Source organism: Rhododendron vialii, chromosome 6a (genome assembly GCF_030253575.1).
Source record: "Rhododendron vialii isolate Sample 1 chromosome 6a, ASM3025357v1".
NCBI classification, from domain to species: Eukaryota; Viridiplantae; Streptophyta; class Magnoliopsida; order Ericales; family Ericaceae; genus Rhododendron; species Rhododendron vialii.
The window spans coordinates 28,651,493-28,715,630 of NC_080562.1; the positions used below are offsets into that span (position 1 = coordinate 28,651,493).

At 37.9% G+C, this 64,138-nt stretch overlaps 3 protein-coding genes and 1 long non-coding RNA gene across 7 annotated transcripts; 2 read left to right on the forward strand and 2 right to left on the reverse strand.

The window, feature by feature from the left end:
- Positions 1–5,911: 5,911 nt before the first annotated feature.
- LOC131330058 (phospholipase A1-IIdelta) lies at positions 5,912–7,639 on the forward strand. Its single transcript, XM_058363545.1, has one exon. It carries the CDS (start codon positions 6,110–6,112, stop codon positions 7,352–7,354), a length of 1,245 nt encoding a protein of 414 aa, XP_058219528.1. The 5' UTR covers positions 5,912–6,109; the 3' UTR covers positions 7,355–7,639.
- A 12,350-nt stretch (positions 7,640–19,989) lies between these two features.
- Positions 19,990–25,823, reverse strand: LOC131330108 (uncharacterized). Of its 3 annotated transcripts, XR_009200960.1 has the most exons (5): positions 24,702–25,823; positions 21,419–21,616; positions 21,016–21,327; positions 20,732–20,842; positions 19,990–20,668 (listed from the first exon to the last, which is right to left on the reverse strand). It is a non-coding gene; the product is annotated as an uncharacterized LOC131330108 (long non-coding RNA). The 3 variants fall into 3 exon arrangements; XR_009200961.1 differs by lacking the exon at positions 21,419–21,616; XR_009200959.1 differs by lacking the exon at positions 24,702–25,823 and having other exon boundaries at positions 21,419–21,933.
- A 13,579-nt stretch (positions 25,824–39,402) lies between these two features.
- On the forward strand, positions 39,403–54,006 carry LOC131330078 (plant cysteine oxidase 4-like). The gene is made up of 6 exons (XM_058363578.1): positions 39,403–39,625; positions 39,894–40,275; positions 51,128–51,276; positions 51,814–51,961; positions 53,322–53,525; positions 53,637–54,006. The coding sequence occupies exons 2-6, from the start codon at positions 40,176–40,178 to the stop codon at positions 53,753–53,755; spliced, it is 720 nt and encodes a 239-aa protein (XP_058219561.1). The 5' UTR covers positions 39,403–39,625; positions 39,894–40,175; the 3' UTR covers positions 53,756–54,006.
- A 3,033-nt stretch (positions 54,007–57,039) lies between these two features.
- LOC131330050 (uncharacterized) lies at positions 57,040–60,864 on the reverse strand. Of its 2 annotated transcripts, none has more exons than XM_058363536.1 (5): positions 60,677–60,864; positions 60,483–60,548; positions 58,282–59,289; positions 57,462–58,199; positions 57,040–57,348 (listed from the first exon to the last, which is right to left on the reverse strand). In XM_058363536.1, exons 3-5 carry the CDS (start codon positions 59,257–59,259, stop codon positions 57,319–57,321), a joined length of 1,746 nt encoding a protein of 581 aa, XP_058219519.1. In that variant the 5' UTR covers positions 59,260–59,289; positions 60,483–60,548; positions 60,677–60,864; the 3' UTR covers positions 57,040–57,318. The 2 variants fall into 2 exon arrangements, with proteins under 2 accessions (XP_058219519.1, XP_058219520.1); XM_058363537.1 differs by having other exon boundaries at positions 60,693–60,862.
- Between the last annotated feature and the right edge of the window lie 3,274 nt (positions 60,865–64,138).

The window sequence follows — 64,138 nt, forward strand, 5'->3', positions numbered from 1 at the left end:
GCACAGACTGCTGTGCACAGCAGCCGTTTTCTCCCGCCTCGGGTCGCACAAAGATGATCGAAGCCGCTCATTTTGTTCAAAATATATCGTTTAAGGTCTCTGTAAATTCTGAAGTGATTTTGGGTGTTTTGTTAATGCCTCAAACGATATCGAACGAAGCTCATTTTTTACAGAGACCTTAAACGATATATTTTGAACAAAATGAGCGGCTCCGATCATCTTTGGGCGACCCGAGGCGGGAGAAAACGGCTGTTGTGCACAGCTTGCTGTGCACGAATCATTTCTGATCAACTTTTACCTTAACTTTCCCTACTTACCCTCTATGGAGACATCATCATTACACTTTTACTTACTAACTTTTTAAAATAGAATCTACTTTTAGGGGCAAAATGAGAAATGTAACAACTTTTACCCACTAACTTTACAAAATGAACATTTATTAAGGGACAACTCAAAATAGAATACTGGACATTAAAAATGGGACAGAGGGAGTATTAAATAGCTATTTTATTTGTCTAACTGTTCGTCTTATTTAAATTTTTTTCAACATCGATCCACATTTTTATACCTTTTCAATTCATCTTGTTGAGACAAATAATTAATCCCAAAAAATTACAATGAAAAGCTAAACAAAAAATTACGAAAAATAAAAAATATCGAATTACAGCTCAACCATGTTATGGCTTACTTACGTAGGTTCTGTAGCTTTATCGCATGATATTTTGACACTCTTTTTTTTTGAAGTGTAAAGTGTCAATTGGGAAAAACTTTTTCACGGAGCTTTCTGTGAAAAAATGTTTGCAGAGCCAATCGCGATCGTCCAAAAATGCTTTGAACAGTCCAGATGTTAATGAAACTTTTTCGGAGAACTCTTCCTCGAAATTCTTTTATTAAAATTTGGACCGTTCAATGCCGAAATGGACGACTAAAATCGTTCAGCTCCGCAACTGGCTTATTCACGGCTCCTTTGTGAATAAGTCAATCTTGTGTCAATTATACCAAGTCCACTCGTACATAAATGGAAAAAGTCCAATCAATACGAAAATTAGGTAAACATGCATCGCCCTCGCATAAAACACCAAAAAAAAAAAAAACCGTGAAAAACATGGGAATATTCCATCACTCTCACCCAGATCTCACCGATAAACCTTCACAAGATAGGAGTACTTCATTTCAGGTCGTCGAGGAGATCAATTACAAACTTCAAATTAAGCTTCTTCTTTTTTATTTATTTGGCTTTAAAGCTTAGCTACTGTCTAGGGATGGCAATTTGTCTCACGCTGCAGCTCTTGACCCGATGGCGGGTATCAATTTTTTGGGTACGTTGGTGGGTTTTTGGGAAAATTATAAAAATCCGATCGAAATCAAGTAGGGTACTCCGGGTTCATATTACCCCACCCGGCCACCCCCTTACTCACCCGAAGTTCATTTATACTATTATCATTATACTAAAAAATGTACTTTACCTTTCTATTTTCACCATTATACTAAAATACCACAATTTATATAAGGGAAATGATTTTCTCGCTCCCTTTTTTTTATAAAGGCACTATATTTTTTGTCTTTTAGTGAAGCTTTTGTGTGTATTTTTTTATTAAAAACCAAAAAAAAGTGCATTTATTAAAAAAAAGAGTGCGAAAATCATTACCCTTTATATAATCATTTCTATTGATGCCAAAATCTGGTCAATAGATCGGAGCACTTCAACGAGACTTCTGCCAAATTCGAATGATCACGCCGAGAGCCTTTGGTAAGGATTTACAGTTTTACTATACTTTCCCTCTATCATTCCCCGACTAACTTGATGGTCGGAGAGTCTACTACCGGAAACACCACCGGTCTTTGAATTTGTTTTGCAAAAAATCCTTCCCAAAGGCTCTCGGCATGATCATTCGAATTTGGCAGAAGTTTCGTTGAAGTGCTCGGATCTATTGACTAGATTTTGGCATCAACAATTTCCTTCCATTATGCTTTTTCAATTTTATTCCATATTTATTGCGGGGCGGGGCGGGAGAATGGGAACAACCCAAGAATTACCCGGTCCCTGCCACGGCTAATACTCTCACTATATTTGCGGACTTCGTCAGTTCGTCGGTGCGTTCACAAGCTCACATTTTTTCATACGCGTATGGAGAAGCTATGGTGTGCATAGTGTGTATGATAGCAAACGTTAATTATATCTTTTTTGTGTAGCTTATGTTACATATTATTTAGAAAAGTGAAATTATACAACGGTTTTGCTATTGTCAGCTCATTGGGTTGACAATAAGTACATTAGAAGACCAGAAAAATATGCGTTTCTGTTTATTTTTTACACCCCTTAATGCATATTCACATATCTACTATTGTTAGCCCATTGAGCTGATTTTAGAATTTTTCAATTTACAATATACATACGGATGGATGGGTACGAATTTTCCGATTCTTATGTTATATATTTTTTATGGTTTGATCTGTTACGACTTTTTATGCGTTTGTTAATTACAAATTATCTTGGTCAATTATGAATGAATGTGCGTAATACACACGGATACATCACAACTTGTATTCTCTTATTACAAAATATATATTTGGTGATAGTTACAAACTTTTTAATTAAGTTACGCATTTTTGTTTTATTAAATTTATACCATAATCTTCTCCTACAATATTGGTCCAATGTAAGCCTATCTGAGACAGGTATCAAATTAAAAAATAAGGGAAAAGAATAACTTCCAAATTTATTCATAGTTCATGGGTAGGTGTCCAAATTGCGAATTAGTTTTTGTCTAGTTACAAAAATATTTGACAATAGTTACGAATTACGATAAATCTTGTTACACAAATTTGAGTTAAAATTGTACCATAATTTTAAGGAAAATGATTTTCACAGCCCTTCTTTTTCTCATATATAAATACACTCAATTTCTTATCTTTTAGTAAAAAAATTACACATGGAAATTACATTAAAAGACAAGAAACCGAGTGCATTCATAGAAAAAGGGGCTGTGAAACCATTTCCATAATATTAAATGTTCTCCTACAAATATTGGTAAGATGCAATCTGGATCCGATGTAATCCTATCCTAGATGTGGTCCAGGTGAATGAAATTAGATTATAAAATGGGGACAAAAGAAACTCTATATATATCTAATTTATTAATAGCAAATGGGTAGGGACCCAATGTCCTCATTTAGCAACCTTCCATTCATCACCCAATCCCTTTCTATGGTGTACTCATGTCTAATTATTCGGTTGTTCCATAGCACGGCCACGTGGTGCTCTGGAGCATTTTAACACCACACATTCTCGTCGAATCCATAACTAAGTATATAAATCCCACATGCTAGAATGATTCGGAGCACCACTTGATTGTGCTCCGAGACTATTGAAATAATTACTGATCCTTATTTATGTGACATGTCCCTAGCTAGCCCAATAGCAAAAGATTCCAGCATCAAACCTTATCACTTCCCTCACATACACAAAACACATCCCTACTTTTCCTTGTGAGCCTAAAAATCCTTAACATTGAAACTTTGTCTTGACTTTTGCTGTTTTTCTTAGGACTGCGCAAGTTAGGTGCATGATTTAGGGTTTCCGACACATATAAGATTCGGGTTGAAGCCATATTATAAACGGTAATGGCACAAGAGTGTTATTTTAACTCCTTCTCCCTTTGTTTTTGTTTTTTTTCTCTTTGTGAAAGAGTGAGCTGGATTGAATCAATGTAACATAAAAAGTCCCACTCAATACGGAAATGAGGTAAACAACACCCTCAAATAAGTGTATTACTAAGATACAATGTTCTCTTGGATAAATTGTGGATAAATTGTTGAAGCATGCAACGGCGCCCTCAAATAAGTGCAGGATAGAGTGTTCTCTTGGAGAAGCTGTGGACGTAGCCCTGTGATAGAATTTTATGTAAAGCTTGGAACATCTCAAATAAGTGCAGGATAGAGTGTTCTTTCGTATATATTGTTTCCTATATTTCGTTTTCAGTTTTTGCTGGACAATTGCTGGGGTATATATATTGGTTCTTTTTTGGTAATAAAACTCCTCTTTACCAAAATAAAAAAAAAACAACGCCCTCAAATAGAAGACAAAAACAAAAATGTGAAAACATACTCTAGAAGTCTAGCTAGCTCAAACCCAAACTAATCCCTCTAATAAACCTTCACAAGATACTTCATTAATTTCAGGGCATCGAGGAGGTCAATTGCAAACGTAAACCCCCTTTTTTATTCGACTCAAGCTAGCAATAGTGTCTTACTATATTAATTCGCGGACTTTGTCGGTGCTTTCACAAGCTCAAATTTTTCCATACACATGGTACTGTGCATTTAGTGTGTATAATAGCAATGTTATATAGTTTTATACATATTTTTTTGGGTAGCTAGGTTGCATATTTTTAGCTTTCGTTACGTATTATTTGGTGTATTTACGAATATGTCTGGGTAGTAGAAAAGTGAAGTTATATGGATAGGTATGAATTTTTATTTTCTGATTCTTATGTTATGTATTTTTTATAGTTTGATTTGTTTCATTTGTTACGACTTTTTACGTTGTTTGTTAATTATACGTAATAATATTCTGGACAACTATGAATAATTAATTGGGAGTGATATATTGCTTATTCTGGTCAATTTTTTTTTATGTTGATTATTGGAAAAAAATAAAGATTGAGTGTGATAAGCACAGATACATCGCGGATTATATTCTCTTCATTACGAAAATATTTGGTGATAGTTACGAACTTCTTAATTGAGTTGCGCAAATATGTTACCAAAATCATTTTCCATAATCTTCTCCTACAATATTGGTCCAATGCCAAACTATCTGAGACAGGTATCGAATTACAAAACGATAGAAGATAATCACTCTCAAATCTATACAAAAACATTTCAGTCTTGCTATTGTTAGCCCAGTGGACTAACGATAAGCACTTTGGAAGACAAAGAAAATACATATTTCTGTATATTTTTTATACCTTTAATACACATTCACACATTTACTATTGTTAGTCCATTGGACTGATTTTAGAATTTTTCAAAACATTTTGTCTCGTTACAAAAATATTTGAAGTAGTTACCAATTAGGCTACACAAATTTGGATCAAAATTGTACTACCATAATCTTGAATCTTTTCCTACGGTACGACGTAATCTAGATCCGATGGAATCGTTATCTTAGATTTTGAATCAAATTTTACATTATAAAATGATAGAAATTTTTTAGTGCCAGCGGCTACCACGTGGTGCCGGCTCGGTACATTTGAGCCGTCTATTTTGGTTTTGGACGGCTCAAATTTGAAGAGAGAAAGATGAGAGAGAGTAGTGGGGCGAGAGGAGAGAGAGAGAGTGGTGGGGTGAGAGGAGAGAACATATTTTAATCTCGACCGTTCAACACATTTTTAGATAGCTCAGATGTGGGTGCTTAGCACCACGTCAACCGAGTGACGTGGTACCCATCCGACACCCAAAAATTTCTCATAAAATGAGGACAAAACAAGAAACAACTATCATATCTATTAATATTATAAATGGGTAGGTACCCACTGTCGTCATTAACAACCTGCCATTTTTCAATCTATTCATCTCACAACCCAAAGCTATAGCACTTATTCACGTTTAATAATTATTGCGGATAAGAAAATAAAGTCTAATTATTCAGTGCTCTCATAGCATGGCAACGTAGTGCTTCCGGACATTTCAACACCACACATTTTCGCAGAATCCACGACTAATTATATAAACCCCACATAAACATAAATGTGTAGTATTAGAGTGATCTCAAGCAGATCTAGATCACTTGTTTGTTTTAAAGTTTCAAAATTTCTAGGTATGGCATCTAATAAGTTTTCTCTATCTATATTTTTTTATCCATTACTTTCAAAAATCTTTCTTAAAACTCAAACCCAACAGGATGTACCTGTGCTCCGGGACTACTAAATAATTATTCTTTATTTAAGTCCCTATTCCAATTCCAAAAGATTCCAGGCTTTCCAGCATCAAACCTTATCACTTCCCTTGCATACAAAATCCCCATATCTCCACACAAAACACATCCCCACTTTATTCCTCTAGTGAGCCTAAAAATCCTAAACAATTTCCCCCTCCAATTATCACTATGGAACCAACATGGCCTGAGCTTCTGGGCAGCAACAACTGGGACGGCCTTCTGGACCCCTTAAGCCTCCCCCTCCGCCGCCTCATTCTCCTCTCCGGCGACCTCTGCCAGGCCACCTACGACGCCTTCAACAACGACCAGAACTCCCCCTACTGCGGCTGCAGCCGCTACGGCAAGTCCACCTTCTTCAAGAAGGTCATGTTCGACTTCGCGGCCGCCAACTACGACGTCTCCGCCTTCCTCTACGCCACCGCCCTCGTGGGCGCCCACGAGGCCTTCCTCCTCCACTCCATGTCCCGCGAGTCCTGGGACCGCGAGTCCAACTGGATCGGCTACATCGCCGTCACCAACGACAACGTCAGCCGGTCCACAGGACGCCGCGAGATCTACGTGGCGTGGAGGGGGACCACCCGGGATTACGAGTGGGTCAACGTGCTCGGCGCGAAGCTCGCTTCGACCGAGTCGTTGTTGAGCAGCCCAAAAACAATAAAAGAGTTCGGCTTAAAACGAAGCAGTAGCGACAGCAGTAGCAGCAGCGACGACGACGACGACAAAGTGCCGAAAGTAATGCAGGGGTGGCTCACCATTTACACGGCTGAAGACCCGAAATCGCCGTTCACAAAACTGAGCGCACGAACCCAACTCCAGAACAAGATCAAACAGTTGATAAAACAGTACGAAGGTGAGAAGCTAAGCATAGTTTTGACCGGGCACAGCTTGGGCGCGAGCCTATCGGTTCTAGCCGGGTTCGACCTCTGCGAGAACGGGATAACGGATATCCCGATCGCGGCGATCGTTTTCGGCTGCCCGCAGGTGGGGAACCGAGCCTTCAACGAGCGAATCAAGCGGTACCCGAACTTCAAGATCCTGCACGTGCGGAACAAGATCGACACGATCCCGCACTACCCGAGCCACCTGCTCGGGTACGTGAACTCGGGCATCGAGCTGGAGATCGACACCCGGAAGTCGCCGTACCTGAAGGACTCGAAGCACCCGGGGGACTGGCACAACCTGCAGGCGATGTTGCACGTGGTGAACGGGTGGAACGGGGAGGAGGGGGAGTTCGAGATGAAGGTGAAGAGGAGCTTGAGTTTTGTGAACAAGTCTTGCGAGTTCTTGAAGGACGAGTGTCTGGTTCCGGGGTCGTGGTGGGTGGAGAAGAACAAGGGAATGGTGAGGGATGAAGATGGGGAGTGGGTTACTGCCAAACCTGCGGATGAGGACCTACCTGTCCCTGAGTATTGACTGGTATTTTAGATTTTTTTTTGGTAGCTTGATTGATTTGTGCTTTTTTCAGGAATAATTATTCAATAGTTCGGGAGTACTTTCACGTTGTATTTCGGATCATGTTACAATTATACATTTTTGTAGTGTCCATACACTTAGTAGTAGACCCCACAAAAATGTGTGATTGTAAAGTGGTCAAGAGTACCACACAGCGATGGTCCGGACTATTGTATAATTTCAGTTTTTTCAGTTAGTGGTGGTGCTTCATTTAAAAAAAGAAGAAGAAGGTTAATGGTGGTGCTTTATCTTTTCTTTTTCTTTTGAATTTTTTTTAATGTTATCTCTCTTCTTTTTTTTATTAGTGGAGTGGTTATGCTCCATCTGTCAATTTAAATCTAGAACTGGACATTAGGGTGGTGATGTTTTTTCTTTGTGTTGATGTAAAAGCATGATGTAAATGGCAAGCACAAGTAGTCTATTTTTTTTTTTTTTCCCTTAACAAATTCGTATGGAACCCAACTCACTTAGAGCCTCATGAGGAGTATTTTGTGGTCCAGGGCTACGGAGAGCCTTTGAATCCCTGTGGTCTAGATGCTATTAACTGCTGGCTTCTCTCTAATTTCTTATTGATGTATACCTCTTGAAAGGAAAAAAAAAAAACCAAAACAGCGGCTCAAAATTGAGTGTATTTGGCCCATTACAAAAATTATTTATTTCACAAATAACAGTTGAACTCAAAAGTTTCATGGGGTAGTGCTAATTTTCCTATAAAGCAATACAAATTACTGAAACTGTACGTGTAATAAATTAGAAAAAGACAAAAGACAAAAAAAACGCTGTTCAGGGGAAGTTGAAAATGTTTTTTTACTCCTACGAAGGAAGAGCATCTCCAACGGATAACGGATAGCCAAAAGAGAGAAATTTTTTGCGGACGTTTCCGGGAAAAACGGTTTACAGAGTCCAAATTGTGTCCGTCTAAATTGAATTAGACGGTTTTTATTAAAATTTGGACTATTGATTATTGAAATAGACGGCTGTAATTTGGCGCCTCCGCAAATGACTTGTTTAGTCTATTTCTATAGCCAAAAAGCCAAAGTTATATTTTTGCTTAGTGACCAAAATTCTCTCCTCCAACAGGGAGTCATTTTGGTTCGGCCAAAAAAAAGTTTGGCCATTATTCACAAGGATTGTAATCTAATGACTCTTGGAAGCTATCCAATGACTGTGATATGTGAGTGTGATCCAATGACTACAAGTGGTAGTGGCCAAATAATGGCTTTAGCATCATTGAAACACTCATGCCAAAATTTGGCCAAACAACACGGTAACAAGCTAAAAAATAGCTTTGGCTCTTAAAAAATAGCTAGAACAATTGGAGATCCAGGAGTCTCACTAAAGCTCATTCTCGGACAAAATGGCAAGAAACAACCCCCCTTGCCTTTTACTGGATCCAGTGCCAGAAAACGAAGGAGATTTGTTCCAGACCGACGACGGTGGATTCCGGATGGTGGGTATGGTTGATGGTGGCCGGTGGTTGCTATGGAGGTTGAGCGATGACGGTGCCGGAGATGGGGGGATTGTGGTGGCGGCTGGATTTTCTTCTTTCAAGAGGAAGATGGAGGAGAGAGTGAGGAGAAACTATGGTGACCAAAGAGGGTAAGATCCGACGCCGGTGAAAACTCCGGTGAATTAAAGTTGCGTAAATTGTCTCCGACAGATTTGCAAAAGTGAAGAAAAATTAGGGATTTGGGCCTGATTTGGGGTTTTTTTTTTCTTTCTTTTTAATTGTGATTTTCTTTTGAAACTCATGAACAATTTTATAGAAACTCATGAACGATTTACATCTTTGGAAACCAAAACTTCCACAGTAGGCGGTAAACATCCTGCTTGAAATACAAAATTTCTATCAGCACAAAAATCTGCCAAACCGTGAGCTACTCTATTAATCTCTCTATTACACCAAACGAAGGGCCCAAGCTTCAATAACAATTGCTGAGTGGGCTATAGCTTTACCCATACGCCAAACTAGAGCGGATCCACCACTATCTCTGGTGATAATGCCAAATGCTGCGGGAGGATTTAAAAGCCCCATCAGAATTAAATTTAACCACGACCGGGGGCACCAGTGAGAAGCTCTACTAGCTTTGGGAGAATTGCTGATATTGGAGCCTTTGAACACTGCTGCAAGATAGTCTCTGCATGTAGCTCTAGCTTTCTCAATCACATCACTCGGATTTGGGAATTTTTCGGAGAAAACAAAGGTATTCGTGGCTTTCCGGATCGTCCAACAGATTTGAAAAATGTCCGCCGCATCATTTGATGATGTTTCTTTTGCCAAGTTCCCACAGAGGAGGTTTTCTATCCATTTATCCGCTGACTGAATTTGGTGACCCGAAATCCAAAAATCCCTACCACAGCCAAACCAAACTGCTCTTGTCCAAGGACATTGAAACAGAATGTGCTCAATGGTCTCTACCTCCAGATTACATAGTGGGCATAACGGAGCTGATGAACACTTTCTCTTGAACAAATTGGCTTTGGTAGCAACCCAATTCTTGGCCACCTTCCACATGAAATGGCATACTTTTGGGGCTGTAGGAACTGCCCACAATCTTGTCCACATAGACTTAGGAGGGGAATAAGAAGAGGAAACAACACGAGTCTTTGTGGACTTTACCTTTCGAAGAGCTTGGCGATACCCGAATTTAACAGTGAAATTCCCAGAATTGTTGTGGACCCAGACCTGTTTATCTTCTCCGTTGGTCCAGCTGATTGGTATTTTGGATATTGCTCGAACTTCATCCTCAGTAATGCAACTTCTGAGTTTCCCCTTATCCCACATATGATTCTGTTGATCAATGAAGTCCGCTAGTTTGATCCAATTACAGTTGGGGGGTTGGGGGTGGGGGGTGAGGTTGGCTTTCCACTTTGCTATTTTAATTGTGATTGGAATAGGTTCTTTAATTGTGATTGGAATAGGTTCTTTGCCTAGGTTGTTGGGGGAAGCATTTATTTGATGCCTAGCCAAAGTAGAAAATGACACTTTTTCTAGCCAATTTGCTTAGGATTGGCTTGAGGCTATTGAAGATGCTCTAATAAGAAGCTATTTGGCGTAACTTATTAATTTTGATTTCCAAACACACCCCATGACACTTTTTCTAGCAGGATTGGCTTGAGGCTATTGAAGATGCTCTAATAAGAAGCTATTTGGCGTAACTTATTCATTTTGATTTCCAAACCCCCCCACCTGGCCCCTTTTTAAAGTAGAAAATGACACTTTTTCTAGCCAATTTGCTTAGGATTAGCTTGAGGCTATTGAAGATGCTCTAATAAGAAGATATTTGGCGTAACTTATTCATTTTGATTTCCAACAAACACCCCCCCCCCCCCCCCCCCCCTCCCTTTTTTTTTTCCTTTCTTAGTTGTTGCCTTATTGTATTTTTTATTATTTATTGATCTAGACAAGAGGAATCCACACAAAGTAACAAAATATGAACAAATTACCTTGAAAAAAAACACACTAGCTAGAGAAAGAAAATCCAAAATAATTTGATGCTTTTGGATTTTGTAATTTTGATTTTTGTGATTCTACTCGTTGAGACAAATTTGAAAATGCAAATGTGTTGACTAAAAATTCAAGATAGTATGATTCATATGTATTGAATGTCTTATCTTGGGAAAAAAGACATAATGATGTATTGTGTATGTCATTATAATTATGTTCTAAAGTATTCACATTTTACAATGACATAATCAAAACTAAAGAATTTTTAAAGTTAGTAATGTAGGTTCAAAATATGGCTCACAATAATATAATCAAACGCAGCAACCCCTTAAACAATAACTAAATTTTGGCCTTTAGATAACAAAACCTAGCAACATTGTCTCTTTAAATAATCAAATTTAATAGGGAACCACACCTCTCTTTTTCATTTCTCTCTCCTCCCAACTCTCTCTATCTCTCTACTAAAAATGAATTTTTGGTTATGGACCACTGTGGGGGACTTCACATTATTAACATTAGCAACCCCTTAAATGGATAACCTAAAAGATTAAGTAGCAAGTTTTGATGAGGGAATTAATATTCACAATCCTTTTTTTATTATCCACACTCCTTTTTTTGTTTTTTAGTGTTGAAAGTGTATGTATTTTTTTTTTGCTAAAAGACAAAAAAAAAAGTGTGGATAACAAAAAAAGAGTGTGAATATCAATTCCGTCTGATTATCACATTTTGGTTATGCTATTGAAGATACCCAAGTTCTACAGTATAATTATTGACAACAAGCTAAATGACATGAGATCTAAATGAACATAAAACAAAAATATTAATGTTACTACTTAATAAAGAAACGTTTTCTTTTGGGCTATAACTTTAGTGTTAGATTGAATCGTTTATTTTCCTTAGGGGAAGGTTCTCCAGCTTCCATTCTCGTAAATTCTTTCCTTTTGACCTTTCCCAATTTTAAAAAAATCTAGCCGTTATACACTTCCAAAAATAAATAAAAAATATAAACACACTACACTTAACCCTCATTGCAAAATCTCATATAAAACCATTCATAGATTTAAGACAACTCATACAAAATCATTCATTGATCTACCAGAATCCGGTTCTCGATATTGTTTTCTTTTTTTGAGGAATTCAAATCTTTCATAGATTACAGAAAATCTTTGGGAATGTCGAATTCGACAAGGTGTGCAGCTTGCAAATCTCTGAGAAGAAGATGCTCTCAAGATTGCGCACTGGCACCTTATTTTCCAGCTAATAATCCTCAGAGATTTGCTTGTGTCCACAGGATTTATGGGGCTAGCAATGTTACCAAGATATTAGAGGTAATTAAGAAATATATACGTAACGTGAGTGTAAATATATAGCTTAGATTTATTACTGCATGGAATAATGTATTGTTTGGTATATAAATCATGTAGTAGTTTCTGTCTCTCTCTTTTTCTTGTTCAAAAAGACAGAAATTTAAATATTTGCTTTTATTTTTGGTACTCCAATGAAATCAGGATATTGTAATCTTTGTTAATTTTGATTTCAGAAAAAAAAAAATGGAAACTCATGGCTAAGAAAAAAGAAAATATAAAATTGTCAACATTTAGTGTTCACCGAAAGAAACAAAAGGCCTATTCCCAAGAAAAAAGGAACAAAAGGTGATATTGCTTAGTGTTAATTAGGCCTATTAATGGATCAGATTGAATCCGAATCTAAAACTAGAATTCCCACGGTATTCCTTACAACAGTTCCAACTGTTGGAAATGTAACAAAGGAGTACAAATTCAATTAATTTCCAACTTAGAAATGAAAAGGACCCAACTATTATTCCTTTTGATTCCCATACATTATTTAGTTCTACGTTTACATATTTACACACGAAATTGATACTTGTCTTCTTTGTACAGTGTCTTTTTTCGTTATTTTGAAATTCACGATTTACTAAAACTAATCGATTTTTAATTCTTTGATATTGTACGAAATTTACGCGTAGACTTGTGAGCGCTGATTAGATTCTATGACTGCATTTCGTCCATTCCTCCAGCTAATATTGTTTCATTGGTTCATATCTGTCCTACGTTTTCGTTTTTCTTGATTCTTTTGTTTCCCGTTGTTGTGGTATATATATGTATAGCAACTTCCAATCCATGCACGAGCAGCAGCAGCAGATAGCATGACATTCGAAGCCAGTTCAAGAATACAAGACCCCGTTTATGGATGCACTCAAACCATCTTCAAACTACAACATCAAATAATTCAGGCTCAATACGAGATCGCAAAGGTACAAGCCGAATTAGCGAATTACAGTGCACAACACCAAATGCAACAATTGCAGCAGCAAAATCATAATTATCAAGACCAAAACCAGTATTATCAAGCTGCATTTGAACAAGAGGAGGAGTTCCAATTTGATCAACAGCAGTTGCTAGGGTTTCAGCAAGAGTCTCTATTTTGATTTCAATCTTTATGTAATTTTTTATTTTATTTTTTGATAAATCATTTTTTGTAGCCATGTTTTGAATCTGTGGCATAAAGTAGAGGTGGCAATCTCAACCCATATTTTTAACCCACCCAAATCTGCCCACTTATAACCCAATCTAACCCGCTCATATTATATAATGGGTTGGTTGAACTCATATCAACTCATATTTATATGGGTTTAGGTGGGTTGAAAATGGGTTCAATATGGGTTGACAGGAAAAGATTCATGTTGGCCTGTTTTTTTTAATTGCTCTTGCCTTTAGTCCAAAACTTTTTTTAATTGCTCCTATCTTTTTTTTTTCCCTCGATCGCTGAAAATTGGATTTGCTTGGGTGTGTTGTTTTTGTCATTTCCTACCAGGAGAAGAATGCACAATTTCCATACGGCAAAACCCACCAAATCCTTGGATTTGAAGTAATTAAGCACATTCAACTTTTCCGGAAAAGTTTCATTAAAATCCGGACCGTTAATTGTCGAAACGGGCGGTTGTGGTTTGGTGCCTCCGCAAATGACTTATTCACGGTTGCTCCGTGAATAATTCTCTCCCGATCTACTTTTTTCCAGATAAATACAACAATTGGCATATGAAAAAGTACAGTAAAAAATCTGCCTACAAAACAGTACTTTCGTTACCATTGCCCTGTTTCACTTAAAATTTGTGTATATACACAATTTTACGAGTTCATGAAAAAATATCTTGTGTAGCATGAGTTTTTGCAAGTTCTAGATTTTTCGATTTTCCTTTTTGCAGGTCTTACGATTTGCAGCAGATTTGCAGCAGACTCATCGTAAATCTCTATTTATAATTTATAAGACGATCCTTGCGGAACATAAGCTCACGGACAGATTGAGGGGCGGATGAGCTCGGGCCACCGCCATAGCCCCTGCCCACACAAGTTTAAAATTTTTATTAGAATTATAGTAGTTTTTTTTCCCCCCCAAACGGGTCGGGTCGGTGGGTTTGGGTTTGACTTGACCCATATTCGACTCGACCCATTCCAACTTGTTTACTATTTGACCCGTATTCAACACGCCCCTATTTGACCCGCAACCCATTTTAACCCGCCCAAACCCGCCCATTTGCCACCTCTAGCATAAAGTCTGGTATGATATGCTTGGCGTTGTTATGGGAATTTTCCTAGATCGTGTTGAGTTACTCTTTTCCTTTTCTTTTTTTGTTGTTGCTACAAAGATCATATTTTTAAATAGTTTTCTTCACTTGAGGAGGTTTCAATTTATGACTTTATACTTGCTCCATCTCCTTTGTTTGTTCCTTTTTATAGAATATTTATTTCGTAGAAAAAAAAAGTGTATTTATATGTCCACTTTTCATAACAGTCAAAAGAGCTCATTTAGATAATTTGATCGGTAGGAAAAATTGGAAAAAAGATTCGCGGAAATATGTTTGTCATTTCCAAAACAAAGCATGTTTTTGTAAAAGGGACAAACAAAAAGGATATCAAAAACATTTAAGATTGGGAAAATTCTCAACCACTTTGTTGTTATGATGGTTAGCGATGGTGGTGGTTGTGATGTTGTGACTATCAAAAAGTTTGAGAATTGAGAAAATTCTCAGTGTTCATGGATTGGAGAATATTCTCAACCTATTTTGTAGTGATTGAGGTAGCTAGCGTTTTGAAATGATGGCATTGAATTTTGACATTGAGAAAATTTATTTCTCTAGATTAGTAATATTGTTACTATGTATTGGGGCTTTTGTAGGGTGTGAAGTAGTAAAGATCATATATTAGAATTTGGAGAATATTCTAAATCTTTTTCTGGTGTTAGTAGGGAGTGGTAGTGTGTCAAATCATAATGGAGGTGGAGAGGTATGGTGGTAAGCTATGTAGCAATAGCATAGACACCTCTAGAGGTGAAGATTCCGTCGTGTCCGACACGGCAGGGACACAGCTAGACACAGCTCTGGATTTAATGAAGTTTAAATCAAACTGTGATGTGGCTTTTGAAAGGGTAATAGTGACAACACGATGGCTATGGGGGTGACGGATGACAAGGGTACACCAGTGGATGGTTTGAATAAGTCTCTAAGGATTTTATGTGCTTTACAGGGCAAACTGCAGGTAACTATTCTAGTCTGCATATGCAAGGGGGCAACTGTGGACAGAGCCGGCTTATAAGTTTTGGAGGTCGAAAGCGAATCTTTTGAATGAGGCCACCCTATATTTTTCATATAAAAATGGTCTACAGAGAGTTATAAAAAAAAAAACCAATAAAAAAAATTTACCATACCCCAAAATCCATCATTTGAAAATTATTTTTTTTGCACTTTTTGCTGCAAACGCATTGATTAAGTCTTCATAGTCAAGCTTCTTCTCCAATTCCTTCTCGATAGACAACATAGCCAATCCATTTAATCTGTCTTGAGACATGGTTGACCGAAGATAATTTTTGATCAATTTCAACTTTGAAAAGCTTATTTCCCCCGATGCAACTGTAATCGGTATAGTCCACAATTTGGGCCTATTTTATGGCTCTTAAATTTCAATTGGGCCTATTTTGTGTAAAGGAGACTAGTATAATTTTTTTTTGGACCACATATACATTCATATATATATATAGGAATCCTAAAAATTTGGGGGCCCTCATTTTTAATTTTTTTCGGGGGCCAGAAGCGCCCGCTTCCCTCGCCTTGGCGATAAGCCGGCTCTGACTGTGGAATCCGACAAGAAGCAAGCCATCCTCCTTAGTGCTCTAAACTTGTCCCACCTTGGGAGGTGGCATATGTGGTCCTGTTTATGCCCGTTTTTGGCACCGCAGATCGGGCTAGCCGTGATATGCCATTTAATTAATTCTTTGATTAAATTGGGCCGAAACTGGGTAATTGATTGGTGATTAAGTATTGGGCCATGAGCTTTTCTCATTTGGGTCCAAGAAGAACGTAGCCCACGGTTATTGGGAAGGAAGCCCATAGTTTGGCCCACGAAGAAATGCTGATTTGGCCCACGAAGTGCAGCCCACAATTTTAGAGAATTAGTTGCTGTTAGTGGTAGTTATTTTCCTCCAAATTCGAAGGCCAATTGACCACATGTCAAGCTAGCAAGAAAAGGGGGTAATGGGGAGTTATTGCCACATCATCCATAATTTGTTAACTGCCAGAAACTGCCCATTATCTTGCATGCATGAAAAGAGGGAGCATCATGGGACACATGTCAAATTGTGGTGCAAAGCAGAATTCGGATTCAGGCCTGAATTAGCTTACTGCCGTGCCTATAAATACAAGTTCACAAGATGAAAAATGGGTCCAACACCAATCAAAGCTCAATGCTTACAAATACTTTCCTACTTTCAGCAAAGTAGATTATCGAGTACTTCGTGCTCAAACCCCATTCAAACTCACTTCATTAAGTAGTTTAGATTTTACTTTTCTTGTAATCAAACTTTATTATCCCGGAGTAATAAAGTTCTCGCTTTTACGTTCCATTTCCTATACAACTAGGAAATTTGAAGTCCACAATCGTGTGGCAAACCACGAACCTCATTGTGATCTTTAACCTTTGGGTCACACGCAATCGCTCTTATGTTAGAAGTCAAGATTCACAGGAATCTTCATCAAAAGTTAGGCGCTACAAGTCTTGGCACGCCCGCGCTAAACGCATTCACGCCTTTGCCAAAAACGAGAGTTTTCAGGTCCTTGACAAAACGGAGCTTGCTCGGGCGGAAGTATCATGCTCAAATGGGTTAGATGGACAGCGAACAAAGTGGCCCATGCCATTGCAGCATTGGAGAAGAATGGCAATTTGCCTCTTAATTGGGTGTCTTGCCCTTCTTTGTTTCTGTTGTCAACTGCACAATCAAAGGAGCAATGACATAGATACGCACGTATCTATATGAGAGAGAGAGAGAGAGAGCCTCCCTCCGGCCTAGAAGTGACTGAGAGGGAGTGGTAGTGGCCAGCACTGATGCTGGAGACCTCGGGAGGGTGTCCGGACCGGGGAAGGCGCGTAGGCGTCGTCACCACCCATGTCGCGATGGAGGTAGGCTTTTAATCAACAACCCAAAGTCCAGTCGATAACGAGTCCATATATATCTCAACTTTGGTGGCTGTGAATAAACTGGCCCTTTCTCAGGTTCTCTTCTACTAGCATGTTTTGGCCTTGGTTGTTTATTTGTCCTCTAATTTCACCTTGATAGGGATGAGTCCCCGGGTCCACCTTGAGCTTCCTTGCATAAAATTGCTTTTATGTATAGAAGAAAGAATGATGTTAATATATGTTTGCCAATGATGTTAATGTTTGCCAACACATTTGTTACTTTCATATTTTCCACTCCCACATTAACAGTTTCCTCGTTTCATGAATTCAACAAATTGAGCCGTGACACACTTGAATGAGCAAATATTAGTAGTTTGGACCCAAATGACAATTTATATGTATCGGTTTTGTGGAGGCCGAGGCCTTCCGTATATCATCTTGCCCCCATCTTCGACTCATCAGCCTCACGTTTGGGGACCTCGAAAAATCTGAACAACTCTTGCCCTGCGTCGTTTGGCTCCAACTCTGAGGCGTTAACCTTGAAAAGAAATAGAGTTCAGATTTGGATATATAAACACCGGGCCGGTTCCGGGGACACAAAAAAAAACACCTAAAAAAACACCTCATAGTTTCCGATCAAATTTTGATGATTCGAGCCGCTCAATGTGATCAGAACGTGATTTTAAGAGTACTAGTGAGAAATCAGCAAAAAAAATGACCAGGAAGGACTTGATTCGAACAGTTTTGAACAGTTTTTTATTGAACGGTTCAAATAAAAACTATTCAAATCAAGCCTTTTCCGGTCATTTTTTTTGCTAATTTCTCATGGGCACCCTTAAAATCACATTCTGCACACATTGAATGGTTCAGATCATAAAAATTCGATCGGGGACTATGAGATTGAGATTTTGGGTATTTTTTTAGGTATTTTTTTGGGTGTCCCTTGAACCGCCCCGAATATGTATCATATATAGTCTATATAGAGAACAGACATGAACATATAACCATGTATGTCACTCAAACACACAAATTCATCGCATACTGTGATGCATAAACAATCTTATAAAAACCCTAACCAAACCATAAGTCGTGCTAACCGTAACAACTATTCAACGAAACCCTAAACGTTATATGTTCTCTCTTTTCAGATTTACAGAGCACAGATGCTCACATAGAAATGATATATGTCACTCAAACAACCAAAAGCCTAACAAAACCATAAGCAATGCTAATTGTAACTGTTAACGGCGGCAACTGATGTAGACGACGGAAGAGGGAAGGCGACTGCGACTAATGTAAATGACGGTGGTGAGGGAGATGATGAAGGTGTCAGCGGCGGTGGTAGAGGCGAAGGGTGGCGATGGTGGTAGCGGCAATGGAAGGTGAGAACTCAGCCATGGTGGTAGCGGCGATGGACGACGACGAAAGGCGGCACCGAGGAGGAGAAGGAGTGCACCGGCGGCAACGGCGAGTAATCGGAGAGAGAGAGAGAGAGAGAGAGAGAGAGAGAGAGAGAGAGAGAGAGAGAGAGAGGGGGGGGTTGCTCCAGATTTAGAAATGTTTCTAGGGTTTCTCTCTTTATGAGTGGTTATAGGGGATGGGTATTTTTGTCATATGAATTATTTTATTAGGCTAGTGGACGAGAAGGGTTAAGAACTTAAGACGTGAACTAGAGGGGTTATGAAAGTACTATAGTGGACCTCCCAAATGAATTTTATATCAAATATAGATCTTGTTTAATAAATTTCGATTAACTCTATAATACAATATTTTCAAAATCACATGAAATATTATAAATTACAAGATATAATCAAATGAAAAGTGGCACGGACTCTCAAAAAGGACAATTAAATTGGGACAGAGGGAGTATCTGGTAGACAATATTATCTCCACAAACCAAATGCTCTACTGTCTTTCCTTTTACTCCTTCCAAGATCTTGTACTTGCTTATATTTTCTTCTCGAGTACAAGTTTTCATTGTGCTCATTGCACCACAAGGTCCAATTATAACCTTTCACTCACCAAGCGATATAGAAAGTACTACAAGCACATAAAGCTCACGACCTAATTCCTACTAACCTAGTAATCTATTAAAGTGGGCTTGCAACATGGCTCAAACCAATGAAAGTTGTGAAAACTATGGGAAGATGTCTAAGGTTTCGAATCCACTATCTCCGTACACCCTAATTATGTATAGATCTGGTAATTTATTCAGCATAATAATCATTATCGTAAGGGCTTGCAATCCATAACAGTAATCTTCAAGTATATAATTACGATTGGTCAACCGGCGTACACTATCTTAGTAACGGCAAGAATTGTCTCTGGGGCACGAGTCGTCTCTAAGGCATTATTCATCTCAAAGGCATGACGAGTCTATCCTAGCATAATCTATCTTAATTTCCCAAATCATAAACTATGATGAACTATTGTATCCGTATTTAAAAATCATGAATATACACGAAGATCGATAGAAAACATAAAAACTAATTTCATAAGGGTGAAAAAGATTCCTTGTCAAAAAATCAATGTTGAATTATTAAACGTAACATCTATAGAAAATATTAGTACTTGGAAAGTAGCTTCAACTCGACCTGAGAATGGTTTACCCGTGCCTCCTCTTTCTCTCTCTAGAATCTCAAACCTCCTCTCACAATAAGCAATGGTCCGGGGCCTATTTGACCTCGTAAACGACAGAATAGGACAATCCATATTCCATACAAAACTGTAGATAATTGAATTACTTTCTAACCCAATTTGAGTAACTTTAATCGAATATCTGAGCAGAATCATTTCCAATTCGGGATTGAAAATAATGTAAAGATGTTGCTTGCTCTTGTATTAAGGATGCACAATTAAGTGTAAGAAGGAAATCAGAAAGTAATGTAAAGATGTTGCTTGTTCTTGTATCAAGGATGCACAATTAATAGCAGACATGCGATACGGACCCAACACGACACAGACATGCGGACACGATATATAAGTCACCAAATAGCATAGGCATTTAGGCTATTCAAATCACAATAGCATTTCAATAATATTTTCATTTTTCAATTGCAATGCCATAAAGCAAAGATAAAAGTTGTTGCTCAAAAAAGAAAAACAACGGTAACTTGCTATTGTTCCAAAGGTAAGTTTTGATATAAGAAAATAGAAACATTTGCAGCATATGTAGAAGCAAAAACAACACTATCAAAAGTAGGTCAGCTCATCATTAGCCTAAAAACTAGCATCAAGAGCCTTGCACTAACTTACAAAACAGAACCAAGCGATGAGCAATACTACATTGGTAGGAATATTCAAGTGATAAGCAAACATTGTGTTACAATGAAATGGACCTGCAGGATATCAAGCTCCTTCCTATAATAGACAAACATTGTTTTAGATGTTGCCGTCATAGAGGGAAACAATAATATAACATACTTGCTGATGAATCATCTTCTTCAACTCCTCTATCTCATTGTTAAGCCCACACATCTTTGTCTGCGGTTTTCACCTTGTTCTCAAGGTGGCGTGCATAATCTAAACCAAGCTCTATGCATGCATAGTAAAATTAATCAAAATCTCTCTAGACAATCTATCAAAATACATAACAAACTTGAAAAAAGGATTAGTCTTTCATAAAGAGATTCATCATTTCACAAGCAAGTGTTTTACAAATCTATCTTGTTATTAATAACAGACTAATAGATAAAACAAAAAGTTACCTCTCTAAGGTAGGTCTTTCTGCAATATCTCAAAAGCTGACAGACGGGCTGATGGTGTCAAAGCAAGAAGCTCACCCAATATCGCTGGTTCTTTTGGGAAGTCACTCTGTCTCAGTTTTGCAAACACACTGATCCTTTCTCCATCGGTGCCAAATTGGTAGATAAGGTTGCACAATAAGAGACCTAAGCTGAATATGTCAGCCTTGTCACTAACCTGAGCATCCTCCTCCTATAACTCCGGCGCAATATAAAGTGGATTGCCGGCATCTCCAGTGATAGTTACACTACAACTCCTATCTTGCAAAAAAGTAGCTGCAACCAATACAAAGAGAAAAGATAATCTATTCATAACACATTAACGAAGTCAATTACTCTTTAGATCTTAGAGTTAGCCTTTTATTACCTAATCTGAAGTCACCAGATATTCTTGGTCTCATCCAAGAATATGTTTGACCGAGATAGGTCTCGGTGTACAAAGCTCTTCTGGTGTATATGGCTCACACCCTCAACAATTTAACGATAGTACCGCCAAATTGTCTCATTGTTAAGGAATGTTTTGGACTTTCTGCATCACTCCAACAACTCTTGTAATGTCCTACAACTTTCAAAATTACTTACACTCAATTATAGCAGATAGCAGACATTATAAAACCTTCCAATCTATACTTAGTTACTTCCACAAACATATGCTCCAAATAATTAGACGTTGGGGTAGATACGCCAAGTGCAGTTATAGAGGAATTCATGGTAGCTTGAAACTGCATATTTATATGTAGTTTAGGTAGGCTATGTTGGGATTTTGTGGAAGTTTGGTGATACCCCCAACACACATATTGAGATCTAGCACTAAACAAGTATTATCACAAAGACAAATGAGAGTGATACGAGAGATTTACGTGGTTCGACCCAAAACCGACCTACTCCACTATATGAACACTAGAGAGATTACAATAATTGTGAGACAAAAAAATACCCAACCCAACACCAATACCTATACATGGCATATCTACTCCAACGTCTAATTATTTGGAGCATGTGTTTGTGGAAGTAACTAAGTATAGATTGGAAGGTTTTATAATGTGTGATATCTTCTATAACTGATTATAAGTAATTTTGATATTTGTAAGATGTTACAAGAGCTGTTGGAGTCATACAGAAAGTCCAAAACACTCCTTGATAATGAGACAATTTGGCGGTACTGTCGTCAAATTGTTGAGGGTGTGCACCATATACACGAGAAGAGCTTTGTACACCGAGACCTAACTAGGTCAAACATATTCTTAGATGAGACCAAAAATATCAAGATTGGTGACTTTGGATTAGGTAATAAAAGGCTAACTCTATGATCTAAACAGTAGTTGACTTTGTTAATGTGTTATGAATAGATTATCTTTTTTCTCTTTGTATTAGTTGCAGCTACTTTTTTGCAAGATAGGAGTTGTGGTGTAGCAGGCAATCCACTTTATATTGCACTGGAGTTACCTTATTTACCAATTTGGCACCGATGGAGAAAGGATCGGTGTGTTTGCAAAATTGAGACAGAGTGACTTCCCAAAAGAATCAACGATATTGGGTGAGCTTCTTGCTTTGACACCATCTGCCAGTCCGTTAGTTTTTGAGATATTGCAGAAAGACTTACCTTGGAGATGTAACTTTTTATTTTATCTATTAGTCTGTTATTAATAACAAGATGGATTTGTAAAACACTTGTTTGTGAAACAACGAATCTCTTTATGAAAGAAAGATCCTTTTTTTTTCAAGTTTGTTATGTATTTCGATAGATTGTCTAGAGAGATTCTGATTAATTTTATTATGCATGCATAGAGCTTGGTTTAGATTATGCTCGCCACCTTTAGAACAAGGTGAAAACCTTGCAGACAAAGGTGTGTGGGCTTACTAGTGAGATAGAGGAGTTGAAGAAGATGGTTCATCGACATGTATAATCATTGTTTCCTTTTTTCAAGTTCGTTACTCTACGACGGCAACATCTAACGTAATGTTTGTCTATTGTAGGAAGGAGCTTGTAATGTTTGTCTATTGTAGGAAGGAACTTGATATCCTGCAGGTCCATTTCATTGTAACACAATGTTTGCTTACCAATGTAGTATTGCTTATCTCTTGGTTCTATTTCTGAGCTAGTGCAGGGCTCTTGATGCTAATTTTTGGGCTAATGATGAGATAATCTACTTTTAATAGTGTTGTTTTTGCTTCTACATTTGCTGCAAATGTTTCCATCTTCTTATATCAAAACTTACCTTTGGAACAATAGTAGGTTACCGTTGTTTTTCTTTTTTGAGCAACAACTTTTTCCTTTGCTTTATGGCATTGCAATTGAAAAATGAAAATATAATTGAAATGCTTTTGTGATTTGAATAACCTAAATGCCTAGGCTATTGGGTAAGTCATATATCGTGTCCATGCATCTGTGTTGTGTTGGGTCCGTATCCCGTGTCCACTATTAATTGTGCATCCTTAATACAAGAGCAAGCAATATCTTTCCATTACTTCTAATTTCCTTCTTACACTTGTTTGATCCAACTAATGAATGTGGTATAGAGGAACCACTTGTCCACTAGAAACTTGCAAAGGTTACCACAAATTATTTCATGCAGTAAATTGACCAAACAATGGGGCACTGACATGTTCCAAGCTGTTATTCTACCCTAGCATTGTTTTTGTTCGGGTGCAACAGTATACCTCTGCTCATTATTCCATTGCAATTCAACTATCAATTAAAAGATGTTATTGTGATTTGAGGAACCAAGATGTGTTTGAAGTTTCAATACAAAACTATCTTAACAAAAATATGAAGGACACCAGTGATTTAAATACGCAAGGTGAGGTGAGGTGAGTGCCTCATTCAAGCGAGGCGAGCATTTAAAAAATTATTTTTATGTTTTTTGGTATATCTATTTCGTTAATAATTTAAGGGGTTAATAATTTGAGGGGGTTAACTGTTATGCTAATGAATAACATCACCATATTGCAAAATATAATTTTTATGGGGCCAAAATATAATTTTAAAATGGGTAAAAATTGTTATTTTTCATTAGATCTACCTATTTTTGACCTCTCTGACCATAAATCGCAACCACCCAACCCTCAATCTCACTCAAAACCTGCTTAAACTGGTTTTTGATCTACCAGTTGCTGATTTTGCATCGATTTGCAACACTACAGTTGACTGCAAGTAGTTTTCAACTGGATCGAGTTAATTTTGAGTGAAATCGGAAGGACCCAGACAAGTTTGAGCACAATTGAAGTTCGTTGGTGGTTGGAAATTACTTTTCGGGGGACAGTGAGGGTGGAAAGAGGTCGGTGGGTGTTAGACTGTTAGGTTTCAAAGGGTTTCGATCGTCGACGAGGGCTGTGTAGGCGCCGACGAGGGTCAACGGTGACTGGGTATGAGGTTTTGAGGATTGAAAGTGGTTGGCGATGGATGGGTGTTTGGTTTCAAAGGTTTCAGACGCTGACAATGGCTGTGTAGGCGCCGACAAGGATCGACGAAGGCTGGGTGTGGGTTTTTGGCGCCTAGTCGAGCTTTTAAGGTGCCTCACGCCTCACACCTAGGCGACTCAAAGTGAGACTAGTCGTCCGCCTCACACCTATGAGGCATCACAGGCTCACCTCACGCCTCGCCTCGCTTAGGCGCAATTTTTCAATCACTGAATGACACGAAATATTACTGAGTTTTTTCAGCTCCCGAAACTTGGTAGTGTATATAGAATTCATCATTCTAAATCTCTCCAAAAGTTTAAAACAAAAAACATCAAATACTTAATTAAAAACTAAATTGGAAGACATGAAATAATACCAAGTGTTTTATACTTAATTAAACTAAGAGAGTTATGCCAGCCTCTAATATTGTATAAGATAGGGAATGGTGAATCTACATTTGCATGGCTGGATATCTGACATCCATTGGTCCCTTGTATAAAAATTATGGGGATAGAATTTGCTCTAACATAGGTTGAGCTTTCAATGCTAAGGTCTCATCTTTCATTCACAATGGTATCTGGCAATGGCCTAGGGGGAGAAATAGAGTTATGCAAGAGATTAAAAACCTAACTCCTGAGGGTTTCCTTCCTGATATGGCTACAGATGACTTATGGGTCCCTTCTATGCATGGTGTTTTTAGCATGAAGTCTGCCCGGTCCTCTATTAAGGTAATATATCCTAGACAAGAGTGGTGTTCTGTGGTGTAGTTCAAGAAGCATGTGCCCAGATGGGCCGTCATTCTTTGGATGGCTATGCAACATCCGAAAGATAGGATGCTAGTATGGGATATCATCTCTAATGCTACTTTCAGTTTGTGCTCTAATAATAGTTTGGAAGATCACAACCATCTATTCTTTGATTGTCCCTACTTTAATGTTGTATGGGGTGAATATTTTGCAAAGGAATCATGTGGCTAGACTCCCAATGAAATCGGTTGATGAAATAGCTTGGTTCATAAACCAAGCAAAAGGTAATAGCTTTCAGAAGAATGTGCTCAAGCTCTCCCTTTCTACTACGGTTTACAACATTTGGTGTGGACGAAATGCCAGAGTTTTTCAACATAAATTTGTGGACCCAAGCTCCTTGAGTGCTAAAGTTTGTTGCTCTATCAAAGATGCTCTATTATCCTGGCTTAATGTGAAGTCTAAGCAGGATAATATAGATCTTTGCAGATTTTGGAATGTTCATCATGTGATACAACCCCAAAACATCCGTAGTCATTAAAAGTTCACAGTGATAAGCTTCCAAACTCAACATGAAGTTCGTACGCAAACTATCAAGCCTAAATTTGAGCAATTTCCATTAAGTGAAGTCAAATCAAATGAGGTCGATAGGTACTCAAATCCTGTTTTATAGAAGAAAACAAAGTTTATACAGTATCTGCAAATCAACCAAATATGATTTAAATCAACTGAGGTCGAACAATTTAACGAACACGTTAGAATCACAAAACAAAATCAACTAGGCATAAAACACATTTATGTTAGGATCACAAAACAAAATCAACTAGGCATGAAACACGGGGAGAGAGAGAGAGAGAGAGAGAGAGAGAGAGAGAGAGAGAGAGAGAGAGAGCTTACTTGAAATTGAAATTGTTAAGCTTTGCAGTGTAGGTAAAGCGTGTTGTTTATATATTTATACTAGGGGAAATGGTGGTGGCTAGGGTTTAAGATTGGAGGTGTAAGTACTAAGTAGTGAGAAAGAAGTATAATTTGGAAGCTTTTAAAGAACATATTTTTGAATGCGGTATGGGTACAAAAGAAGAGGGTGTTGTAGAATTTTCCATAAACTTTGGACTTGAGAGAGACTTTCTGGTTGCAATTAAATCACTCTTCATTTATTTAATTTTTTTAATGCACGAGAAGTTATACATTTAAAGTAATCTATTTGCAGGAATATGTGTATATATTTAATTGTACTTTATATAAATTAGATTTACATTCTGAAAAACCTTATGAATTAAATAGTGGGAGAGCAGTGGGTGGTAGTGCCTTCATTAATTTTTTTTTTCAAATTTGTTGAAAATTAGATGTAACTAAAAAAAATTTAGAATAAAAGTGATGACCTCTTGATTTTCAAGCCCGCTACATGTGTATGCAATGTGACATTGTGACTATGGGTATTGATGGAAAGCTATCGATGGGGTACCACCCCTTTGTGTGGGGCATCCCTCATAAATCATCCAAATCATTCATTTGGCTTGAACTAAAATTTTAATATGCTTAGTAAATAAAAAATCACTTATTCAGGTGTTCATAAGTGATTGTTAAATTTGCTATTCAAACTCCTTACTAGCACGTTTTAAATTAAAATCAAACAAATCTACAAAGCACTTATTTGTATCTCCGAATAATCTAATTTCATTGCAAACAAAATGTACGAATCATTGTTTGCGTAGAATCCAAAATGGATCCCACATAAGAGGCTGGTATCCTAAGCCACGGACCCATTTGTACCTGAGTCCTTCTACAGCAGGTGGCTATCAATTCTACACTGATGGCCACGCGGGGCCCACTTCGGGTCTCGCACAGAAAATCTTTCAATAATTTAAAAAAAGGGAGTAGGATAGTGAAAACTTAGCTCAATCTTATATGTGTAAATGCTCGATTAAATCTTTCAATTTTTCACAGAAAAATGGAAAAATTGGATTGAAGATTTACACATATTGGATTGAGCTTATTTTGATATTTTTCACAAGCCCACTTGTATTTTTTTTAAACTACTAAACAACTCAAATTTTCCGGTGCGGAACTTGGGATGGGTCCCGCGTGGCCGTCGATTCAAAACTTATAATTTTATTGGATATACTTTTTTTACTGGTTTGCTAAAAATAATATCACACACCTCTTGTGGTATTCTATATTTCATGCCTCCTGTGGTCATTTATCAAGGACATGTTTAATTTGTGTTGTAAATTTTTTAGTCAAACCACGATGGCTTTGTTTGGAATCTAAGGAAAACAAAGGAAATGAAAGAATAAATAAATAAAATTCTCTCCCCTTGTTTGGTTTAAAAAGAAAGTGAGAAGAAAATAAGAAATCAAATTTCGAGCATAGTACATTTCCTCTATATTTTTCTCACACTTTTTTTCTTAACCCTTTTTCGTTCTTTTCCTTAAACTTGGGACTTGAGAGTGACTTTCTGGTTGAAACAAATTCACCCTTCATTTATCTAAATAGAAGGTCTAGTTCTTTTGATAATTCTAAAGTTAGACTGTCAATGACTGTCTATTTTATAAACTAAAATTCAATTTTTGTTTAACTTATCGACGTTCGATCAAGTTGATTTTTTTTTTTTTGTAGATATACTACTCAGGGGTCTAACAAGACGAACGATTCAAATTACTACAATAAATGCACAGTGGGCGCCTATAATGGTGGCGAAAACCTCTGCTGAGGCAGAAAGAACTTTTCTCTTTGTAAAAAATTAGATATAACTCAAAATTCTAGAATAATAGGGATAACCTTTAAGACTTTTCAAGCCCAACTACATCGGTACGCACAACCCAACTATGGGTACCGACGGGAAGGTACCAAGACACTTTTCAAGCCCAACTACATCTGTACACAATCCAACTATGGGTACCGATGGGAAGGTTCCAACCTGTTATGTGAGCTCATTTCAGGTTTCTTGCAAATGATTCAAATTGTTTATTTTCCAAGAAATAATTTTTTAATGTGCCCAGTGGTAATATGTTTAGTAGGGGTATTCATATGTGCTTGATCAATTTGTTCAATTTTTTATTTAATTGATCAATTTTTTATTCAGACTTCTCTCCTGCAAATAAAAATGAAACGAATCGATGAAGCTTATCACTATCTGAATAAATTGATATCATTTCAAACAAAATGATCGTCTCAAATCATATGTGTTACAACCTAGCATTTTTATTATTTATTTATTTAATATATTGCCATTTTATTAATTGGGTGTTGTGGCCGGATCCTAATTATTTATTTTTTGTGCGCTATGGGTATTGGTGACAAAATTGTAATCTTTGAAGTATGAGATTGACTATGGATAAAATTGTATTATTGTAGGGTAATTCTGTAAATTTTGTTGGGTTAGATTGGATTACAAATAACAGTTCTAAATTTTAATTAATTGGTTGGCTATTTAGCGTATCATGGGTTAGTGGTGTTCCTTTTAGTGACTCTTGGAGGTGAAAGATATTTACTACTCCTTCCGTCTTTTTTTTTTAGAGTCTAATATTTCATTTTGAACTGTCCCCTTAATAAGTGTCTATTTTGTAAAATTAGTGGGTAAAAGTTGGTGATTTTTTATTTTGCCCCTAAAAGTAGATTTCATTTTGAAAAGTTAGTGAGTAAAAATGTAATGATGATGTTTCTATAGAGGGTAAGGAGGGAAAGTAGAGGTAAAAATTGATGTGAAACACGTAATAATGATATTTTTTTAATAAGTTGAAATTACGAAGTAGGATACTTAAAAATGCACAGAGGGAGTAATATATCAACGGTTTAAAAAATGAATTACTCCAATTTTTAATCCGTTTGAAAGGGTGTAAATTTTTTATTTTTTTGATCATTTTATTTTGAAGGATCATAATTAATTTTTGGCTATAGGACCGTTCACACTTGTCTCTTTTAGGATGGTGCGGGCAAACTTGGAGCCAACTCCCGTTCCAAAAAAAAAAACCTCGAAGCTAACTGTTGCTTTCAAATGGGCAACATGGGGGGCAGACGTGGGAGTAGCATTCATGTATACATGGGTAGTGGGTGGAGCTTGTCCCACCCTAGAAATGTGGTTGGGACACGTGTTGACTTGGAGAAATAGATCCGTGGGTTTAGGTTTTTGTTTTTTAAAAGAATTTAAAAATTTAGGAGATTAGGAATATGGGTTTAGAGGCTTGTAAGACTCACACACATTCCTATAGGATATTGATAAATAGATAGATGTTTAATCCCGTATCATTTAGGGTATTGTCTCAAAATGAGAAGTTTCATAGATGTTCTAAATGATACGGAATTGAGCTTATTTTTTACAAAACTTGTAAAAAAATATTTTAAACAAAATGGACAGAGCTATGTAGACGTGCCACCCCCGATTCCAAAATACCCAAAAAAAATAAAAAATTAAATGCTCTTCTCCTCTCAGCTGATGCATCTCTCTCTCTCTCTCTCTCTCTCTCTCTCTCTCTCTCTCTGCAAAGGACTCTCTCGTCACTTATTGTTCGGCAGAGTAGCAATTCTCTCTATCTCCATAAATTCTCAGTTGATTCATTTAGCATTAATTTTTTTCACATATTTAGTATTTTTACTGCATGTTTTTTTATGAATTATAGTGGTGTTAATAAATATATAAATTGAATTCAAAAACATGTCGATTTAGACTTATATGAATAAATTATGACACTTAGGGTGAAAGAGGGATTCTTCTGTGTGGCCCGTATTCCTTTGATCTGGGATCCTCCTCCGTTGGTTCGTGGGTTTCCTATCCTTCTCGCTCAATCCTGCACAATGAACGCACAACTAAGACCTGGCCGGGGTTGCCCGGCAAGGCCCTCCGGCGAAAGGATCAGAATGTGCAAAGAATCAAGTAAGAGACTAGGGTTTTGAGATAGTGTAGCATGTGTACCTTTTAGGGCTTTTCCTTTGGTATTTATAGTGCCTCCTTGACTTGCTTCCCAAGCACAAGATGTGCCTTGCACGGGTTAAGTGACGTCACCCTGATGTCACTGAGTAGATCTGGCAACCGTTTTCGGGCGTGAGTTGGCAACTCCCATGTGCGCTCATCATTATCTTCTGGCGTAACCGTTTCGGTCACGTGAGGGAGCACGTGACTCAGCGGGTGGCCGAGCCCCACATCTAGCTGAGCCTGGTACATGGCCGAGCCCGACGGGTGACCCGTGTAAGGGACATGCTGACAAGTTTTCATCACCGACGATGGCCGAGTCTGAACTATCCATGTAGCTCGAGCTCAGAATGAAGATCTCGCCGATAGATGAGTCTCGGCCAGTTGTCGAGCCCCAGTTCAAGCATGGTTCGGCGGCCGTTTGCGGACGGTTGCGTTCGGTCTGATACATCTTCATTTCTCCTATCATCCCTTGAAACTTGTCAATTTATTCTTCAAATCTTTTTGATGCTCGCAAAGGGAGAAAACGGTATGTGGTGGCACCTCCTCTTAAAGATTTGAACTTATGCTACCTATTATGAGAAAAAATGGGATGCATCAGCTCCTCCTCTTAGAGATTTAAATTTATGGTGTCTGTCGGGAAAGAAAGCGGTATGTATTGGTTTTTCTTGAGTTCAATTGGTGCCACCTTGCATCCAAATCCTGGCTCCGCCACTGCAAGTAGGTTTGTTTTTTTTTTTTTTTTGTCATACGGTATACATTAGTGGGGGTTAGCGACTGGAGAGAGAAATGAGACAACCAACTTGACAAGCTTCCCCGAGCTTACTTTCATTGCGAAAAGAATTCATCTTGCAAAATCCATAGGGAAGATCAATCATGCTAAAATTTATGTTGATCAATGTCAAAGTAAATAACATAATTTCTTAACACATCGATTTTTTTAGAGAAAAAAAAATTACATAGTGCCACATTAGAAACTTGATCTCATTTGGATATAATAGGACCACCCTATGAAAATGTGTCTCATCACTTTTAGCCAAAGCATACCCCTTAACTAGAGTAGCTAGATGTAACGCCCCGATTTTCGGACACATTAATTAAATCCGTTTTAATGGATTTGATAATTCATAAGACCGATTTAAGAAATGAAATTTTGTTAAACAGAGTTTAGCAGCGAAAATCTCAGATACTAAAGTCAAAATTTCTTAATTATCTTACAACCCCAAAAATAAAACAAAATTTGACTAATGTGATAACATCTTTGGAAATTCAAATAACAGTATTTCAAACTAACAGAGCTTCTAAGGGTAAGACATCCAAGACTCGACAAACTCCCCTTCTTCAGCTAAGAGGTCCTCACACTGGTACTGATCTACTTGTAGAGGATCCTGTTCTTCGGTCTCCTAATATCCTGCACCCTCTGGCAAATTGATCGCCAAAACAACTAATTTACCAGGATACAAATGTATCCGTGAGTGATAATTCACCCAATAGAATAATCCTAACCCTACCAACCCTTACTCTACAATTACCAGTTCAACAATATAACAATTCACAGGAGGTACAAAATAATAGCACATCGCCCTTTTCTTTACTATCCATTATCTTACATGAAATCTAAGGATCCTCTCCACAAGGTTCTTTCCTCCTACATCCACCAACTTTGACCGTCCCATGGAATAACTCTCCCTTTATTTGTCCTGCACCAGGGTTTTAAGTGAATACTGCTAAATTATGTATCCAGTCTAGATTCGCTTACAACCATAATAAAGGAACAACTCACCATGACAACTCAGCATTAGAGGTCGCACTATCTCAATGTCAGGATCCTTTACCGTATCCCAAATCTACACACTGGGTACTTTACCATACCCCTAATCTACACAATGGGTACTATACCATATTCAAGGATCCTTTATCATTTCCCAAAATACTATACCCGGAGTCCTTTACCGTCCTCCACACACACACTGGGTACTGTACCGTATTTAGGATCCTTTACCGTATCCCAAATACTGTATCCGTAGTCCTTTACCGTCCTCCACACACACTGGGTACTGTACTGTATTTAGGATCCTTTACCGTATCTCAAATACTGTACCCGTAGTCCTTTACCGTCATCCACACACACATTGGGTACTGTATCGTATTTAGGATCCTTTACCGTATCCCAAATACTGTACCCGGAGTCCTTTACCGTCCTCCACACACTCTGAGTACTTTACCGTACTCGGGGTCCTTTACCGTTCCCCAACTCAACTAAAGGTACTTTACCGTACCAGGGTCCTTTATCGGTACCCAACATACTCAATCAATTTTACCATTTTATCATTTACTTATCCACATCTATATGTCCACTACTCGAAACCATCCCAGGAATCCAAGTCCAATCTAGCAAGTACAACAATAAGAAACACATAACAACATTATTAATAAACAAAATACATTTCAATATAGAACCAACTATGATAATTGATATGGTGCGAGTAAGTAAAACACATAAAATTTTATGATTTGGCCGATGCCCTTAAGGTTTGTTGAACAAGTAAATTAGTTATAGTTTTTATTAATTTCAAAGGTGCCATTAGCAATTTCGTAGGCTTAGCTTTGATAATGTACTAGGGTACCCTTTTAGGTCTCAAATATAATTATTGAGTCACATAGTTTGAATCCATTACAGTGGCTTACAGTATAAAAATCTAAAGATGCAATTTTATATATTGGCAAACCCTATTTACGTGGTTCTCTTTTCCAGACTAGGTAAAATAGTAATTTAGTAGCTTTCATAACTCATTAGATTAAAATGAGGACATTGACTAATCTAGGATATTACTGTCCAAAACATATTATTAACAATTAAGGCTGAAACATAATCTTAATAAATTTCAGGGGCTAATTTTAATATGTTATCGAAGTACCTTAAATAGACAAAGGGGAAAGCTGTAATTTAGGTGTCATTTTTTTTTAAAGTCCAACTCGTATGAACAGTACCAAAACTGTGAATAGTAACCACGCCTATGAACAGTGAACAATGAGTTTTCGGAAAACCTGGGTTTCGTTTATTCGATTCCAATTTCGATTCTAACCATAAAAACTAGCATCTTAGTACATTAATATACTTAGGAGGAAGTAGAGTAGTGATTATACTACCTTTAATCCGGACAAAACGATTCGGTGGAGTCCGGTGGATTTTCGTTTGGCGGCGAAACATCGGTATTCTAGCGGTAACTTAGGGCTGGAATAACTTGACCATACATCTGCCGTTTTCGATGATTCTTGTGTCTAACGCGAAGATCTTGAAACGCTCTACAACTTTCGTGAAAAAGTCTAAGCCCGAAAACCACTCTAAGTAGGAGTAAAATGAACGTTTAGAAGATTCGCTGAATCTGCCTGGAAAACAGAATCCGAGAATTTTACCAAACTTTGAATGACGATAACTCTATCAATTTTTGACCGTTTTGGGTGATTCTTGGGTTGAAATTGAAGCTCTCGACCCCCTCTACAACATTCATGAAGAAAATTAAGCCAAAAAACGACATCAACAATGAAGAAAAAGGCCACTAACAGAGGTACGTGATATGGACGAAAAATGAAATTGTGTGACCTCTCATTTCTTGTTTCTGTTTTTGTAGTGGAATAGGAGTGTCGTTGAGAGTGGAGTGGAGTTTTGAGGATAAGTATGGAGGCGGTGGAATGCGAGAGGAGAGAGAGATATAGTTTAGAAAAAGTTTGAAGGGGAGTGGATAAGTGAAAAGATAGAGATGGAGGGAGAGATAGGTGAGGGATGGGTATCCAAATCCCATAAATTGTGGGATGGTTACTAATATCTATTTTATAGATATATAGACACACTTATACATAGTTGCAAGCTAATTAATAATGTATAAGCTAAACTAATTTTAATCACCAAAAATTAATCTAGGTTCTAGTTTAATCTAATTACACTTTTAAAATAATTAATCGATTACTATAGACTATTTGATTAAAAAAACAATTTCTTTATTAAAAAAAAAATAGAACAAAAATCCGGATCGTTATACTAGGTGGGGAAGTTGTTATGAGATTTTTAACTATGACCCACTCTTCCATGAACTATAATTAAGAATTAACCTTCCTCTTTTTTTTTTGTTCTCGTTTATGACAAGTAATAAGAAGAATTACGTACAACATATACTTTATAAATTACATGAGAATTTGGAATAATGAAATAAAAAATATATGAAGTTGCAAGTAGGGAACTGTTTCGCACAACAAAGAAAGAAGTAGATAAAGATACACTTTTATACCCAAAAAATAAAATAATTGCCTTTTGCTTTTGATAATATTGACCCCTTGAACAGGACGAGAGCTCCACTAAATCCTGAGGTGGTTCAAGCAAATTCATTGAGTTTAAAAATACACTAAATTTTAATAATTTTTCTCCGTTTAAATTGATATATTTTTTATTTTGTCGGCACTGAATCTTTAATTGATACGTATAGCCAAAATAAATTAAGAATCACACAATTTTGTGAGTAAATGCATAATATAGCTTAACAAAATAAAATAAATAAGGGCAAATAAATTTTAAAATATACAAACGTGTTTATTTTGTAAGTACACAAAAATATTCTTTATATTTTTTGGTAACCATTGCTAAAATCTTTGTGCCGAGCATGCCTTGAAGCTTTGAAGAACTTGTTACATTTTTACCGTAGAATGAGTTTGTTGAATGATTTTGACGACAAACTTGTGATTTTCTTTTTGACCCATTAACATCCACCATTTTTATTTAATGATTATGTTTTTGACTCTCCTTTGAGGCTGACTCACATTTTACTCTTCTAAAAAAAACCCATGAATTTGTTTGAACACATGTTAAAAATTCTGGAGGGTAAAAACATAAATTGGCATGACAGTTATCAAAATCATCACGACAAAATTAACAGCACCCATGTGCCGGTTTTCCCAGGTAATTGCTTCTTCAATTCCCCTCCCTCCCTTCGAATACCCTTCTTCCAAATAGAGAAGAAGTTCTGATAAAAAAAAAAATTAGAGAAGAAGTTCTGATAAAAAAAAACATAGAGAAGAAGTTCATTTCAATTATGATCTCCAGCAATTTTTTTATTTTTTATTTTGGCCTTAATTTGTCACAATAGAGTTTATTGAATAAACCAATCCACGTGTCTACGACCTTTTGTTTAGCAAATTATTATTCGTTAGAGAATGAATTCTGTCTAGCGCCAGTGTACAAGTGGGGTTTTCCGCCACCCCAGTATGGGCCTCCACCGCATGTTTTTTTGAGTAATTCGAACCGTGCATTTTGTAGGGTCTGCAAAATTATATATCCACACAAAAAATCAGCTTGTCCAGACATCGATAGGTCTGTCAAAAGTTCAGTTTTAGATGGAAATATGGACTGCATGGATTTGTCAACTGTTTTTTTAAGTTAAACTGTCCACTGTCGTCCATTCTTTCGTCTTAAACTCAACTTTTGACATACCTATAGATATTCAGACAAGCTGATTTTTTGCATGGATATATTATTTTGCGGGCTCTATATGATGAACGGTTTGAATTACCCAAAAAAAATCAAGAAAGAGGTCCACGGAGTGGCGGAAAACCCCCATTTTCCTCTGCCTCCGGAAAGAATGTTTTCTCTATTCGTTATTTTGTTCACACTTCTTTAGAATTAATGTAGTATCATTGTGAGTTGAGATTTGATTTTTTTTTTTTTTCCCGGTGCTAATGAATCATCCATTCATGGGTATAACGGGTAGTCCTATGGTACACACCCCTTATTAAGGGGTGTACCATACGCACCATGATTTTAAATCCTTGAATTTCAAAGTGAATAATCTGGACCACCCATTGATTATATCAATTAATAAAATAAAAAAAGGGCTTAGCAGGTAACAGGTTATTCGCTCCTCCTTGACTTTCTCTCCCTCTCCCTCTCCCTCATATGTAAAATATTACAAATTATATAACATAACCACAATTGTTATGACAACACAAAAAATTGGCACTTACTTACCACAATGTGTCGTACCAAAAAAAATCGATCAAAAGATACTATATAGAAGACCAAAATATGTCGTAGCGCAATCAATAATTATTATACTCAAGCAAGATACATGTCTAAAATATCACAAATTAAATATCGTTTAACTTGACATCCTAACAGCCCTGATCGATCATTCTAAAAATACATTCACTAACGACATTTAGATTGTACATTCAATTTATATTTGATATGAAACCTAGTCCTCTATTGTAGTTGAATATACTGTAGCCATGCTACCGTGACACAATAATGACAATTAAATCCATTGAGTTTTTTATGTTTGTTGATTAACTCACCTATATAAATTTTTGCCTCAATCAGGTTTAGAAAGCTCCATCATCGGCACGCAGATTGAATAATAGAATGATATTTTTCTTCCAATTAAGTGTCTAGCTATAAGCCATCAACTTCATTCTTGGTACAAATGACCTAATTGATATTATATAAAAGATAGACGATTTAGATTAAAAAAAAAAACACACACCTTATGTGGGGCTCAGATTGTGCATTATTAGATTTTAATGTTGTATTGAAATTGAACAATTAGATTTGTCAAAGTATGAAACTATAAGGACTCTATGTAATTTAACCAAAAAACAGCATTCTTAAATAATAATAAAAAAGTAATGAAGGGTCCAAAAGACTTGAACCCCTGATCTTTTAGATAAATGTCCAAACTCCAACACTTTTTCACTGTGGTACATAATTGAGAATTTAAAATTCTAAAAACTATTAATTTTATAATACTTTTTTGTACGTAGGGGTCCTATTTCCAGGATGAAAATTTGAGAAGGCAGTGGCCTCAAATGCATCTGTCTTATTGCTTGGCCTGCACTTGTAGATCATATTTTTTTAGTCTATGTCATTGGTGTAAATCAGTATGTCGACTATAATAATTTTTTTTAAAAGAAATTACAATGACAATAAATTTACAAAATTATTTATATTATACTTCCACGATCTAGTTTCAAGGACCACCATTAAATTTGGATTTGTATGCATAGGGTGAAGGTTTGGCACCGATCCACCTGTCAAATATATAGTGCCAATTGTTAAGTGCACCACTCTGAATATCCGTATCTTGAGACAGTTGGGTAATTATTTGTTTTAGTGACCTCTCATTTTTCCATGAAAAATTGAAGGAATGTTGATTTTTTGAATTAAATTTTGTAGAGAAAGAATTTAATTTAGACTAATATTTTGAGAGGAAATTGCAGTTGTATTCGAAAATTTGGGTATAGTACTTTTTTGGAGAATTTCTTGGATGAAAATTTTTAGCGAGAACTTCATTTTTAGTTTAAATTATTGAGGTATTGTGAGGAACAAATAAGAATTTGAAAAAAATCGTGTCGAGGGAATCAAAAATTAAGATAATATGGTGGAAATTTTAAAATTTGAAAAAATAATGTGGCGGGAATTGAAAATAATTACTAGTATGATATTTTGCTGATTTTAACTATCGTTTACTGAGCATTCCGATTGAAAACGCCAATTTATGGTGTTGTCATAACAAATTTGGTTATATTACTAAATTTGTGGTATGGTATTTTTTTATTATAACTATCATTAACTAAACATTTCGGTTGAATTTTTTTTATACGACACGTTATGGGTATAAAAAAATTAATTTACGGTGTTGTCATAACAAATTTGATAATATTACTGAAATTGTGGTATGGTATTTTGCTGATTATAACTATCATTAATTGAACATTCCGATTGAATTTTTTATACGACACGTTATGGGTATGAAAACGTCAATTTATGGTGTTGTCATAACAAATTTGGCTATATTACTGAAATTGTGATATGGTATTTTGCTGATTATAACTATCGTTAATTGAACATTCTGATTGAATTTTTTTATACGACACGTTGTGACTATGAAAACGTCAATTTATGGTGTTGTCATAACAAATTTGGTTATATTACTGAATTTATGGTATTTTAGACATGTGTTATTACGGAATATTTTAATTAATTTCCTTTGGTACGACACATTTTGGTAAGAAAACGTAAATTTATGATATTATCATAACAATTATGATTTGATATATAATTTGTGATATTTAAATATGTTTTTTTATACGACACGTTGTGTTGAGAAAATGACAATTTTAGCTATTATCATAACAATTGTGGTTATTTTATAAAATTTGTGGCATTTTACAAATATTTTTGGCTTGAGTATAACAATTGTTGATTCTGGTACGACATATTTTGATTTTGTTACGGAATATCATACGAGTCAATTTTTTTTTGTACGACTCATTGTGGTAAGATAATACCAATTTATGGTGTTATTATAACATTTGTGGGTAGCATTATTTAAGTTTTGATATTGTACGCATATATTTGGTTAGGGTACAAGTATTATGGATTCCGGTACGAATAATTATGGTTACATAACAACAATATTTTTTAATTATGAGTAACCTGCTAATGACTTGTTCAACAGGTAAATTTTAAAGTACAAGTCGTAACTAGAATCATAAATATGCATTAGAAAACCAAAAATCGGTATAATAAAAATCACAAATTGTCATAATTTAGACATACGGTATACCCTGTGTACCATAGCTTCTTCCTCCATTCATACAGCATGCGCCAAAATTTATAAGAGACACGAGGAAAAGAAAACCCATGATGATGTCATGAACTAAAATATAAGTAGGGCTTGGATTTAAGATGCCTATTCAATTTACTCTTAACATTTTTAACATACTAGTGTCATTTGAAGATTTGTTTTTTTAAACTTTGACGTGCACACGCATCATGCGTGCTCGACCCCTAGTGTTGACTATGTTAAACCATGTTAGATAATTTTAAGGGTTGACCTAATAGTATTGACTCAAGACAGTTTACACCTTCTTCGGGTGAAATGTTTTAGGTCCGATCATATTTGTCAGTAATTATTGGGGTCACCTCATCTCATCCATGCATAAGTGTGCAAAATGATTGTATGAGGCTGGAGGGATTAATGGTCAGTGCACGAAAGCTTGCCTGAGACATCCACTTTATAACAAAATAAGTTAGAGAGAAGAACAAAAGTTACAAAGATAGAAATCGAAAATGCTATGAGTCCCGAAAATGAACAACAACCCGTAGAGCCAAATTTTGAGTTCCACAACTATAATTCAAACCGATCATTAATTTAAAAAATACTACGGTAACTATTTGAGTGGTCTTGAAAAAATAAGCTCAATTGATGGTACACGGAGAAGTAAAGGTGGGCAAGACGTTGAGATCTCAGAAATGTCGGGAGGGGATCCGAGTCCTCCCGTTTCTTTCTTCGGTACCGTAGCTGGACTCGATAGAAATATACGTGAATTTATAAGGGTCTACTATTACACATTTTTTTTTAGCATCATCTTCTTCCACCTTGCGCGTTCCTTCAAATTCTCTCTCTCTCTCTCTCTCTCTCTCTCTCTCTATCTCTGAGCGCCCGTCTCCATGGCCTCTACCATACAAAAGGTAAGATACTCCCAACTACCCTTCAGTTCATCTCCAATATTGTTTCTGTTGAGTGAATTCGTCAAAAATTATACCCTTTTTCTTGGATCGTCAAAAATTTTATTACCCCAGATGAAATCCCCTCTCATTTCCTCTTTCGATTGTCCTTTTTTTTTTTAATTGTAATTTCTCGAATCTGTTTCCTGAATTTCCTTGGAATTGTCCGATGCCCATTACAAATGCTATTTTTACAGTGTTTGATTTTGATATAAAGTTTTGATTTTTACAGCTCTGGTCTTCAAACCGGTTCGCTGTAAAAAAAAGGGGCACAATTGATACCGTGTGATGCATATAATTCATCGACTATACGGTTCACAGTACAAGATCCAGTTACTATCCACCTGGAATTCTAATTTTGTGCACGGACTTTCAGATAGTAGATTGGTTGTACTGAAGGGATTTTAACCCTAGGTTCAAATCGTCGCAATCATTCGTTATTACATTGTAAAGCTGCTGAGTGAGGTGATTTCTGGTTGGTAGTTAGTTACTGTGGTTTTTATGTTACTTCATCATGCCAGCCATACAGAAGCTTTATAATGCTTGTAAAGTTTCACTTTCCCCTAACGGACCGGTATCAGAAGATGCTGTCGAAAAAGTTCGCGCTCTGCTAGGTATTGTGGATAAACTCCCTTTTATTGCCTCTTATGGTTTGTAATTTCAGAAGTTACTTTTTGGATTATAAAACTGTGCGCATGCTTTCATGAATATCAAACTCGATTAGCTTTAAAATTGTTTGTTTGGTTATTGTCGTGTTAATTGTCATTGGATCGGATAACTAACTGAACAGATTTTACTTGTTGCATGGGATTTTTGTCATAATGATATTGGTTTTTAGGAAATTTGCTTAGGCTATTTGTCTATACAACATTTAATTGCAGTACAAGGGATGGTATGGGTTCACATGTGTAACTATGTCAATTGCTTTTTGGTGCTTGTATTTGTTGATTGGAACAACATCTGATCAATATCCTTAGCCCTATAAAGAAGATATGGTTTTGTCATCTTTAGTGTAACACTTTTCTCGTGGCCTTTATTTTGGTGAGCAAAACATATGAAGATGAAAAACGGTGGAAGAGAATGAGGGGCAGAATTTCTCATAGGAAGGGAAGGGAACTTAGACTTCTCAGAGCAACCAATTGTGATTATAGAAATGCTGTTAGGCTCTACAGGAGGTCTGAAGTATAGCTTTTGATAGCCCCTCTTGAAATCCATCCTTCGTTAGAAAACAACCTAATTCCAAGAGTCTCTCATCATGTTATGATGAAGACTTTTGTTAGGCCCACTTACAACTTGCAACCAAAAAGGCTCATAAATTGACAGTAGGTTTTGCGCTCCAAGCTTAACGATTTCATTGCCTAACTGTGAGTAACAGGTACATTCTCTATGGGTCGGTACAAGTGGCTTATGCTTTAGAGTCTAGATCAGAGAACTTCAATGGAATGTAGACTCATGAAAGAATGGCAACTCCTAAGTCACCTAATTCAGTTGTTATCATATCTGGTAGCGTTGTCGAGCTTGTGTCTTGATCAAATATGGTCATTTATGAGGTAAACGATTGAATCCTGTGTACAATCTTCTGAGGGACTTGTAAATGAAGAGATTGACCCAATGGAGGATATTTGCATTGATTGCATGTTCATTGATCACTTTCTTACTGGTCATTCTTTAACGAGTTTACCTAACGTCTCCGTAGATAGTTGTCGGACAACCCAAAGTTGACATTGTATCACTTGCATAGTTTGGGCGGGCTATGTGTAGTTACCCTTAGTATTATTGGACTAAAGACTCTCTCTCTCTCTCTCTCTCTGGAGATGGTTTACAATATTAGCTTGGAATGTGATAAATTTGTCCACCCATATAAAGTGGGAATGGTTTAATTATTTAGGGAAGCTCTTGTTACTTGTCTCTCTCTTAGAGGTGTGTTTCTGCTTGTTTGAGTGTGCTTGGCTGTAGGATTGTAAAACCTAATGTGATAGTGAGGATAAGTACACTTTTTAAGCAAACAATTCATTTTCTTTCTCATTTCAAGTGTGAAACGCTCGAGTGAAGTGCAGGGAGACTATCTATATAAGCATGACTTACATGAAAAGTAGAAGAACAAAAAGACTCTCAAAAACTGACCATAAGGAAAAGAAAGGGCCCTCTTTAAGAACCATAGATTTTTTTCTCCGTAATATTTCCCCCTCATGGCTCATGCTACTATTTAGGTCCGTAACGTTTACTATCTTTCTTCCAATTTCTTATAAGTTCCAGTTCCATGGCTCAATGCTTGATTCTATCAAATGCTAACGTGTGAAATACATGATATTGCAAATATCACTCATCTGAAATTTCCTTTGTTGATTCTTTCTATTGATATAAAGATTACTGCAGTTGCTCAGACCTCTTTAAAGTAGAACTATAATGGCCTGTTTGCGGGCGGCGAAGGGGGGATACGGGCCATGGGGATGAGCGTATCCGGGCCCACAACACACACACCCCATTAGCCTATCCAGTTGGGGCGTAATTACCTGCATGGCCCTCAAACCTCCCAAACCCTTTTGTATTCTCATTACAAGAGGTAACTAAGTTAACTCTACTCTCACATTATTTCTTTAGGCACCCAATCTTATCCATCCATTTCACCTATCAAACAAACCCCTTCTTAGTTAATCCCTCCTTCTTAACTAATTCCCCCTTGTAATAGATCCTCCTCTTATCCACCCTTTCTTTCTTATCCCCCAAAGCTTATCCACCCTCCAAACGAGTCGTAAGAGTAATATAAGGATATGAATTAACAGTATAAATTTCTATTCAGGTGGTCCTTGAGCTGTTGCTTAGTGAATTTTTTGTCAACCATTGTTGTATATTATCAACACGTCACTCATGCAAGGGTACTAAAAAAGAAAATTTTAAACTGGAAAATGCTCATGTCCGCCCCATTAAATAAGCGTATTCTGCAGCCCTTCCAATGCACCACCAACATATTGGTAATGGTACCAGCTACTGCAGCTAACCAGGTTTGGAAGAGAAAATTAAACTCACTTTTAGCCTCCACGTTGGATTGAAGTACAATATTTCCCTTGATGAAAATAAGTTTGAGTATCCAACTAGATAAGACTTAAGGTGCTTGTCTATCAGTGGGTAAAAGGGTAAGATAGGGGTGTGAATTTTTAAAGAAACGTCGACCCCTTTATGTGACAAATCTCTTTTATTGACTCCCACCTAAAAGTAATATCTAGCGTTGCATAGATAGTGAGATCACCACTGGCTTGTTGAAGAGGGAAAGCCCCTCCTAATGCAGGCATAGGGGGTGTTCCACTTTTGAGAAAAAGAACTTTTTGGAAAAAGAAGGTAATTTCAAGTTCAAAAATCATGTGTTTACGCAAATAATTTTCCTACCAATATGGATCTTGTTTGATAGATCTCATTAAGATCTTTTAAACGGTGCAAAAAAAATTGAAAAAATATTTTTCGTTTTCATTATATTTGAGTTTGAAATTACCTTCTTTTTCCAAAAAGTACTTTTTTACAAAACCGGAACACCCCCATAATCTTATATACAATAGCACTAGACGTACCTTGGTGCTACCATCTGCCAATCACGGACCTCATTATTGCACGATCCCATTAAAGCATGAGAATTCACATTGGTAAGTGTCGAAGTCGCTTAGTTTATGAGATATAGCTTAGGTGGGTCGTGGGTGTAATGCATAGGATTCATTGAAGTACAGCAATGCAACCTAGTGTATCTTTCTTCAATCTGGTAAATTTGGAAGTTTAAAGTATAGAATGACAGTACGTACATGTTGAACATGCTGTGTTTGGTATAGGGTAGTCAATACGAAATCATCAATCTTAAGAAATTATATAAGTTTTTGCAAGGGTCTTCTCTCATCGTAACTCTTCCTGTTTTAGAGCAGGTTAATTGAGCACTTGACTCATTTTCTATTGCTTCTATCATTCTAAGGTTTCACTGTGGTGTTGGTCTAGCTTAAACCTTGGTTCTTATTGGTCTTGTTCCCTTGGGTATCTTTTCTTCTTTTTGTGATATTACGTATGCTATTGGGTATGTGCTATTAATATTGCCATAAAGGGCGCAGCTTTGCACAAAAAAATTCCATCAACATCGAAATTGAGTTAACCAATAGAATCAATGAGGAGAAAAGAGGATTTCCAAAAATGTTCTTTACACCAAAATGTAAAAGCTATGCAATGACCAATTTCAGCTTAGAAATTGCTGAATTAGCTCCCCCCAAACCGTGTCTATTCTTTTTCTCCAAGGAAACTAGAGTGTTAGGGTACTATCTTCCACTTTAACTTGCATCCCTAGCTCCAGCACTTTTCGAACCGGCCAGTTGGACCGTCAACCGGTCCTCATTCTGGTCCGGACAATCCTGAAAACTGTTACTATCAAAGAACCTGTACGATCCAACAGTTGGACTGCCGAACCGCTCGAACCATTCTGGGTTTTGTGACCTAGACCGGTGGAACTGAAGCGCGGCTGCATGTGTGAAACTGATACAGCAAATACACGCGGCAAGCGCTCCACCTTTTTTTCTCCATCCGATGTGGGACTAAAGGATTTGTGCAAGTGAAAGTCAATTGACGGTTGAGTTTAAATACAGCTGAAATCTTTCCACCTTTTGTTTCCACCCAATGTGGGACTAAATTAAGGATATGTGCAACGGTGCAAGTGACCAGATCTGGATTTCACCACTTCCATTTGTTGCATTTACGTGTAAAATACAAATTCAAAGCCCTCTTGCACTCTCCAAACTCCTCATATTGTTTGTGCTATAATTCAAAACCTGATTGTAATGCAATGTCAAAACATAGTTTAATCAAAATGGCATTTACGGAATTTTTAGGATTTTTTTTTGTAATTTTATTACTTATATTTACCTTTTAGTTATATTTATCTTTTTGCATATTAATATACTATCGAATGCCCGTGCCTTCAGGTCGAACACTGAGCAAAGGGAGAACATGTTGTACAAAAATGGATAGGAACAAAGTAAAATACGGTATATGCGTATGACAAATCGAGGTGCAAAAAATATTCAAGTAGGTCAAAAATTTCCTAAATCCATAAATCACCCAACACATGTAATAAAAATTAAATAAAGTCAAACTGAATATTTTTTTGTAAAACTTAACTAAACAAATAAAATGTCATTATGAAATTCCCAATGTCTTAACAAAGCTTTTATCACGACAACCCCATTGTTCCTTTACCAGTCCTCGACATTCATAAGATAAAGAAGACACTACAATCTTTGTAATCGTTTATTACCTTTGAAAATGTGCCAACACTCTTCTGACCAATCAACTTTTGTTTCCTTTTGCATGCCATTGTTTTTATTCAAAAGAGTCTTATCCTTGTATCCCCTAGCAAGTGTTGTTCTGATCGCCGAGCAGTGCTTTGCTTTAGGATTTGCTCTCGTGCACGTTGTTCCAGTGTTAATTTTGACATCTCTTTACCAACTTGTGGCTAAAGAATGTGTAGAAACAATATTTATGTCATAATTATTATCCCAAACCTTAAAAAAGTAGCAGTATTACTAAAGCACTAATATCTATTTTCCAAATGGAAGATAGAAGATAGGTGTCAACTTGTATACCTGTGAGTTTTCCTTTCCACTGACCGCAGTGCTTTGCTTTAGAATTCATTCTCGTTCTCATCGTGCACGTTGCGCAAGAGTTGATTTGGATATCTCTTTACCGGATTGTGCCTAAAAGTATGTGTAGCAACTCTAATTAATATTGTAATCCCAATACTACTTAAGAAAGTAGAACACAAATGTTCTGTCTACCAAATCAAGTCAAAGGGTGATACAATATTGTCCCAAAACTTATTAGTTAGTTGACTCCCATTTTTTTTCGAAATAAAGATAGAAGGTACGCCAAAGGGGTGAATATTCTTCTCCATTGGCCACATGTGTTGGATTCCGTTTGCTAGCCAATGTCTCTAATTCGCCGTACCCTGTTAAGAATCAAAACACATGATTGCTTCAAACAAAAGCACCCTCGCTCTGCCCCCTGACATCCTAACAAATTATGTTATGACCAGCAACAAATAGCATCTGCAAGAATATATCCAGCAGAAAACAGCAGAAATATTAATTGGAGCCCAACACTTGTATGGTAGAATTGAGCACCGTTGACAGGAAGCAGCAAATTTTTTAGTTCCAGAAGAAGCAGCAAGCATCAGATGGTATTATAAATTCAGCAGCAACTTGGCCGTGCTAGCTGAGCTCCATTAATTAGAATAGGAGCCCCTAACAAACAGCCAACAACACCCCAATCCAACCACTACACTAGAATTGAATCCCCCCACATCCATATTGCAAACAACCAATAGAAACCAAACTTTGTAATGTTTAAAAGTTCGAACCCGACTAAAGAAAGATGCGGTTCCCTGCCAAACTTTGTGATTATGTTCTCAAAGTTGAGGAGCTCAAGGAACACTATGCCATTCAACCGACAAAACCGACCCACGTTGCAAAAGGCATGGTAGTTGAACCGAATGAAGTATGACAGAGCAATTTTAATAACCAGTCTCAATTCTATTTGTATGAGGCATTCTTACAGACACCTTGAATGCATTAAACTAAGGAACATCCGGTTTGCCCGAAGACTACCGCATGAACATACTGTAACTAAGACTACCGCTCAAAGTATGAAAATAAGGATTAGAATATCCGACAAAACCGACCCACGTTGCAAAGCGTCCCAATTACCATCAATTAATGAACTATGACAAATCAATTTTAAAAACACCTTGGATGCATTAAACTAAGGAACATCCGGTTTGCCCGAAGACTACTGCTTGAACATACCGATTACAAATTGGGTACACGCAATGCATGTGCAAATTGGCCTTATTCTATACTGCAACTAAACATGTGAACAGGGCATGAATCAACGTACTGAAAAAATCATTTGATTCGAAAATAATACAATCGGATTATACATATAAACATGTGAATAGGGCATGAATCAACGTTGCATTGTCACGAAAGACAAAAAAAATTATCAATAATTGCCTCTTCTAGGAGTTAGTCAACAATTTGCCTCTTCACAATTTGTCTCTCCCGTCATGGACGTAAAGGAAACTGTTTTTCATTCTGGGATATAGGGGTTGGATAATCAGCTGTGCTATTTTGATAACGCGTAACTATTAGGAGTCAGATTAAAGCATAATACTTACTTAAAAGACAGTGATTAGGGTGGGAAGAAGCAGTAATTGTTGTTAGGTCGTTAGAGATTGGCGATCGGCCAGCGCAGGGAGAGCGGTTATTGAGCAAGAGAGGTAGTCGGTGGCTAACCTGCGTGATGGGAGGTGGCAGAGGCGAAGCTGCATGAGGGGGAGGCCATATTTGGAGAGAGGGTCTAGAAATCGGATTGTATTCGTAGAGCGAGAGAAAGGGGGCGATTCGTAGTCGGAGAGAGGGTCTTGAAATCAGATTGTATTCATAGAACGAGGGGGGGGGGGGGGGGGGGGGGGGGGTGTTTGGAATCAGGTTTCCAAATTAGACGGGGAAGGTGTGTTTCGGAGATGCTCAAAAAATGTGAAGTATTTATGGGCCTACCATTTTGTAGAATGGAGGGTGGAGATTTATGTAGGGGATAAATCTTGAGCGTTGGTTATCTATTGGATTCAAAAGCAGCTTTGTTTTATATATATATATATATATATATATTATATGACGTCACGGTTCGATAATGGTTGAACCGGTAAAGCTTGTTGTTGTGTATGCTTATGTATAAATTCGTTTAGTGGAATTCCTTCCAAAATTTCAAGTTAGACACATGCTTCATTCATCACACTCTTTTCAAATCAAAAGTGTTGGTGATGCAGCAAATATCAGTAAACAATAAGAAACTGATGTAAAACTAAAGATAGAATGTAAAAGAGAGAAGACTCTAGGGTTTCAACCCAAGAACGTCTCTAGAATCTGAGATTCTGTAATTGAGAGGTAAAAAACTGACCGCATATGACCTTTTAATCTTGACTATCCAACTATTTAAAATGTCACATGCTAAGCACATGACTACAAAAGTAAATCAACGTAAAGCAACTATAGAGAGAAAAAGCAAATAGATAGGTAACAAAAGTTTAGTAAACTCATGCAACTAAAAGTCAAACAAGCGGTCTAGTGGGTTTGCTTGGTCTTCGTAGTTTTGTATGCTCTTGCATCAGTTGGGCAATTGGGCTAGCCGGTTATGAAAGCATGGTGGTACCCAAGTTAGTTAGTAGGTCTCCCTCATAAGGTTTGGTTTGGTTCTCATGAGGTCTTGAGTTCGAGCCAGCCGTGTTGGCATCCCTTTTGAATTGCATGATCCGACTGCTGTATGTATCCGCTAGGCCTTCAAGGGGGCTGTGGTGATGGGCTTGTCCTTCGTTGGGCTGTAGCTATGGCTCAACCCCATGGTCGCGCAACTCATGCCCAAGGGGTTGCTTGCTACATCTAATCACCCCTTTCCACCTTTTTTAAGAGCATCTATAACGTCCAGCCAAAGCCAAATCCCTTGTTATACCCATTTTTTTGGCTCCCCTTATACCCCCAAACGGGGACCCATTCCTCCTGCCAAAAAATGGCCGAGCCATCTATGGTTGAAAAAGAGTGTGTGTGTGTGTGTGTGTGAGAGAGAGAGAGAGAGAGAGAGAGAGAGAGAGAGAGAGGGGAGAGTTTTGTTGGACCGAAAACAGAGGGTGTGTGAGAGGAGAGAGTTTTATGGTTGGACTGATATAGGTAGATATAATCAAGGAGGGTATTATTATCCAGCCAAGAAATTTCAACTAGTTTTATTTTTTGCCAAAATTTGTTATGTGTTGTGCACCTTGGATGTAGTCTGATTCTCTGTGTGCCCTTGCAAATGGCAATCACACTGGATAAAAATACATCCTTGGTTATATCGACATACATCAGTCCAACCAAGAAAACTCTCTCCTCTCACACACCCTCTGTTCTCAGTATGACAAAACTCTCCTCTCTCTCTCAACAATAAATGGATCGGCCATTTTTTGGGAGGAGGAATGGCTCCCCGTTTGGGGGAGTGAAAATGAAAGGGGAGCCAAAAAATGGGAATGGCAAGGGATGTGGCTGAGCGTTATGCTCTAAGAAAGGTGGGAAAGGGCGATCAGATGTAGCAAGCAACCCCTTGGGCGTGAGTCACGCGACTATGGGGCTTGAGCCATAGCTACTGCCCAAGCAAGGACAAACCCGTCACCGCAGCCCCCTCAAAGGCCAAGCGGATACATACAACAGTCGGATCATGCAATTCAAAGGGGATGCCAACATGGCTGGCTCGAACTCAGGACCTCGTGAGAACCAAACCAAACCTTATAGGAGAGACCTACTAACCAACTTGGCTATCACCTCAGGTCATGTTTTTCTATACCTGCTGCAGCACAGACGTACAATGCTCTCATAACCGACTAGCCCAATTCTTTTGATTTGAAGAGAGTGTGATGAATGAAGCGCATGTCTAACTTGGAATTTTGGAGGGAATTCCACTAAACGAATTTATGCATACACAACAACACGCTTTACCTGCACTACATAGCTCTACAATTTCAAGTAAGCTCTCTCTCTCTCTCTTTGTGTTTCATGCATGGTTGGAAGATAAGGAGTTTGGCATTCTTTGACAAGTTGAGATGCTAGAATCTTTGGTTAATGAATCAAGGACATAGCTAGTATAGGTAATGTGTACGTTACTACGAATCTGCATTTATGGATTTATTAGAACGGAGGACTTTGTCTAGTGGATCCAAAGTTGAAGAAATGTTTGCTGTTTTTCTTGAGACCAAGGTTGTTTGTGCTTCAGTGGTATTCGATAATTGGCTTAGAGTTGTATACGCTTGTCAGAGCTATATAACATCAGAGGGACATTCTTTCCAAAACTTTTTTGTTTTTATTTTAACATCAAGCAGTTGAATACTTGAGGAATTCCCTTAGGATTCATCCAAGTTGTTAGTCTTTTCTCCAAGAGTATACAGTTAGAATAGAAATAACTCAAATAAGGTCCTTGTGAATACATACTGTTTTTCAGTTTCTGCTGCGCCTTTAATAATACTTTTCTGTAAGCTTCCCTTGACCTGCATCATATGTGCACTCAAATACTGGGGCACAGACTTTAGAAAGACTTTGTTGGTGAATTTGGGGATTACATTTTCTCTGGCACAACTCTTTGGAACTTGTCTTAGTTGTGAAATTGCCATCGTGGAGCGTGTGCCATTCTGAATGCGGGTAGCTTGGTAGGAGAACTTTTGCACTAATTAAAGGCAATCAATATACATGTTTCCTGTCATGAATATCTCCCCTATTCACCAGTTTTGTATCTCTCCTATTCCCTAGTTTTGTGTTTATCTTCACTAGTTTATTTTCTCCATGTATCATCTGTATCTATCGATTTTCAGGCACTTTTCCATATTTTATATTGAATATGTGTATGTAACCTCTCCCCGCTTCTTTCATCGTCACATACCCATGGTTGCAAAGAGAAAGGTGAATTGGTGAAAAATTGAAATTAATTTTTTTCTCTTGCAAGTCACGTTTATGGAGAAAGACTTTCCTCGGTATTTTCAGGAACCAAAGAGAGCCATCATGACTGCACCTTTGTCCATCAATGGCTTTTTCTGGGCTTGCCCTTTAGGCTCTAGCCTCTGTATCCTTCCTGCATCTGCCTTCGTTTCCTACTTCATAACCAACCTAATTATGACCAACATTCGGATAATGCACCACACAGCCCCAAACCTGCACAAATCACAACTTGGCAGCTTCAAAAGTTTCCTTTGGCAGCCTCCATTCTTGCTGCAGCCATAGGTAGATTTAGGATGCCTACCTGTGAAAGCAGAAATCTAGCAAAGGGCTTGATAGGATAATATTATGACCTCCAATATTGCTAATGTCATAGTTTCTTGCAAAAGTGATGGTGTTATGTTCATTTGAATACATCTGATGTATATGTAGTAAATGCTAGGGCACACAGTGGCTTAAGTGTGGCAAAGTGGCAATTTGTTTAAGCTGTGTTCTTTTTATTTTCTTTCTTGTTTTCTCCTCTGTTCATATGTGTCTCGTTTAGTGTGAATCTCTTGTCTTCCTGAGCCTGGTGCTTTTTGTTTACTAATTTATGTAGTATATACCCAATAAAAAATGATGCACTATTGGTAGCAGGCAGTCATCTCATACAGGACTTGTAACCTTATATCATGTCCTTGGGCCTTGGGGCTTGTACGTACCTTCCTAGTTATCTGGACCTCGAGCAGATGAATTATTTATATTTTCATTTGCTTCGGATGTATGATGGTACAACTATGCGACTACAATCTGCTAGTTTGTATTTTAGAACAATCTAACGAAATGCTGCATATAATGTATGGTTGTTTTGTGCAATTGTTTGCTGTTGTAGTAACTTAAGGAGTCTATCAGATATTAGTATTCCCCTGTAAATCTTTAACGCATGGTTGTTTTGTAGACAAGATCAAGCCCTCGGATGTCGGCCTTGAGCAGGAGGCACAGTTGGTACGTGGGTGGACAAGTTCAGTGCATGGGCGTAATGGTAATAATCTTCTGTCACTGCCGCCGATCACATACCTGCATATACACGAGTGTGAAAGCTTCACTGTAAGTGTAGTAATTAAGCTTATCTATTTGAAGTTGAGTGTTGCTATATGTACCGACCACGGGGAGGGAAAACGTACCGACGGCCGCCGGCGGGCAGTCTCCGGCCACCGGACGGTCGATCCGAGCCGTTCAAAAATTCTAAAAAATAAAACCGAGGGGGTCCACGCGGGAATCAAGGGCATCCGAGGTGTTTAGGGTGCTTGATCAAAGCACCCTTTTTTCGTGTATATATGTGTGTGTACATATATACACGAAAAAAGGGTGCTTTGATCAAGCACCCTAAACACCTCGGATGCCCTTGATTCCCGCGTTGACCCCCTCGGTTTTATTTTTTAGAATTTTTGAACGGCTCGGATCGGCCGTCCGGTGGCCGGAGACGGCCCGCCGGCGGCCGTCGGTACGTTTTCTCTCCCCCAATGGTCGGTACTCATAGATTTTTCGTTTGAAGTTTAATCTCATGGACAACCTTCCTATAGGGTAGAATGTGCTTAGAACTTGGAAACTAAACATGATATTGCTTTCTGAATTTTCTAACAGATGGGAATATTTTGCTTGCCTCCTTCCTCTATTATACCTTTACATAATCATCCTGGAATGACAGTGTTGAGCAAGCTTCTATATGGTACATTACACGTTAAATCGTATGATTGGGTCGATGGGCCTGTGCCATCTGGACTATTGCAAGGTTTGCTTTATAGCTTCCATTTTTATTTTCACTCAGTATGGTAACTGGTTCTATGGTACCTAGAGATGTTCATTAAGGGGTTAGGTAGTTGTGTTTCCATGTCCTTTGGTGGACTGAAACTCAGTTTCACAACCCTGGAGAGGTTCTGGACGTAGGAGTGCCTTGGTTGGCACTTGCACCTTTCCCTTGGTGATTGGGCTCCTCTGTTCAAGAAACAGGTTCAGGGGGAAAGGAGCTGCTGGTTTTACCTGGAGAGTGGCGTGCGTTATAGCCATGGTATGAGTCAGAGAATAAGGAGGAGTGGGCCTGAGGGAAGATTAAGGAAGTCTTCAACTCTTTTTGTTGAGACTAGTTAAGCTAAAACAAGCTGCTGGTTTTACCAAGAGAGTGTTGTGCGTTATAGGCTATAGCCATGCTCCAAGTGGGAGCACGAGGAAGAGCAGGCCTGAGGGAAGATGAAAGAAGTCTTCAACTCTCTTTTTTGGAGATGGGTTAAGCTTGGTGAAACCTTTCTGTTGTTTATGAATGCTAGGTGATTGACGGTGATGTGTTGAGGGTAAACGAGGGTAGTAAATGAGACGCGAAATTAGAGTTTGAAAGAGCATTTATCAGCTCCTTCACCCACAAGTAATGCCATGATATTTGCAAGAATACACTGGCTAATGCTAAGCCCGAAATATAAAGTACTAACAAAATAGTGCTCCAACATTGTGAAAATCACTCTATTGAGTGTTGTGTTGGCTAGACCCTAAGTTTCTCGAACCAACTGTATCAGAACCGGTGGTATATGAGAAGGGGGTTGTTTTGGGACGAAGATGAATGGTTGTACTAGCCACAAGTGCTGTATTCAAGCTGGGCAGGGGTTTACAATTACATAGCAAGGGTTTAGGTAGTGTTCTGATGATTAGATCAACTCAAATCTCCTACGCAACGAATCAGAACGAATGGACTTTAGCAGCCAGACTACTATTTGAGTTTTTACAAGTTAATTGTATTTTTTACTAAATACTAATTGTTGTAGATGGACTTAATTGGTTCCATGGTCGCCAGTTATTTACAGTTAATAATTTCTTTTCTTCGAAATAACCTTCGTATCATTGATGATTAACTTTTTAGCAGTAAAGAAAGATTGGGAACTTTCTCATGCCATGTTATGTATTGACTCAATTAGAATGGACAAGTTTTTGAAAAGGACCATAATCCTTGAAAATTTGCATGTTTATTGTCTTACGCTTAAAGATCATGTATTTCCAAGTAAATCCTTTGGTCGCTTAAATAGTTCATATTCTGTTTCAAGTCTTTCAGATTTCGTTCTTTGTATGCTTGCTTATTGAAAACTTTTCAATTGTTTTTGTTGCAGCGAGACCTGCAAAGCTTGTTAAGAATGGCGAAATGAGGGTCCCTTCTGAGCCAACGGTTCTCTATCCAATAAGTGGAGGCAACATTCATTCCTTCAGAGCCTTAACTCCCTGCGCTATTTTTGACATCTTGTCCCCGCCTTACTCTGCTGAAGATGGACGAGACTGTACGTATTTCCGGAGGTCCCCAAGAGAAGATTTACCAGGTAAAGTGATTGTTGCACATTGCTCGTCAACGTGGATGGTTAAGTAAATTTATTCTCTATATTATTTGCCTTTCATTCTTTTTGTGTGGTTTTTATTTATTTACATTGAAGGTACTCTTGAATTGGACGGAGTGACCATCACGGAAGTGACTTGGTTAGAAGAGTTCCAACCTCCAGATGACTTTGTGGTTCGGAGAGGACAGTACAAGGGTCGTGCTATTAAAACTTGATTTTTTTCCTTTTCTTTGATCTGTTTTTCCCCCACACCATTTTTAAATGAGCTGAGTGCTTATTTTCGTAGTTTGAGGTGGAATTCTGGAATTGAGATGTCAATAGCCATGAGCAAATTTGTTTCCCTGTTGGCAATGAGTTTAGGCGTTTTTGTACATATCAATATATAGTAATTTGAATAGAAATCTCAGCTATTAAAGATTGAACATGGATGAAAATTGAAAGAATCTCATCTGGTCTTGTTCGATTAGCAGCATTTGTCTGTTGCTTTGGGGAAAAGCGATGATCCAGGTGAGCGGTAGCAAAGTTATGAAGTTTTGTAGTGCTAGTTGCGATACTTTATACCGCTATGCAACGTGGATCTCAACTTGGTTTGTCGTCATGAAAACAATCGTGATTTTGTGACGGTGCTTGGGTTGTGTTTTTAGTACGACCTATTTATGGTGGTAGTTAAAATAATTGTTGTATGACAGAAGACTGTATGGGCATATAGGCTTTCACCTGATTATCGTGAAGAAAAATTGCTGTCCTCTGGAGTCTGGACTAGTGTTTCCAGGTTTCAGGTCAGGTAGGTCGGAATCAAGCCAATCCAACCGGAGCTTGAGCTGAAACCGATGACGATTTTTGTATGTGCCAAGAGATGATTGGAGATGGATTTGTTGCGGGAAAATAGCAGGAAGAAAAGTAAAATGAGAAAATTGAATCCTGCTGGTAATACTAGTACATGATTTATCGTTAGTGTACAAATTATAAAATCGTTTTTGATGCAATTCTCAAAGCATACTAAAAAAAGGTTTGGAAGTGAAATTCAATCAAAATCAAGTTGAAAAGTTATTTTCCTTGACGAAATAACTAATGTTTGCTAAAAGCTCTAGCAATACGAGCAAAAAAGCACTCAAAAGAAAGCCCCAATTATTAGTCCGGTTGGTTGGTGTTTTGCACACAATTGACTAGAACTCGATTCTTGGGACTAGGCCGCAAGAAAGTAATTTTTGTGAATTTTTTAGTCCCAACATGTATGATTTGGGTTTGATTGGACCAGAGAGAGATTAGTCGACGTGCTTGTAAGTTGATCTTTTTAACACTCATGACCGTCGAACCGAGGTGGGAATATTTTGAATGACGATAGGAAAACCAATCACTCACTCTTTCAAGGCCTCAGATACGTTCGTGGTGGTGGAATGGCAACGCAAGATACATAGGATTGATCTCAGGGAAAGCGGAATCAAATGATTATGGAGATTCGAGACCTATAGACCGTAAACCTACAAGTAAAGCTAAAGCGCTACAGAATCTGACACCCGTACTCGATCGAATTGCCTATGGTTCTTTTAAGTATCCGCATTCAATGGGCGTTTTTGCGGTGGTCTCCAGGATTTATATGATCGGAGGTCAAGTAGAACATAGTCCGGTTCATGTATACCAATTCGAAACGAGTTCAGTTTTTTCGACGCCGCGATTCTTGGGTTCTGGTTCTGGTTCGCGATTCTTGGGTTCTGGTTCTGGTTCGCTCTGTAATTCACCGGACGAAGGGGACCTCCCCATGAATGATGCGAAATTCTCTCCCCTTACGTTTCATGCTGAAGGGATGATTTACGTCCTGTCTGTTGGGCCCGCTTTCTATGCTAACTTCGAAGACGATACTCTGTTTTTCGAGGTTTTCGACCCAAATGGTGATGATAGTGAGGTAAAGGGAAAGCCGGGAAAGGGGCCAATGGTCTTTCCTTGCCCCATCCTCCATTTTATCCCCGCAATCGTGGCGGTGGGGGCTATGGTCCGCGCGCACCTTTTGTTGTTTCGCACGCCTTTGTTGGCTCCAAGATTTTTTTTTCTTTCCGTACCACCAAAATGGGAGGAGCAAGTCCCACGTACGCGCATGCGTTCCACGTAGATAACCGCGACTGGGAGGGTTTCGACCTCAAGGCTCAAGCCAAAATGTTGAAAAACGTTTTCCCTGGTGAAGATCATCGCATGCGTCGTCAGGTTTACAGCTAGCCAACTTCTTGTCGAAGACAATAAGTACAAGTGAAAACCTGGCTGGCTGAAGGGACAAAACAAAAGAAAAAGAATCGTCTCTGTCTGATTACCCATGAAAGTGAATGGGTGCAATTGATTTTCATTTTCATTTTCCTTTTCTTTGATCAATTAGATTCAAACACTCTTTTTTTATTTTATAACCGGACGTCCGGATCAACTTGTTCGCACCTCGACAAATTCCGAGGTCATGAAGTTAACGACTAGATAAACCCTCCAGTTGCCCAAGGTTTGGAACGTTTGTCCTTCGTAGGATTTGAACATACCACCTCGTGAAGGACAAACACTCATTAGTTTTTTCATGCCCACTCGGTCAAATCCGTTAGGGTTTTCAAAGGCAAGTGTTGCAAAGGCAAAGTTCTTTTGAATCACTGTGTTGATATGTCAAGAAGGAAACTGATTCCAGGAGGGGAAATTGGCTATGACCTCTCAACTATGCTGTAGCCTCATTACTTGCCAGAGCCCTTCACCATTCCACGTACAAATCTCTCTCTCTCTCTCTCTCTCTCTCTCTCTCTCTCTCTGTGGCAAGGTGGATAGCCGTGGCACCTCTTCTTGAGTGCCCTTATTCCTAACCAGCTCTGCCTCCAATTTGTGTTGTTCAAACTTCAAACCCTCATCACTTTCAAACTCATTGTTATATTATTTTGCCAAGAGGCATCATCTCCAATGAAGTTGACCTATAGCGAAGAATCAAAACCTGGTTCCTGTCATTCCCTTGTGGGAGAAAAAGTTTTCTTCATTCTCTACTGAATCTTTCATCTCACTTCCACCTTTGTTTCTCGATCCAAAGGTTCTTATCATGGAACTCTTGAGCTCAGTTTATGATTTAGCGAAACCATTGTGGTTCTATTCTGAATTTGAGGTTTCAATCAAGTCATAGTGTCATCACCCATCAATACCAAAGAAAACAGCATGGTAAAGCGACTACATGCACGAACGAAAAATAGGAAAGAGGGAAGCATCCATTGAAGCAGAAGACTCAAACAGAACCGTGCAGCTGCCAAATATGAAAACCGGGACCAAATGGAACTTCCTGACTAAAGTAACTCCCAGCATCGATCTAGACAACTAGAATAGTCAGTCACTGAATAATAAAAATACGAATACCAGGCAGATCAAAGAAAACATGCATAACATTAGTGAGGAAGAGATTGGCCGATCAAAGCAAATCTCTCTTCACTAATCATCACAAAAATAAGCCCACGTTTCCTTTACAGACCCCTCAGTTAACGAAAAAAAAATTAAATTGAGGTTCAACAAATCAACAGACTATTTATTCTTTTGTAAACAAATGATATGTCCGTTTAGATACAGGTCGAGATAGGCATTACAAAGTACAATACCAACCCATTATTACCTAGCTCCTAAGTAAACAAGTGTAATGGGCCTCATCAAGAGTAACTATACGCCCAAAAAGAGGGAAAAAAAAAGTGTACACTGTCAAGTACCTTTGAACCCATTGAAATAATGGATTTGCTAGCCGAAAGAAGCGCCAGAGCTCAAAAGACCAACTCGGCTTTATACGCTAGCTCTTCGGTGCAGCTGTTATTAGGTCCTGGAAGTAGAAATAAAAAATAATCTGAGCGAATCTTAACTTCAGACAGATTTATTACAATATAAAGCATGAGGATTAGATTATCTCAGTAAACACAAATGCTGTTGTCGCACCTTTTTTGTTTTCACGACTGTTTCCCACTTTGGATCAACAGAAGGAGTCTTGGAAGCGTGGAGTGGATAATTCACTTTCGTAGCAAGGAATGAAAGCGAAGGTGAATTCCTTGTTGATATAGAAGGCAAAGTACGCCAAAGCCAAGACTCAGATGGAGATTTTGGTGGAGGCGGAAGGACAGGAGAGTGTGGCTTGATTTCTTGATAATTTACTATGTTCTCCACTTTCTTGAACTGCTGCTGCTGCTGATCTTCATAATCCAGGTATCCTTTCCCAGGCAATTTTACATCTGCAGAGGCTATTGATTCCTTACAAAGATCTTGATCCTCACGAGGAATATTTGATTTCTTGATGTTTGTGAGTATAGCATCGACTGAGGGAGTTTCTTCCAACGATACCGCCTTATGTACAGAATCTATGTACACGGTTTTCTCAACCATAGGACTTGCCAAGTCTATTCCCTTTTCTGGGCTATGATCAGCCAATAATTCTCCAGGGTGATCAGGGGATCTTTTTTGTGATCTGAAACCATTAATTCCATCAATTTGTGCTTCTTCGGGGATATCAGGAAATCCTTCTTCTTCATAAAATCTGGATTTAGGTGATTCATTCTGCCAGGGTGATGCGCCACTACCCTGTAAACGCTTGTAGAGAGACCATCCCTCCAATTTTTTCCGCATCTCAGTGTTCTGGGGTGCAGCTATTGATCTTTGCTCATGAATAGCAACCCTCATACGCTGCAAAGTAAGAATCAACTGATCAGATCAGCGAAACATTTTCCTAGAGAGTGAAGAAAACAAGAGGTCAAATAAAGGATACCTCATTCTTAGTTTGTTGGCAAAAACCAGCAGATGAAGAGTTAGCCTGAGTCCTTTTGACAGAAGACATGGGTACCCGTGTTCGCACACTCATACCGGGCACAGGATTCAAAACGCAAAGTGAACTTTTTACGCAAAACCTAGGTAATAACCCACACACTTTGGTTGACAAATTTCCAGGTTCATCGTTCTCATCATCTTCATCTTCATCGGCACTTTCTTCTTCCTCGTACACTTGGGGACAGTATGGTGGAAGATTATTGGGCCTTGAGCGATTTAGAGGTGGTCGCTTATTCCCACTTACCAACTCTCTCAACTGTCTCGACTGCTCTTTCACCAAAACCGGTTGCTTCCATGTACCATGTTGAGGCGTTTCAGAGGTCATTGCCTTAGCCGCAGGCAGAAATCTACCCATCATGAAATCCATAGTTTGTGCATCTGTTGAAAAGGTTCCAGATGGTGCTACCTCCGGACCGTCTAATCCACTCAAGCCACTTACACTGCAGCTTAAGAAGTATGATTCGGTCCTTGAAAGTGTATCTAGTGCGTCTAGATATGCTTCATCACCATCCCCTGAATCAGAACCCTCAAAGTTCGTTACATACTCTTCTATCGAAGGAACACTTAGTGTACTAGAAGAGGTTTTTCCTGCTTCACGCCTACCGACGCTCGAGTTTTCTTGTCGTTTAACTTCTGGAATTCTCCCAGGTGGAAGCTTTGGGATGATAGGAGGTTGATCAAGAGTTTGTGGTTTTCTTTCGTCCTTTGGTCTTCCGGGAGACTTCTCCCAAGTAAAAGGAATAGTTCCGGGGTTACTCACTGGACCAGATTTCAATTCTGATTTGTAAAAAGGAGGCAGAGGTACACTGGGGATAGAACGTTTATTCTTTGTTTGGACATCTTTCTCTGAGCCTACTACGGGTGAGAATCGCCTCACAGATATAAGTGGTCGATTGAGATTCAATTGTTTGTCCTCCATCAGTGGTTAAAGAAACATAAAACCAATTCCCTACAAGGCACAACAACCCATAAAAAACAGGGTTCAACTTCGCAAAAAGATAATAGACTTATGCGGGGAAAATGAAGTATCAAGTTGGTATTCATTCTAGTGCTGCACTATTGTCGACTTTCTTTTTCTTTTTTCCTCTATTCTTTTCCCATAGAGGTTCTACCTCAAACTGTTTCCGTGTTCTATATTACGATTATGAGTAGCTTAGCTTATTCGAGGCCTGGAATCAGTCTAATGGAACAACATCCTTTTCAGGACGAATCCCCCAATACAGAATCCAAGGCATGGAATCAGTTTTTGGTTCTGAATCTGATCCATAGGTTGCTAACTTAGCTTCTTCTTAAAGATCTACGCATGTCCAATTGCGGCCCCCAAGAAACAGAAGTCAACCTCGAAATTGTGCAGCTCATGACATATGAGGAACCTTTTTTTTTTTTTTTTTTCCGCCCTTTTAAATAGACAACATAAAAGGGGATCCAAGTCCATTTTGGGTCTTTCAATTACTACTAAGCTTCTAATGTCAACTGTTCGTGCGAATACGATGCATTGTGATTTCGGTCCAAGAATGATCGAATTGGCAGCATTCTGGCTCTCTATGAAAGTTAATCAACATTATTTCAGAAGTCAAAGTTATGCTTTCTGGGACAATGATAAAGTAAGCCAGAAAGTAACATTCCCCCATCCGTTCCTATTTTGCATTGATAAGAACAAGAATTTTTTAACCCTTACCTTTCAATCACCAAAACAAAAATCTCCCACTTGTACACACACCCACAGAGAGAGAGAGAGAGAGAGAGAGAGAGAGAGAGAGAGATGCCATAAATCCTGATAGTTTGTCCAAGTTCAAATAGGAAATTAGATTTTTAATAATCCAATAATTGTGCGATTGATGTTGACTCTTCACTTTCTAAACCATAAACCAAAAAAATCTGAACTACGGAGTACTAGCATGTTGAAACTTGAAACCAAACAAGAGCCAGCAAAACTGAAGCTCAACTGCGTATGATAGATTGGTATTCAAACAGATCAAACGCTGACAAAAGCATTCATATCTCAACCAACAAACAAAAAAATTCAACCAAGCAGTTAGACAACCACCAACGAATGCAGAAAACAAGAGTGGACAGGAAATGGGTTCTGAATGTATATCTCTGCGTGTAAATGAGAGAGAGAGAGAGAGAGAGAGAGATTACCTTGGAGAAATGGAGGGTCTTGAACAGAACTGATCTGGGTTTCTTGAATGATCGAGCATCAGAGAGCTGTACGACGCAAAGAATAACAGGAGAGAGAGAGAGAGAGAGAGAGAGAGAGAGAGAGAGAGAGAGTTAATGGAGATCAGAACGAGAAGGAAGAAAGAAGGACGAATTCTCAGAATAAAACCACCAACCACTTTAATTTTGTACGCTTGTCCTATCGATTTTTTCCCACCGCCGCTGCTGTGTTGCCTCTCAACAAGCTTACCATCCGTCAGTGGACATTGAGTTTTTTATGCGTATTTCTCAGAAGGAACTGGGAAATGATAGAACGGTAAGAAAGATACGTTTCTTATGTTGTTGGGGCTTTGTTATTATGCATCATTCACCGGTTTTGGGATCATGTGAGGGCATTTATGGGAAAAGGTGGTGGGGGCAGGGTCATTTTCATGCACACTCATCCTTTGCAATTCTAGCGCCAAAGTCGGTCCGGTCCGTTGGTGGATTTGCTTCTTATATAATTGATAAAGGTTCAATTCTCGTGAACTCACTGATCTTGGCGCGAATGGTTTGTTTTTTACCGAATTAGAGAGACGATTATTTCAAGTACGCGTGAGCTAGTCCGGACATCCCTTACCAACGGAAATAAAATCCTTTTTGTAATTCAGTAGTTGCCTGTGTGAAACGTGAAATCATTGAATACACTTATGTATCAATTAATGATACCATTCAATTATTCAACTTCCGATATAGAATAATTCCATTACAACGTACTAGGCAGAGTTATTATTGTACACAGTGCACTATGCAGGGTTGACCCTCACCGTTGACCATCACAGGATGGTTTAATACTACTAGAATTGAAATTGAAAGCTAAACAACTACTAGTAGTAGTGAAATTCAAACCGTTCTTACCCCTTTTTTTTATTTTTTTATTTTATATGGAAGAAGTTTCTGGGTAGGGGACTGCGCCGTACAATGTGGATTTTGCGGACAAGACAAGAAAATGATTCATTTCAATAATCGGAACTGTTCAATTTATAGATTTTCCTTTTTGATCCGCAATTTGTAGAATTCATTGAGAATATTAACCCGTTTCAAAAATCATAAACATTGAATGCCGGTTTTAAGCTATAAAATGGATTTAGTTGTTGTAAAAATGGGTTTAAATATGGATTTGATTCAGTGTGGCACAACCTATTTTTATGAAACCTAACTGCATTCCGAATAGGGATTATTCAGCACTGGATTTTTAAGATTTTGGGCACAGGTAATGTTCTCGATGATCTCTACAAAATGAATAGTATCAGTCGTTGAAATAAACTCTCCTTGTGCTCGCGAACTTGTTCTTGAGTTTTTCTTGAAATTCTTCAAGAAACCCATCTAAGACCGCCACTAAAACATCACTCAACCACCTTTTCGATCCAAAGAGTTTAGTAGTTTAGCCAAGAATTAGTTTTGAGAGAAACCTTTTTCTTTCGAAACTACCGGAAGCTTACCGTAGGAAGTCACCCCGTCTGATAGTCGACTTACTTTCCGTAGCCGCCCTAACGCCAAAAAGAATGGTAGATTTTCCTTGCTCATTAATCCTAAATATAGAAAATTTGTATGATCATATAGACTGTCCTTACTCCCTAATTCTAAGTATAATAGAAATGTGTAAATTGATGGTATGTTGAAATGCATGAGAACTTAAAAAGTGTTATTAAAGGCTTGAAAATAAATATGACTATGTTCAATAACTCGACTTTATTTTCTGGAAAAACATATGTTGTTTTGAACTTCCCAAAAAAGAAGAGAGAACAAATTTTGAAAATATAAACTTGAATAAAAGTATTCGTATTTTGATCTTAAGGATGGTTATGAACATGTATATGTGATTACTTGTATTACTTTTTGTTGTGTGATAAAGCATAAGTGGTTTTCCACTCCAAAGATGTTCGCCCATGTGACACTATGCTTTATATTGTGTGCTAAATGTTTGAGCATGACTACGTGATAATATGAGCATGATAAGTAATATAGAGTTGGATGATCTTGTTAGTTTTGTTTCAAGATTACAATGTGTAAAGACCCTGTATTTTCAATAAATAATAATAATTACCAATCTCTCTCTCTCTCTCTCTCTCTCTCTCTCTCTCTCTCTCTCTCTCTCTCTCTCTCTCTCTCTCTCTCTCTCTCTCTCTCTATATATATATATATATATATATATATATATATATATATATATATATATATTATTTTGCTTGCTAGTTATTTAATGCGAAAAAATTATTTATGTCGTCACACCAATTTTATTTCTGTAATCGATTAATGCGCGCGCGTGTCCGACGAGTTAATTCTTTAATGCGTGCGTGTGTGTACACTGGATCATTTCACCCAAACCTTAACCTAACTAAATCCTAAACTAGAATCCTAAACAAACTATTACCAAACCAATACTCTACCCTTACCTCAAATCTCCCGCTCCTTTCTTCTTTTCAGCCGAAAATCCCACCTTCTCCCCTGCAAAAATCAAAAACCCACTCCCCCACCATACCTCCTATCCCATCCCACCACTTCAACACTCCACTTATTCACTCTTCCTCTTTTTATACAACCTCCAACACAAACACCCACCTGGGTATTCCTGTCCAAAGAAAAAGAGAGAGGAAGAAGCTGAAAACCTTGGTTTCCATGTGCATAGTCGCTCTGATTAATTTAAGTCTACTTTATTTTGGAAGCTTCTAAGTTTATTTGAAAATTTTAATATGTTGATTTATTCAAAACGATTGTAATATAATGACATATGCTTTTGAACTAGTGACGTAGTAAATTTATAAATTTCTTTTGTGAAAATAATCCTTTAAATATTTTATTAATGTCTCCGAATTTTCGGGGCGTTACAAATGGTATCAGAGCTTTAGGCTCAAAACCTCGGCCATGGGTAGAATGGGTAGCACCATAAGATAGTGGTCCGTTGCACAAATGAGAATTGAGTTTAAGTTTACCGTCCCAAATTGGGTGGAATTCTGTCAAAACAATCTTCGGATTGAAGCAAGGTGCGGAATTGGCAGTATAGCCGAGCTGGGAATTCTAGAACAATTGGATGATGACTTAAATCAAGAATCAAATGTGAAACTTAGAAACTCGAAAATATTTTGGTGTTAGTAAACCTTTGCGGCCCGTTCTTGGATAAATATTTTCCCACGCCTCTTAAGGGACAAGAGCGGAACCAAGTGCCGAGTACAACCCCACTAGGCGCAGCAAAATCGCACCCTCCAAACTTCAAATTTCAAAATTTAAATTTCAAATCTTTTCCCTCCACAACACCCATTTTTCCGCCCCTATATATATCACACCACCACTTCCATCTCTTCATCTCTCTCACCATCTTAACCTCTCCAAATCGCTATCCTATCGTACCGAGCCATGGCAACCCGACGACGAGGATTTCCGAAAGACGTCGTGTTCCGAGAAATCGAGCTAGCCGAACTAACCATAACAATCCAAACCCTTTGGATGCAACTCTTCATCCTCATCTTGTTTGGTGCGGTACTTACAATAGGCATGCCACGGTGGTTCGCCGAGAATAACCGTCTCAACACCTTCTGGTACTGGGCTCTCGTCGTGGCCGTCGCACTCGCAGCGTTCATAAAAGAATACGAACGTCGTTT

What these genes read in the sequence shown, in the direction of transcription:
- LOC131330058 (XM_058363545.1), top strand. Translation starts at nt 6,110, where the DNA reads ATGGAACCAACATGGCCTGAGCTTCTGGGCAGCAACAACTGGGACGGC.
- LOC131330078 (XM_058363578.1), top strand. Translation starts at nt 40,176, where the DNA reads ATGCCAGCCATACAGAAGCTTTATAATGCTTGTAAAGTTTCACTTTCC. An exon ending in ACGAGTGTGAAAGCTTCACT is followed by an intron (nt 51,277 to 51,813) that starts GTAAGTGTAGTA and finishes ATTTTCTAACAG; the next exon opens with ATGGGAATATTTTGCTTGCC. An exon ending in GCCATCTGGACTATTGCAAG is followed by an intron (nt 51,962 to 53,321) that starts GTTTGCTTTATA and finishes TTTTTGTTGCAG; the next exon opens with CGAGACCTGCAAAGCTTGTT.
- LOC131330050 (XM_058363536.1), bottom strand. Translation starts at nt 59,259, where the DNA reads ATGGAGGACAAACAATTGAATCTCAATCGACCACTTATATCTGTGAGG. An exon ending in GCCAACAAACTAAGAATGAG is followed by an intron (nt 58,200 to 58,281) that starts GTATCCTTTATT and finishes CTTACTTTGCAG; the next exon opens with CGTATGAGGGTTGCTATTCA. An exon ending in CAGTCGTGAAAACAAAAAAG is followed by an intron (nt 57,349 to 57,461) that starts GTGCGACAACAG and finishes TTCTACTTCCAG; the next exon opens with GACCTAATAACAGCTGCACC.